We start from the raw sequence: 67,139 nt of genomic DNA on the forward strand, positions 1-67,139 counted from the left end.
ATGTTACTGATAATTTTAATTAACAATTTTTGCATATTTAATAAATTTAAATTAATATACTGTTTATAAATGTTTAAATTAAATTTATTACATTTCAAGTATATTAGATTTCAGACAAAATACTTAGTATTATGATATGTGTGATCTCTTACCTAAAAACTATTGTTTATTAAAGCCTAAGTTTGAGTAAAATGTTAAACAAATGATATTAAAAGTGAGAAATACTACTCATGTGACTCAAGTGTCTCATAATAGCTCATGAATTGATCATTTGTTTTGATAGCTTTATTGACTATATATTATATATTTACAAATACTGTACAAACCCTCACATTTATATATCTATATGTAGTAATAAATTTATAATATATAGTAATTTTGGGGCAATATATTTGTGAATCTAAAACTTAAACCTATGACCACTATTGCTACTAATTTATGCTTAAAGCCATTACACAACTAGTAGTATATTATCAATATATTACATATAACACATAATAACAACATAAAAACATTTTTTGCTTAATATTATAGATATTTATTGCATTTTTAAAGCAATCGGCAATTTTTGCTTTATACTAAAAAATAATTTTTATTATTTGTATTTTAGTGTACTATTAATAGAAAAATATGCCTTAATTTGAAATGTGAATCTATTGGCCAAACATTTTAATTAATTGTTATTGCCTTCCCTTTCACTTATTTTATGGGAGATCTGTTTGTATGTAACGGTTTGAAACTCATAAAAATCATAATTTAATTTAATTGAATCACTTTTGTGATATAAATTATTATTATTATTATTATTATTATTATTACACTCTAACTTCTAGCTGTTATTAATAATACTTAAAATTGTTAATTTTTGCGGAAACATTATATACAAATATATTGTAAAAACAAATAAAATAGGTTCAATGACATTTTTTTAAACAATTTTATAATTAATATATTTTATGATATTGTATTAGGATTATTGCAACTAATTCAGTATATCATATTTATAGTGTAATCTTAAACATATTAATTATAGATTTACTTGTATTTGAAATAATTTATATCTAAAGCATAATCTCAAACATATGACATAAAAATTTATTTTTAAAAAATATTATTTACATAAAATATATTTATTTTAATCCTAAGTTTACTAAATCTTTTAAATATAGCATATATTGCATATTAATTTAATAAATTAGTACTTTAATGATTTATTTGTATTATACTTGTAGTTATTTTACAATAAAATCATATAATAGTAACAAAAGTGTTTGAAAGTTATTTCTACTTCAAACATGAAGAGTATATTAAATTAGATTAATTATTAAATAAAAAAAATTAAATTTTGTCACTTATTTGTATTTACATTAATCCCTCTAATGTTATTACTTTTAGTTATATACAACGTATTTTTATATAACTATCAATATTAGATAGTATCTCCAAATTAGCAATAGTTGTTTGTATAAAATGTTATATTAATTAATATATTAAAACATATATTTGCAATTTACTTGAAGTAAATGTTTAGTTCACTCTATATTTCATCTCTCTCTCTCTCTCTTTCTCTCTTTCTCTCTTTCTTTCTTTCTTTCTTTCTATATGTTTGTCCATCACATTCATTGCAATTGCATCTCATTTTATAAAATCAAACGTCTGTTCATTTCAATGATTACATAGTATTACATAACAAAACCCCATTTAGTTGAGATAAATAAAGAGAAAAATTTGTGTAAATTTTTATGATATTATTATCCCGTATTAAACACATGCAATGCATATGGATTTCAATAACCCGTTCCTCGCGATATGTCATTCAAATGAATGGCTAATCAAATACTGTATATTCACTGAACAAACTATTTGCGTCCCAAATGTTTTAAACAAAAAGAGTGAACATTGAAAATGATTACAACATATTTGATATACTCTATACTGTATAGTATTATACCGTATATATACGTACAGTATATACAGTATTGCAACACATGATTGCAAATTCACTATAATTATGCCACATATGGTATAAATGTTTGCATCAAATTAATGTATATTTTTATTATAGTTGTAGGGTTTCAAAATATTTATCTTTAATTTTAAAATGTTTATTATTTTGCTGACAATGCCATTTTAATTTATAAACAAACTTTATTTATATTAATTATAATTTTCAAAATAAATAAATTTTTATTAAGTGTTTATTAAATACTGTATTTTAAAAATATAAAAACTGCACAAAATATGTCTTCACTGCAAAACATTATTATATCGTAGAGAAGTCATAATAGGTTTGGTTTAATATATGTTTTCAACAAAAATCATAATAAACTTCTGAAACCATATTAATGAAAATTGTGTTTAACATTATTGTATTGATATTTACAAATTGAAGTTCAAGATAACTGAAATATGACAATCAATATATCTAATATAATTGATATATATATATATATATTGATATTATAGAAACTTTACGACTTTATAACAAATTTCAATTTAATATATTTAAAATGATTTATAAATCTAATATAGTGTATAATAGATTTTATTTATTTACAATAACATTTATAGTCATTTTTTAAAACATTATCTATATTTTCAAATTTAAATTGATCTTTAATCAAAATTTTTATAATTGTTAGTATTTAGAATCAATAATCACTAAAAAGATGTTTTTATTATATATATATTATTCTACAAAACAATATTTTTTATAAGAATATATATCTTTTAATAAAATTCAAAGTAATCCAATTTATGACTAAACATTTGGTTTCCTATATAAATGGTTATTTAAAATATATAGTTATATGAACTGTCATATCATAGGATCATAGGATAGAAGTACAGGAATTATATGTGATTTTTGTTATGCTTTTAAAATATCTTTTTCTAAGAAGTGCTGAATTTTTATGCAATTTAAGTGCAAATCATTTACACTTTAAATAACATTAATATAAGATATGCTGTATTATAATATATACATTTAAATACATTGAATATACAGTTGGTTTGGTAACTGAGGAATGAAAACTCTAAGAAACAGTTGTTTTGGAGATCAGTTGGAGAGTGAGAGTTAGTTTAACCTAAAATATACATATAATCTTATGGTCCGGTGTTTTGCATACCAAATGTGTGGTATTAAGAGAACCCTGAATTTGATATCATATGAGTGACATTACATTAGTTATATTATAATTCACTTATACTGTATATATATATATATATATATATATACAGTATATCTCATGCAATATACAAATCAGTTGGACCAACACTTTCAATGGATATACTTATAAACTTTATAAATATAATATACATAAAGAGTGTATTTCCACACACATGTAGTTATAATGTGTACATAGATCTGAAACATCGCTAGAGATTTAAACTTTTAGAGCCAATAAATTAATGTTTTGAATGAATATGTAAATACTTGAGAGAGAGAGAGAGAGAGAGAGAGAGAGAGAGAGAGAGAGAGAGAGAGAGAGAGAGAGAGAGAGAGAGAGAGAGAGAGAATTCAATGTTAACTTTATTTAAAAATAAAATAGTAAAACTAATATATAGATTGAAGAGCTTTTGAAATATTTAAATATTACTTTTACAAAAATGACATTCAAGTTTAACATGAAAATCACAAATATATATAATCTCTATTATACTAATACTGTTTCAATATGTGGAGTACTTTTATATTAAAAATGTTATAAATATTATGTCCAAAACTGTTAGTTACACGACATGATAAAGATATGAACGTTGGGATCACTCATGAGAGACAAATATGACTCAACAATATTAAGCACATGTCATACACGAGTTGATTGTAAAAATTTTTCAACAATTTTATGCATTGTTTTTAATAGGGTGTATAAAACAATAGTATAAAAATGTTTGGGCTTTAATGTAAAGGTCGTGTAATAGTACAGTAGTAATAGTATAGCACTTGAACTAGACATAAAATTTTATTGTTTAAATTTTAAATTAAAATTTTTAACTTAAATATAGTTGTTGTTGTTTTTCATTTTATCAAAAGGACTTTTGACAGCAATTATAATAAATATAAATCTTATTTTCTAAGCACACGTTTTTATTATAATTTACAAATAGTGTTAAACTTAATCTTCCCTTTTTATTATCTAATGGGATATATCTTATAACAGGAGAAAAGGGTTATAAAAAGTTTATATCTAACAAATATTGTATTGAATTTGGTATATATCTTACACCCATTGATTACATACTGCTATATATCTTGGATTATGTAATGGAAAGGGGTATATATATATATATTGTATAATTATGCAAAATTTAGTGCATAAACTTTATATTGTTAAACTCAATCCCCAGTTTGTATTATAAACGCATATAATGTAATAATTTTTAGACATTAGATTACATACTTTGCTTCATTTCTATTATAATAGTCATTACAACACATTTTCTTATATACATAAATGATAAATACATAAAACTGATATTTTAAGGCATATATCTAACAATTATAAAGGGCTATAAAACTCTCTCTTTCTAAAAGTGATGCCAACTGTTACGCTACTCGTGTTTGTGAATAATAATATTACAGTACAACAAACTCTGCATAAATTTGTAATAACTTAGTTTTCATAGTAACTAAACACTAAAAATTTAGTAAAAACTTGTTATTGAAGGAAAACTTACTGTAAAATGAGTTTATTATTATTAAACCAAATAACTTCCACACATTTTGATAATAAAAATTAATTTAATGCATAAAATAATAATAAGAAAAATAATTTAAGTTAAACCCAATTTAGCTAAAAATTAAACAAATTTTGTGTTTTTTAAACAAAATGTTTATTATATAATTTAGACATTTTATTAAGTTTGTTATTAATTTCATTATATATATATACCTCTATATAAATTCAGTATTATATTCTTATCACAAATTAAAAAACAATACAAATAATAAATTAATATTTTCATACATACATACATAAAACAATAATGTATTATTACCTGAAAATAGCAATTATTTAAAAATTACAATTTATTTACTATTTATCATTAAATTTACAGAGCATTTCATTTTTCTAGCTATTTATTCATTCATTTAATTTTTTATATTATATGTATTTATAATATTATCTAAAAAATTAAAAATAAAACAAAACCAAAAAATAAATAAATATTATACATTATATATAATATATTAAAAATAATAAAATTCATTACATTGACGTATGATTTTAGATTTATATCAAGATATTATAACGTGTGTCTCAACTTATAAATATATTTTTTCGTTATATTTTTGTTTTTATTATTTATTTGTTTTCTCTAAAAAACAGTTTTATTTCAAACGTTCTGAAAAAATAAAAATTTAATTAATTTTTAGTGTTTCAGATTAATTATATGTTAATTAAAATTGCATTTGGATATGCCATTAAATATATCGTGTAAATTGCATTATATTTTTTTATTATTACAGCATTATTTTTAGTAGCAATAAAAATGAATGCACGTATAAAAAAATTATAATTACTGTTAATATCTTTTAATTATAACACCTTTTAAATGTTTTTAGTAAACATAATTTATATGTAAAATCTTGAGTTTGTTGGACAATAGTTTGTGCCCACAATTTGGTCACAAATTTGTTGTATATTAAGAGACTAATAAAGTATGATTTTTTGGTCACAAAAACAATGATTTCAATAATAATTGCTTTATTTTGTCAGTAAAATCTAGAATTGGATTTCACAAATGTATATGTGATTTAAGTTACTGTATATAATTTGCACCTATTTTTTAATCAGTCATTAAACGCAATATCAGTGATTTACCTGCAAATGTCATAAGTAATGTACATTTATAAACAAAATACATAATTATACTCTAGATATTACATAGTATACAGTATACTACAGTGCATAGAATTTATACAATTTATTATATATTATAAATATTATTATTATTATTACTTTTGTAGTTTTTACTATTTTTGTAAATGTGTTTATTGTGTGTATGATATTTTTTGACGCCAAGTGTAACGATTATTATCAAAATAATAAATGCTTATAGTAGTCATTATATATATATGTATATTACGGGTATAATATTTTTAAAAATAATTACTGGTGCAAAACATAAACCAATATTTTTAAAATAAATTATTGATTTATTTAATAGATTAATGATTGACTAAATTTTATCAGATAACTACATAAAATAATTTCTTGACAAAATAAATGCTACTAATTAATTATATCAATGTTTATTTTATTCAAAAATACATAGTAACTGTAATATATTATATGATAATTGTCAAGTATAATAAAAATAATATACAATTAATTTTGTGTAAATTGAAAACATGTTTTATTGTTTTAGTGTAAATATAAGTTAATATTAATTTAAACATGTTATTTAATCAAATATGTAAATTAAGTAATATTTTGTTGAATTTTCATTGTTAATAACATAAAGAAATAAACTAACTATATATTTAATTAAACATTAAATTATTTAATACAATCGTTAGATTTAAAAATAATTTATTTTTTATTTGATTTTAAACTGTAAATAACAATAAACACAATAATTTAAAATTTTATTTAAAACTACACTTTGTCTAATTCATGTATATATTTTTGTAAATGTTTAATTAATTTAATGTTTACAATCTTAGAATATTTTTAATATATAGTATATTATATATAAAGTGGAGATTTATAATCAAATATTTTTTTGTAAATTGATTTTTTAAATTTTATATATTGAATATTTAATAATATAGATATGTTTAGTTATTGAAATTTATATAACAATATACTGAATAGTACTGTATGTTGTGCACAATACTGATAATATGTATAATAATATGCAAACGAGTGGTGAATATATAGTATTTACTGTACGACTACTGATTAGTCAACTTCACAATCGTATATACAGTGAGTTATAGTATGTGAGAGTTAGTTGTTTTATAAGTGTACAAAAAAAAGTTTTGCAACGATAAGTATAACTATATAACTATAAGATGAGTTCTACCGTAACGGTCGGTAAACCTCTCAAAACAAAAATCGGGGATAAATTTGTGAAAATATTTGTATTTATGAGAAGTGCTTTAAGAATATACTGTATATTTTAAATATATTTATTTTTATTAAATTGAATTTATATTGAATGATAATTTTCAAACTCAAGTTCGGGAAAAATAACATATGATTTAATAGTAGAATATCAGATATAGTATATATTGGAGATAACATTATTTAAATAAATTAAATAAAAATACAGAGAAAGAAAGAAAGAGAGGTATTATTAATAAAATTTTTGTAATTACTGTATTTGTTAGTTATATATTACAAATATAGGATTAAAAAATTATATTATGTAATAAATGAGCATAAATTCTATAGATTGCTATTTAATTTAGTTTTGTAATTTTACATATTTCTTTACTTAATTAAGTTTTGTTAAAAACAATAATTATAGTTAAAAATTATATTGAGAAAGTGTGTGTATGTATGTATGTATGTATGTATGTATGTATGTATGTATGTGTGTGTGTGTGTGTGTGTGTGTGTGTGTGTGTGTGTGTGTGTGTTTGTGTGTGAGTGAGTGAGTGAGTGAGTGAGAGAGAGAGAGAGAGAGAGAGAGAGAGAGAGAGAGAGAGAGAGAGAGAGAGAGAGAGAGAGAGAGAGAGAGAGAGAGAGAGAGAGAGAWAGAGAGAGAGAGAGAGAAAGAGAGAGAGAGAGCTAATTTGTATTTTATATATAAAGTAATACATAAGGTTATTGGTAGACATGATTAGTTAATCAATTGGGAAACATTTTTATGGAAAGATAGTGTTGTATTGTATAGTATTAGTCATATAGCATTTGACGTTAGGTTTTAGGGTTATTAATCTGAAAATACCCAACAGTGCTATTGTCTGTGTGTTTGAGGATTGAGAGATACCCTGTTATAGATAACGAGCGACAGATTAACACCAAACTGTAGAGACAAACAATCATTGCTTATATTCAAAGTTAACACAACAATCAAACCATAGGGTAAAAGAGTGAAATAATAAAAAGGCAAACGATTGATTAAATTGTTTTTTTTAAATAAATTAAATAAAACTTTTGAAAAACTAAAAATTACTCTTTAAACCCCTTAAGGACCACATCTGGTCGTAAATAACTTTTTTTCTATTGCTTTAATGTACTAAATATAATGTATATATAAAAACAAAGTATTGTCTATTAAATAAAAAAACTCATGACTTTCTAGTGTTGCTGTTGTTTCTTAGTTTTTTTACAACAATTTTTGTATAATATTTAAATTTCAAGTATTTTTCGTAAAAATTAATATTAACTTATTTTTACTCAAAACTACTTTTACAGATTATATTTGATAACATTCTATACATAACTGTTTATATAATGATAGTATTATTGTATATCATAAATACATCAAATAATAAGTTATTAAAATACTGTAAATATAATCATTATTTGTTTGCAATATAGCAACTAAATAAATGAATGATTACACTAAATTGAAATTATTATTAATAAGAAATATTTTTTGAAATAGTGTATCTATTGTATTATAATAGTTAACATATTGTTGATACTTATAATTTATAAGTAGTTGGTACCTAAGGGTTCACATGAGGGAAAGCACAGTGCTTTCCCCCATATAGCTGTGTCACGGAGAGGGGGTTCACGTGATCACGTGACTCCACCTAACCTAACCTAAGTGAAGTACACCAATGACGTCACTACTACCTCTACCCAATCTGACCACCTACCCGAACTGACCACCTACCCGATCTGACCACCTACCCGAACCGACAACCTAACCGAACTGACCATCTTACCCGAACTGACCATCTTACCCGAACTGACCAACTACCCATAGTAACCACCTACCCGAACTGACCACCTACCCGAACTGACCACATACCCAAACTGACCACATACGCGAACTGAGCAACTACCCGAACTGACCAACTACCCGAACTGACCAACTACCCGAACTGACCAACTACCCGAACTGACCAACTACCCGAACTGACCAACTAACCGAACTGACCAACTACCCGTTCTGACCAACTACCCGAACTAACATTAACTATTGCATACAATACATGTAATATAATGACATCACTGTATTGAAATAGTATGTACACACTGTATAGCAATAGTAATACATATACTGTATATATTAATTAACTTAAATTGTTAATAACTTTTTTAATTGTAATTAAAATTAAAATTTTTTATTCTTAAAAGATGCTTAAAAATGTGTAGTTTAAGCTAATAAAAAAAATAATTATGAAAAATTAACAAATAAGCGGTCAAATTAACAAATTAGTGTCTTATAGACTGTAGTACGGAATACATTGGTTTGAGGCTAGCATTGTATTCAAACATACATCAAATTAACTCGCCAGTRGAAGATATCAGTGTATAACTGAGTCTTGATTTTATAATTTGTGATTATTTATATAAAAAAATAAAGTAAGCACAAAAAAATTTTTTTTTTAAAAACTTTTCAAAAAAAAAACTTCAAAAAAAAAACTTTACAAAAAAAAATATTTTCAAAAAAAATATTTTCAAAAAAAAATATTTTCAAAAAAACTTTTAAAAAAAAACTTTTCTAAAAAAAAAAACTTTTCAAAAAAAAATATTTTCAAAAAAAAAACTTTTAAAAAAAAAACTACAAAAAAAAAACTTTTCAAAAAAAACTACAAAAAAAAAACTTTTCAAAAAAAAAATATTTTCAAAAAAAAACTTTAAAAAAAAAACTACAAAAAAAAAACTTTTCAAAAAAAACTACAAAAAAAAAACTTTTCAAAAAAAACTTCAAAAAAAAAAACTTTTTCAAAAAAAAAACTTCAAAAAAAAAAATTTTCAAAAAAAATTTTTCAATAAAAAAACTTTTCAAAAAACTTTTCAAAAAAAAATTTTCAAAAAAAAACTGTTTAAAAAAAACTTTTCAAAAAAAAACTTCAAAAAAAAACTTCAAAAAATATTTAGAAAAATATTTTTTTTTAAAATAAATAAATAGAAAAAATAAATAGAAAAATATTCAGAAAATTTAATAAATAATAATTAATTAATAAAAATAAAAAATTATTTTTATTAATTAATTATAAAATAATATATTATTTTATAAAATCTAATATTTTAACAAATTTTATAAAAGTATACTTTTCAGTATTTCAACTATTATTTTTATCGATCAATTCAACGCAATGGACAACAACAAAGCTATCCCGGAGCCAATGGTCGAGACGGAAGTCCCTATGGTCGAGACAATGCCGGTATCTATGGTCGAGTCGGAGGTTCCTATAGTCGAGTCATTGGCGGTCCCTATGGTCGAGTCAATGGTGGTATCTATGGATGACGCAATTCCAGACCCTAGAGAGCCAATGAATGACGAAATACCTAACTTCAACGAGCCAATGAATGACATGTTTACCGATGAGTTTAGCGATGATTTCTACGTAAATCTCGATTTATTGGTAAACAATAATTATGGTTTACCAGTACAAGATGGTGCTGGTGCTGATGAGTCGTATATGGAAAGTCAGGACTCACTTATGGACACACCTCCCGACTACATACCTGTCAATGACAACAACGACAATGACAATGACAACAATGACAACAACTACAACAACGACAACAACGACAACAACGACAACAACGACAACAACGACAACAACGACAACAACGACAACAACGACAACAACGACAACAACGACAACAACGACAACAACGACAACAACGACAACAACGACAACAACGACAATGACAACAATGACAATGACGACAATGACGACAATGACAACAATGACAACAATGACAACAATGACAACAATGACAACAATGACAATACAGGTATGTATTAAAAATTAAATAACTTATTATGCAATTATTATAATTAAAATTTTTGTTTAGTTAAACAATTGGTCAAGTTTCATGTATTGAATGAGTCATCTCATTCATACATTAAATTTAAACGGCAAGAACACCGTAAAGACATCCGCTTTCAACACAATTTGGGTTCAATTGATAATTTACTTCAATTAAATGATCAAATTGATGAGATGTATGAGTCATTGGTGCGACCGGCATTCCGTAACCACAATGTTGGCGATTATTATAGTGTGATAATTGAAGCACAGGGCTTGAATAAACCATTATATATGGGTGGAAAAGCAATCTCACAATTTGATAAACATGAGTTTGCCAACAAAATCTTTGGACTAATACAATCTAATACAGAGTTTTTACTTTCTGTATTTAAAATGAAAATCTATGTAACTGAAGCACCACAGGGATCAGGACCTAATATGAAAAACAAAAGACATTTACCACCAGAAACTTCAGATGAAAGGAGTAAACGTATAAAATGCATTGTTAGGATTGATAACAAAAATGGTATTTAAAAGATTATATATTTATTTTTATAATATTTACAAATATATTTATTCATATAATTTCAGATGTCGGTTGCGGTTATAGAGCTGTTTGGGTTGGTGTTATGTGGTTTGTCGAAAGTTTTACTAATCAAACACTTCGAGGAAACAGTAGGTGGAGAAAAATTACTGCTAACAATAATTCCGACAAATATCAAAAAGAAGAATCGGAAAAGCTGTGTAATTTGGCCGGTCTTGATTTCAACAAACCTTTTGGAGAAAAACATTGGAATCAAATGCAGGAGTATCTCAGCACTATTAAATTAACTGATGGTTCAAGTGGATTACAGTTGATAATTGTCGACTCATCAAATGTCGACAATTATCTATTTCAAGGCTCTATAGATTTTCCCAACAAATTATTTATGGAGCACATCGACTACGGTAAAAACACTGGACATTATAATTTTATTAAAGACATCAATGCTTACACACAAATATCTGATCTGTGTAAGTATTGCTTAACAAAACATCAGAAAATAAATCATTCATGTAAATATGTGTGCAACTACTGCTCAACATATCCAAAGTGTGACGTTAACAGTGATAAAGTAGACTGCGATTTATGCAATCGTAGTTACGCAAATGATAAATGTTATCATAATCACAAAGCTAACAATATCTGCAAAGTAAAATCAAAAATATGTAGTACTTGTAATGTTGAATACTCAACTCATAGAAGAGCAAAACATGTTTGCTATCAACTAAAATGTACAAAATGTAGTGTGTATTACAAAGAAACACCGCATTTTTGTTATATAAAACCTTTGGATATAGAAAAACTGGAAAAAGAAGACAAAGAAAACAAACTAATAGTTTGTTTTGATATTGAAAGTGAACAGATAGCTCAAAATAATGGTTTTTATGATCACAAACCTAATCTACTCATTTCATGTAAGTTATTATATAATCATTTTAAGAAATTACAACTAATTACAAATATTTTACACAGTATGTGTTTGCGACAAGTGTTGGGATTACCAACAAATGGCGAAAAGATGCGATGTCTCAATTGATGAACCAAATGACGGATGTAAAGTGTGCGGATATGGTATCCGTACATTCTATAAAGAAAATGTAGTCGAACAGTTTTCAGACTATTTATTCAAAGATGTCGCTGTAAGAGCTTCAAAAATTAAAGCACAGCTATACGTAATTGCACACAATTTCCGAGGATATGATGGTCACTTCATATTTCAGGAAATGTTTGGAAGACAGTTTGGTGATCCGAGTGATATAATTATGAATGGTATGAAAATACTTAAAATTACAAACAACAACACATCATTCATAGACTCGTTGAGTTATTTCCAACAACCACTGGCTTCACTGCCAAAATCGTTTGGCTTTCAAAACATTGTCAGCAAAGGATTTTTTCCCCATCACTTCAACAGAAAAGAGAATTACGACTACTCTGGTGAAATACCAGATATCAAACACTTTGGCATTGATGAAATGAGGTCTTCAAAAGAGTGTGTGGAGTGGTATAATGACTTCAAAGCAAACAATTACATATGGAACTTTGAACAACAAATCAAAAAGTATTGCTTAAATGATGTAATAGTACTCACAATTGCTGTGATGGAGTTCCGCAAACTGTTCAAAAACTTCACTGGTTTGGACCCCATAACTCGTAGATTCACATTAGCCGGTGTTGGACTGGAGTATTTTAGAGCTAAAATTCTAAAAGACAATATGATTGGTGTCACACCTATCAACGGTTATATCGATGGACGACATAAGTCAAACAAAGGTAATGTATGGCTTGATTGGATGGAGGAGAAGAGAGGTGTAAAAATCTGCAGAGAGATGAGAATTGGTCAGAACTATGCTGATGGGTGTATTCGAGATGGTGTACTCGGAGAGATATTTGAGTTCAATGGTTGCTATTGGCATGGATGTCAAAAATGTACCCATCTGTTTAGCCTTAGAAACACCTATGATGGCAATGAGCAAGTAGATCCTATTAAAGATTATCAACGAACAATTGAAAAGGTATTTATATAAATAATTGTATTTATACAATTTTACTTACATTTATATATTTTTAGGAAACATATTACAAGTCTAGAGGTTTCAAAGTGACATCTATTTGGGAGCACGACTTCGATAAACTGTTGACAACTGATGTTGAGTTCAAAGCATTCCACAAAAAACGTATGGCATACTATAAAACAATTGACAAAATAGGTCACGCAAACATACGTGAGTCGTTTTATGGTGGTCGTACAAACAATTTGTACTTCAACGCCGACAGTACCGGTACAGAGTTGATTAAATATAAAGATGTGTGCAGTCTGTATCCGACTGTACTTTCAAAATGCGAATACCCTATTGGTCATCCATCTATAATCAGTAAATTTATCGACACCTCAATTTATAATTACTTTGGATTCATTAAATGTAAAGTATTACCACCTAAAGATCTATACATTCCTGTATTACCATTAAAATCAGAGACCAAAAAGTTAGTGTTTGCATTATGCAATCAATGTGCAAAAGATATGAGCCCTAACAAATGTAGTCATAGCGATAAAGAGAGAGCTATCAGCAGTACTTGGTACTCTGAAGAGCTTAAATTAGCAATAGAAATGGGATATAAAATTCTCAAAATATATGAAGTGTTGCATTACGAACGCAAAACAAATGAAATATTTAAGCCATACATACAACAATGGCTTAAACTTAAGACCGAGGCAAGCGGATGGCCTGACAATTGTACTACTGATGAGTTAAAGCGAAACTACATCAGTGAGTATCAGAGTCGTGAAGGTGTGGATTTAGAGTTTAATAAGATGTCACCAAATCCTGGTCTCCGCTTCATTGCAAAGTTAATGTTGAATAGTTTGTGGGGAAAACTAGCCCAAAGACCCAATCAAAAACAAACTAAACTTTGCAAAACATATGACGCATACCGTAGTATTATATCTGATGCTAAAATACAAATAAAAGGTTTGTTAAAATACATTATAAAAACATAATAAATTAATATAAAATATTTATTTATTATACTATACTTTAGGAGAAATTATGCCCAATGATGAGACTATTTTAGTCAATTACCAATACATTGACGACAACTATTCATCTGCTGGCAATACAAACATAGCATTGGCCTCGATGGTCACCGGTAATGCTCGTATTCATTTATATCGTGAATTACACAATATTGAAAGCTCAGCAAAGGGACGGGTCTTGTATTTCGATACAGACTCTGTAATCTATCGACACGACCCTACCAAAGGGTGGTACGACCCTCCGATCGGTGATTTCTTGGGTGATATGACCGATGAAATAGAAAAAGATTACAAAGAAGGGTCGTATATCAATTCGTTTACTTCATGTGGACCCAAAAACTATGGTTATCAGGTCGTTACTGGTGATGGCCGTGTGATTCAAAAAGTAAAAGTAAAAGGCATTTCAATCACTGAGGAAGTAAAGCATAAAATAAACTTTGAAAGAGTTAAAGAGACTGCTCAACACTACTTTAACAATACACCAATCACAACACTGGCTCCACAATTATGTTTCCGTTCAGATAAACTGCACAACGTGACAACAAATAAAGTAAATAAGATATATCAGGCAGTATCTGAAAAACGTAGAATTGTTAGGGGACACCCTATTTATCAAACTGTCCCCTATGGATTTTATGAATAATATGTTAAAACTATTTAATACTATTTATATTTATATTATTGTACTAATTATTTGAAATTATTTTAAATAAAATGTGATTAAAAACTATTTTTATGTTTAATTTATTTACATCAACTATAAATAAATATCTAAATATAAAACTAAGAATACATATTGAGGTCATAATTGACTATATAAAGTAATGTTTTTAATAAAATTATTTTATATTCATTAACAAGTATGGCTAAACGACACTTTAAAGACAGTTATTTAAGAAAACTATTGGAAGGTATTGTATTTTATATTAATATATTTTATTAATTATATATTAAAATTTTTATATTATTTCAGAGCCACCGTTAAAGAGACCAAAACAAGACCAGTGCATTCAAACTGAATTGATTCGGCTAAAAAACATGAAATTTTATATGTTGTCAGAGCCGGGAATGAAAATCATCGTCGATAGACTGACTGCAATTGGACATAAAAATGGTATAACAGAAGATACTAACAAATTAGTAAAATACTTGTCTGAATTGGCTACCTGTGAATGGAAATTTGATACAAAATCAAATGTATAAAATTTTATAAAAGATGAATAAATTTTTTTTATTATTAAACCTATGTTTTATTTAAAATGAATTGCATTAAAGTGGATCGAAAACACATTTCATTTAAACACCCATTCACTTGTATGGTCGCTGGACCTACAAGTAGTGGTAAAACTGTACTACTTAGAAATATATTGGAGAATTATAAACAAACTTTATATTTTACTGATATACCAAATAAGTTAAAAATTGTGTGGGCATACGGACAATGGCAAGAATTGTACACTAAATCTATTGCTGACTGTGATATACAATATATTGAAGGCCTACCCAATGAAGAAGAAGTAAAAGAGATTAAACCTCATCTCATAGTTATTGATGATTTGATGACTGAGTTGGGAAATAATGTTAAATTAGCAAATTTATTTACTAAAGGTAGTCATCATATGAATATAAGTGTGATATTTATATCACAAAATATATTTCATCAAGGGTCCCAAATGAGGACAATTAGTTTAAATTGTCACTATTTGATATTGCTTAAAAACCCAAGAGATAAAAGACAGATAATTAGCTTAGCCTCACAGATATATCCGGAAAACTCAAAATACTTTATAGAAGTGTATACTGACGCCACATCTGTTCAATATGGTTATATTAAAGTAGACCTAAAACAGGATACACCTGAAAAATATAGAGTACAAACAAATATTATACCAATTAATAATAAATTGAAAATTATTTGCTATATACCTAAGTAATGTCTGATAATTTGAAAAAATATTTTAGAGACTTGCAGTTTGTTTCTAAAATAAAATGTAAGAAAACACAAAAAACATTATTGAATTATTTAGCTAAAGACCCAAAAGTATATTTAGCTATAAAAGAAATTGGATTAAATGTTATAAAAGGAAATATAAAAACTAAAAAATTGAATAAAAGTAAAAAACTTTTACTTAAAAAGTTTGAAAGGAAACAAAGTTTAAAAACTTGTAAAAGTGTTGTACAAAAAGGAAACGCTTGGATGTGGTTAATACCGTTACTAACAACTGTATACGAATTAATAACAAAATAATGTCATTCAGAAAAGTTGAATTGGTTACTAATGATAGTGATGATGACATCGATATGGATATATCTTCAATGAGTGTGGATAGTAAACCATTTGAAAAAATTAAACAAAATACATTAGTAACTAAAAACATTGTTGACAATGTTACAAATGATAACAATATTAAAAATAATTTGCCGAATATTAATAATTCATTTCTAAGTATAATAGAAGATATGGTTTTTAAAGTATTAATTAAAAATAATTTAATCAGTACAACTAAAAAACAAAGCAAAGTTACTACAAAAGTTCATAAACCTAACAAAAAAGTTGTTAAAAAAGTAGTAAATAAAAAGACTGTTAAAAAATCTAAATCTAAAAAATCTATACAATGGATCAAAATATAAATGAGTTGTTGAATATAATATATTATGATCCACAAAATAGTGGATCATTTAGTGGTGTAAATAATTTGTATAAAACTGCTAAACAATTAAATCCAAATATAACATTAAAATTAGTAAAAGATTGGTTAAAAGGAGAGTTAACTTATACTCTACATAAACAAGTACACAGAAAATTTATACGAAATCCAATTGTTGTGACATATATTGATGAACAATGGGAAGCAGATTTAGCTGATATGAGAGAATTTGCTAATAAAAATGATAAATATAATTATATTTTAACAGTAATTGACTGCTTTTCTAAATTTGCATTTACTGTTCCATTGAAAGTAAAAACTGGTAAAAGCATTACAAATGCTTTTAAAACATTATTTAAAAACAGAAAACCATTATCTTTACGTACAGATAAAGGTAAAGAGTTTTTAAATGAAATATTTCAAAAATATCTAAAATTAAATAGAGTCAACTACTTTCACTCAAATGATTATAAAATAAAATGTGCTATAGTTGAACGCTTTAATCGTACATTAAAGTCACGTATGTTTAAATACTTTACTGCTAATGGTTCGCGAAGATATGTAGATGTACTACAAAAACTTGTTAAAGCATACAATACATCATATCACAGATCTATAGGTATGTCACCTATTGAGGTGACTACAGAAAATACAAAACAAGTATACAATAACTTATATGTTAAATCTAAAAAGTTTAAAACACCAGATGTCGCTACAGGAGATAAAGTACGTAAAGTGTACGAAATGTCTAAATTTGATAAAGGTTATTACCCTAACTGGATTGATCAAGTCTTTACTGTAGTAAAGACTATAAAAGGTGATAATCAATATGTGTTTAGACTAAGTGATGGACAAGGAAATATTATTGAACAGCGATTTTATCCACAAGAGATCCAAAAGATCAAAGAAAATCTATACCGTATTGAAAGAGTTATTAGAAGTCGTGTTAGACGTGGTCGTAGACAGTATTTTGTTAAGTGGTTGAACTATCCGGAAGAATACAACAGTTGGATTGATAGCATTCAAGATGTCTATACTAAATAAATTGTGTAAAACTGAATTAATTTTGTTTACTATTCAAATGTCATTAATGACAATTGTAATATTTGTAAGCTTAATTAACTTAACTTTTGAAATTGGCAACAAAAATTTATGGGCAATTATTTTAACTAGTTGTATTGGTTATATAATGCCTAACCCTAAACTTAAACTATGTAAAAATGTTATAAAAGGCTCTGATACTGTATTTTAAAAATAAAAATGAATTGTTTACTAATTAACATATTGTGTTTTATTTTATTTATTATATTTGTTGTTGTATTATTATTTTTAAGAGATAAAGAAAAAATTATTTGGAATTGTTATTTTGATAACAATACACAAATAAAACTTTGTGAATAATGAGTAAATATATTACTTTAGTTAATAATGTCAAAACATTTGACAATACAATGTCTGATTTTAGAACAAAATTAGGCAAAACAGTTAAACTTGATGATAGTTGGTGTGTTGGTATATCTGAAATAACTTATACCAAATCATGGTATAATATATTAAATGATCATAAAATTACATTATTTGATGAAATGGGCCGTATATATGGTGATAAGTCTAATCAATATGATGATAAGTTTACACTTAAAGCTGGTTATTATGAAACACCACAGAAATTAGTTAATGAAATTAACAATATTTTGACTTTATTTACTGATATTAAACCACCAAAATTAGTTTATAATGAGATTAATAATTTTATTACAATTAATGTTGGTATAGTTGAAAGTGTAGTTAAAATATTTCCTGACTTGGGTGAAGAAATTGAAAACATTTTAGGTTTAAAAGATAGAAAAGTTACACATAATTATTATTATGGTAGCAATAGCTTAGTTAATATAGTATTCAATGGAATTGAAAATAAAAATACTATTAAAGGCTTTCATCCTGTAGAGATTAGTGGTGGTTTTCATTCACTATATTTATATAGTGATATTGTATACCCATCACTAGTTGGTGATACATTTGCACCTCTACTGAGAGTAGTTGAAATACCGCGTAAATATAAATTTGGAGATACAGTACATTTAAATTATGAAAGACCTCAATATAGACCTGTAAGACTCAATGAATTTGAAACACTTGAAATATCTATAAAAGATGATAGTGGTTTATCTATACCATTTAAATTTGGTAGAGTAACTATAACATTGCATTTTATTAAAGTATGAATAATCCATATATTGATTACTATAAAATCCAAGCCGGTAACGGTATTGTATCTTATGCTGGGCATAGATACCAGTCCGGTAATGGTATATTTGGTAAAATATTTAAACACATTAAACCTGCATTAAAATATGTAGCAAATAAAGGATGGGATGCATTTAACGGTATTGGTAATGATATACTATCTGGTAAATCATTCAAAGAAGCCGGCACAAATCAGTTGATAAGATCAGCTGATACTATTTTAACAGATGTTAAAAATAAAGTTTCTAATGTTAGACAACAAAAAGGTTTAGGACGTAAACGTAAAGTTAAAACTAAACTAAAATCTTATAAAAGACGTAAAACAGTTAAGAAAAAACAAAGAAAATACTAAAAATGTCTACAATACACGAATTATCATCTCTAATGACACTTCCAGAAATGGATGTGTTTGGAGTACCACCAACACAACTAATGATTGAACGTGATGTTCAAACTGAACACCGTCCAATAAGTACATTATCTAATTCAACAAATACTATTGAATTTGAAATACATACAGGCTTAAATGAATATATTAACTTAAGCAAAAGTGAACTTTATTTATGTTTAAAATTTAAATTACAAAAGTCTACTGTATCAACAACACCTGAAGTTAAAGCAGAAGACTGGAAACTAATATCTCCAATCAATTATTTAATGCATTCATTTATTAAACAAATTGATGTAAATATTGGTCAAACAACTGTTACAACATCATCAGTGAATTATTCATATGTGTCATATATTGACACTCTTCTTAACAGTAATAGTGATGCTAGAAATACACATTTAGAGACTGCATTTTGGCATAAAGATGAGACACCTATGGATTCGGTAAATGAGATAAGAAGTAGTCGTATACGACCGTCAGGTAACTCATTATCTGACGGGTGTGAAGTCGAAATGTATGGCAATTTGCACATTGATTTAGCATCGCAAGTAAAGTCTTTACTTGGAGGGGTCACACTGAATATTAAAATTTACCCACAAGATCCCAAGTTTTATTTAATTTATGATAAAACATTGATACCAACAGTTGAAATAATGGACGTAAGATTGTTTATGCATAAATCTATTGTTAACCCACAAGTAGTTGTGGCACACAATAGAGCACTTGAAAGTGCTAATGCCCGCTATTTTATTACACGAAAGGAAGTAAAGACATCAATTATAGCTAAAGACACATTAGATTGTTATTTAAATAATGTCATCAATGGAGTGATTCCTAGAAAAATATATATTGGTTTTGTTAGTAACGAAGCATATAATGGTTCATATAATATGAACCCATTTTATTTTAAAAATTACAATATCCGACACATTGCATGCTATGTTGATGGGACTCAATATCCACACAGACCATACACACCAGACTTTGCAAATAAAAAATATATGCGTGAATATTTTGGATTATTTGAAACAGCAAATCAAATCAAACACTCAACAGATATTGACATAACACGGGAAGAGTATGCTGAAGGTTATACACTATTTGGATTCAATTTTACACCGGATTTATCTGATGGAGTAGCAAAAAGTGGTTATGTATCAACTGTGGTTAGAGGTAACTTACGAGTTGAACTAAAGTTTGCCTACCCTATACAAGAGACTGTAACTGCAATCATATTCTGCGAATATGATAGTTGTGTAGAAATAGAGAGCTCAAGATTTGCTATTAAAAATTTTCAATAAATATGAATACATTACAAATAAATAACTATTTTAAAAATTGTAATAAATATTATGGTACATATCCGAGAGATATGTTACCAAATATTATACCAAAAGATAGTGGTGTTATTATTAATACAGATAAAGCTAGTGATGCTGGTGAACACTGGGTTAGTGTATACAAAACAAATAATGATAGCATTATATATTTTGATTCATTTGGATTACAACCACTACATAATGATATCTTAAATTTTATAAAAGACAATACTGTAAACGGTTGGTATTACAACTGTATTAATTTTCAAAGTGTATACTCTAATACTTGTGGATTATATTGTATTTATTTTTTAACTAATTATTTTAATGGCGGATCATTTGAACAAATCCAAACTGTGTTTGGTTTTAATCCTCACATTAATGATTGTGTTGCCAAATTATTATGTAACTGGTAAATGTCATTTATCAGATGTGTATAAAAATTTTAGTGATTATTATAGAATATACATTAAAATAAAAGATATTTATAATGAAAAGTTTCTTATTGTTATGACTAATGTAAACGTAATTAATGGTACGTTAGCAAATATTGCGTCAACATATAGACATCGCATTGAGCGCTATTTTATAGAAGAAGGGTTTCCCCTCAACAACGAACACGATTTACTTTTTATAGTAAACAAACTTAATCTGTAAAATGAGTAAAATTAATCAAATCTGTGGTGTAATGGACGCACAAGGTTTTGTTTATAACAATATCTTTGTCCCCCGTGAGATTGCAATAATATCTCACACTTGTAAAATGTCTGAGTTGTGTGAGACAAACTTAACTTATAGAGATATGGAATTGAAAGATCGGATTACTAACCTTTATTTGGCCAACAACTTATTGGGATTATCGTTACGTACAGTAAACACTGAGATAACAAAAAACTCAACAATGGATGCCAAACAAATTATTATTCAGATGTATGAGAAAATCAAAAGCAAAGAAAAGCCATACATTGGAATTAAGTGCTCTCAATTGGCGGATATATTGGACATGTGCGCTATACCTTACGTTGAATTGGATCAGTATAGATGTCCTAGTCTTAAGACATTAAAGAGAATGTATGGAGGCCGTTCATGTCATTTTCATGAACGTATCATACCCGATAAATCAGATATGAGATGCGCTCAACACAAATGTGAGCTATTGTGGAAATGGATTAAAAATTACTATTTGTTTTCATATTAAAATGTAAATAATTATACATTTTTTATTTATTAATAAAATTTATTTTATTCAATTAATTTGTTTTGTTTATTTATTACAATATTTGTTTTATAATATACAATAATTACTTTAATTAAGATATTTAATGATTTCATCTTTCAATGACAATATAATGTCAATTTCAGGGAATATGACATTTAATTTTTTAATGTTACCATTACTAATGATACTAAAACAATACAATTGTTTTTTCAAATGCATGAATGAGATAACTCGAAGATCTCCAAAAGAACCAAAGTCTTGGGTTTCCATCTTTTTCAACAATTCTTTGAATTCATTACCATATAAATAAACGCCATGTTTGGTGTAGAAGACATCTTCTCCATCATTGCAAACAGTCAGTCGGATGTCCACAAATTTTTCACCGTTTTCGTGTTCCAATACACGAACAAATTTGTCAAATTTGTTTTCACCATCAGATTTGGTGAAAATGGATTTTTGAAACAATGTTTTGCCAACCATTTTGATGATGAAAAATTTAATTTACAATAATAATCAGTTATAACAAAACTAATAAACACTAATACAATAATAGTGTATACACTTTGCTTTTATAAGTTAATATTTTATAGAGTAAACAGGATTTACGATAGTGTAATACACTATTTGTTGTTGCAATAGTAGTTAAACTACTTATTGCAACAGATGTTGCAATAATTGAAGCAATAGTTGTTAAACAACTTGTTTCAACTGTTTTTGTAATAGTTGATGCAATAGTTTATGAGTTTATAACTACATCAACATTTATTATAGTAATACAATTTGCATTATCAATATGCCTGTGATAACTAATGTTTCGATGACTGCTGATCTCTTTGATATGATTGGTTTTATTGATTTAAGAAAATTGTGTAACAACTGTTGTAATTGTGTATATCACAATTACCCATTTGTGAGAGTAATTAAACGGTATCGTAACCCTAATGCCACGGTTATGATATACGACTCTGGTAAACTAGTATGTGTGGGTGCAAAATCAAAAAATGATGGTCGAATAGCATTACGAAAGACTGCTCGCATAATACAAAAACTCGGATATGATATCAAATTACATAACTTACGTGTGACTAACATTGCTGCGTCACATAACCTGAAAAACGACTTGAATGTAGAGAAACTGATGAATCAATTTAATTGGAGCAGTAATTATGAGTTGGAAATATTTCCACATTTGAGGATCAATTGTGGTAATAAAAGACATATAACTCTCACTAGAAAAGGGAAAATGATATTGACTGGTGTTTATACTAGAAAAGCATTGAATGAATTATATGAAGAGTTTATGTTTAAATACTTTGATTACTTAATAAACAAATAAATATGAAGAAAGTTAGATTTGATGACAAAATACAGATAAAGACTATGTATGTTTGGTCATATGCTTCAAGACAGGCTCGTATATCTAACTGGCATTGGATAGTTTTTAACAGACGTATTCATGAATATAAGTGTAAACTAATTGAAGAAAATATATCATATGTATTAGATAAAAATTTTAGAGAGAAAATATTTAATGAACGCTTTTGTAAATAAATAAAATGTAAATAAATTATAAATATTATTTTAAAAATAAATGTATTTATATTTATTTTGTTTACATCTACACTCATGTTAGGTCACATGATTTCCGCTATCCCCTCTCCGCTAATACATCGGAAGGTTGACCAGTTCGGTAAGTTGGTCAGTTTAGGTAGGTGGTCTGTTAGGTTAGGTTGGGTTAGGTTCGGGTAGTTGGTCAGTTCGGTTAGTTGGTCAGTTCGGGTAGTTGGTCAGTTCGGGTAGTTGGTCAGTTCGGGTAGTTGGTCAGTTCGGGTAGTTGGTCAGTTCGGGTAGTTGGTCAGTTCGGGTAGTTGCTCAGTTCGCGTATGTGGTCAGTTTGGGTATGTGGTCAGTTCGGGTAGGTGGTCAGTTCGGGTAGGTGGTTACTATGGGTAGTTGGTCAGTTCGGGTAAGATGGTCAGTTCGGGTAAGATGGTCAGTTCGGGTAGGTTGTCGGTTCGGGTAGGTGGTCAGATCGGGTAGGTGGTCAGTTCGGGTAGGTGGTCAGATTGGGTAGAGGTAGTAGTGACGTCATTGGTGTACTTCACTTAGGTTAGGTTAGGTGGAGTCACGTGATCACGTGAACCCCCTCTCCGTGACACAGCTATATGGGGGAAAGCACTGTGCTTTCCCTCATGTGAACCCTTAGGTACCAACTACTTTTATATTATCTATCATAGTTACTATACTAGTCAATGAAAATAATATATTTATTAATAATACGATAATGATTTTATCTTTTGGTAATAATAAAAATTATAATCTTCTTATTTAATTTTAATTTTTATTACATAAGTATTAATAGAATTTGGAAAACATTTGATACTTTTGTTAATTTTTGTATTTTTAATGCATTTTAATATTACATTTTTAAATTATAATAAAATGAACACAATGTATATCCAAAAAATATAAACTTAATTTGTTAAAGATATTGTTTGGTCAATTATATATTGAATATAGTATGAAATGTAGTATTACTAACATTATTAAATAGTTGTTATACATGTATGATATTTTTAGTATCAAATGATAAATATATGCATTAATTTGTATAATAATCAAAAGATCGTCTGACAAAAGGTTATGTCAAGACTCGGTTAGACTATTATTATAGAAAATAATAAAATCATTTAAAAAAAATAAAATTGTAAGATTTTAATTTTAAGTATGATAAATTAAAATTATATCTATTATATGCTATATAATAATTTTATTATATAAATTTTAATCAAATGATTATATACAAATTATATATAACTTTCCTCAAATATAATAATTTAAGTTAATTTTTTTAAAAACATTTTTAAGTACACATATTATTAGTTAACTTCTTTCAAAAGTTGTCGTCGTTTTCGTTACAAAAATATAATGTAATTGTTTTGTATGTTTGCCTACAAATTGCTTACAACAAACTTCACGACTAGTGGTTGTCTAATATAACAGTGTGTTTGAAGTTGTTATGTAATTTGGAGGACAAGATTTATTAGATATTTGACTTCAACTTTTGATATGAGTTCCTGGAATCAGTCGGTGCTCTTCAACATTAGTATATATTTCTATATTGTAATGATTGTTAAATGCAATGATCATAGAAGAGGGAAAGTCATCTTTTTGACTGACTTCCCATTTCTAGCGTTTTTTCTATGTATAATATATATCACTAGTTATTTGTTGGTATAATACAAACGCTAAATTTATGATCTGAAACGGCATTTAAATATGATTTTTTGAAGTATTTATAGCATTGATTATCAATAAAATATATGCAATATTTACGTTATAATAGGCAATAATAGGGAATTATATTTGTGCGAAACAAAGTCACTGTAATAATAGGTTTATTGGTTTATAAATTGCTTGTAATATATATTTTTTGTTCAAAATAAGAAAAAATAAAAACCAACAATACATGTAATAATATTGGGATCAAAACATTACATTAAGTTTAAAATTCAAGTCCAGTACTGATCTCAATATAACTATATTTTGACCCCAAAAATATGGCATATAATTCATTATCAATTTATTTGATGATTAGATGAATAAAGTAAAAATTGATTACATGTTATATATAAATTTATATTATACTGTTTATACAATATTGTATATATAGTGTTATTCAGTATATGATAAATGTAAGCAAACAATGATATGAACTGCAAGTGGAAACTGGATTTCCAGATCGGGGCCATTGATATAATATTGCACTCAATTTCTGATGGGATGGTATGTCTTGTATGGATAGATTGAATCCAAAAATAGTAATTTGAATCAATTGAATTCAATATTTATATTAAAATTTATATTAAAGATCTATATTAAAATACTAATTAAATTAAGCTTTATTTTTAAAAATTATGCATTATTTACACTGTTTTGTTTTGTGGTCTTTCCCGGTCCTGGGAATCCCGTATAGTAATGGAAGCCTAGATATCCCTGAGTACCCCCATAGCACTCTCATACCTAACCGACCTCCGCAATTTGAGATATTCGACTTTAAAGTCTCAGGGTACTCAGGGAGGTCTAGGCTACCATCACTATACGGGATTCACAGGACCGGGAAAGACTACAAAAACCCGTTGTCATTACCTAAAATCTTGGACCTATTGATATCTAATTGTCTACTAATTAGTATCTCAAACGCTTACCGATTGATTACTATTTATTGACAATATTATCACTAACTAACTGACAGTTGTGTCAAACAATTTGGATTATTGTTTGAATTCCTATAATATTTAAAATCATTGTCTAAACTTAGTTTTAACACTTAAATGTTTAAACTCAACATTATTGTACAGTTTCGGTCATTTTTTGATTAATTGTCAAATTAATGATTATAGGATTTACATAGAATTGTTGAATAAACTAAAAATTGTTTGACAGTCGATTCAACCGAGAGACCGAAGTCTCCCAAATGACTACAATATAAGTAATACTATTTTCAAATTGAAAATTTCAATACAAGTAACTTATATACTGTATTAATATTATCAAAATACAGATAAAGTAACACAAGTATTGTATGTTAAATATTTTTAAAGTCATTTGATATGATTTATTATATACATGTATATAATAATATAATATTTTTTAAAATTACAAGTGATAGTGAACTTTGAAATATTTAAATATTTAGAAATAAATACCATTAAATTGCATTTTTGTTGATGAGTGTAAATTAAAGTTAAAAAAAATATTTTTATATTTTAAAATTTAAACTATGAAAATTATTTCAAAGTTCAAATAATTTTTTTGTGATATCAAATATCTTACAAAAAAACATAATAGCAATGATTTTATTACTTTAGTATATTTTGATCGTAACTTATAGGTGTAAACCCATGAAAATATCCATCAAATACATCTACTGTACATTTATTGGTAAAGTTTTTAACGAATACATTATAGATAAGTATTTGTGTTAAAACTATATCAGAAAATCTAATAGTTTTGCCAAAGTTTACTCAAAAAGCAATTATTTTAAAATATGAATATATTCTCTCTTTTCTAACTCTCCTTATCTCTAACTATACCCAATAATACCGGTGCGAAAACATTGGACCAAAAGAAACTAAGAAATGGGTCACAAAATAATAAATAAGTCAAAGAAGTGATTGAGAGGCACATCCTGTCTCTCGACGATTAAAACGACTATTTTATTGCCGCAAAACATTTTCAATTGAAAATAATAGTGTTATGTTTGATATATTATTTGTATATTCAATCACTCTCTCTCTCTCTCTCTCTCTCTCTCTCTCTCTCTTTATCTTTCTTTCTTTCTTTATCTTTCTAACTCAGTTTGTAAATAAGTTTTAATTTTTTTATATAAAAAAATAATCTGTAAATTTGTAATTATATATAATTAACATAAGTGTGTAAATAGATTTACATTGTCTCTGTTTTGAACTAATCTTAAAAATTGTAAAAAATATTACAATTAAAATGTTGTAAATACAGTAATGTTGTAAATAAAATGTTGTATGTTTATTAATGTAATTTAAATTAAAATATTTCATCTAAACATTAATTTTAATTATATTTTTTAATTAAAATAATTATATACAAAATTATTAACAAATCAAATGTTAATGTTATACAGTATTATACATATACTGTATATATTGATACATAATACACATACATAAGATTACAACAATAATGTTATATCAATACCTGTTTGCAACATTAAAGTGCCAAAAGTAGTACAAATGTTGGCTAATAGGGAGAGTTACCTAAAAGATTAACTAATTTTGTGCTAAAACTTTTAGACAATATGTTTATCAATCTTGAAAAAAAGTTTTGTTAAAAGTATATAAAAATTATTTTATATAAATAGTAATTTAAACAAAAACTACAATTTAATAACTAAAATTAGTTATAAATTATAAATAAAATTATATATATATATATACAGTATAACATAAAATAAATAAATACTATTAGAAATGTTATTATTAACTAATATGTACTCCATTTATATAACAATTTATATTTTAATTAAGCAAAATATTTTATTTAAAATAATACTTAATAATTTACTAATTTACTTATTAATACATTTACTAAATATAATAATTATTTAGAAATTTTTAATAATATTTTAGCAAAAATTAGTAAACAAGTCTCACTCTCACTAATGACTTACAACAAAAACAAAATAACTAAAAAAATTTCATAATTATTACTCTATAGATAATCAGTGAAACGCGGAGAGAGAGAGAGTGCGAGAGAGAGAGAGAGAGAGAGAGAGAGAGAGACTACAAGAATTGATTGTAATAAGTAATAGTAAACACTTAACTATAGGAACGTTAGTTAAGAGGAGAGGGACTTATGTAAGGAATTGGATGTGAAGGTGACCTTGACTTACACCGGGCTATCAAACGGCTAGTTTTGAAGGCAGAGCTGAGAAAAGCAATATATGATTGCTATAGCTATACAAACCCGGAAAACTAGTTTTAGGCTATGCTTTAATGCCTTTACCGATGGGTCCCAACACTGTGTTTACCATACATTTGATATCAACATAATATACAGCACTTAAAATATGTATTATATGTATGGCTAATATCGGACCCTAGTTTTGGCATTTTCTTAATAAATTTTGTGAGACAACAAACAAACAAAACAAAAAAGAAAATAAAACTAAAAGTATTTTTATAATAATAAAATGTAATTTAAAATATAATGTATATTTAGGACTTGTTTTGTTACTAATTTAATGGCGAGCCTTAAAAAACTTTTTTCTTTCATTTATTTATTGCTTTTTAAAACTTACCATAGATTTAAACTTTAGGTTTATTTCTACCATTTTTTATTATTAGTGTTATTTTTTATGCAAAAATCTTATTTTTACATAATATGCTGTGATATCAATGTTTTTAATGTGATTTTTATTTTCGGGTGAACCCATACTTTGACTTTCAAATATTTTTGGCCAAAAAATAGGAGAGAAACGGATCTTTTAAAATATTTGTAATGAACAATAGTATAATAAAATTAAATTTAGTTAAAGCATATTTTTAATAGCAAGTATTAAAATCTAATTTAAATATATATTTATTTAAATATAGTAATATAAATAATTGTTTGAATAATAAATTAAGTTTTAATAGTTTAGTGTTTTTATGAGATCAGACTATAGAATAATTGTCATTAAACTCTAATTATAATTATTTGAATTTATTTGTAATCATTTGTCAACTGTTTTAATATTTGTAAAAACAAACATTTACTTTATATATTGTTGTCTAACCCTTTAATTATGTTTTTTTAGTATCTTAATAAATATAATTATTTTTTGTAAATACGATATAAACTATAAATACTATAGTAATTCCATAATAACAGTAATATAACAATTGATTGTTTAAATTTATGGTTTGAACAATGAATAGTACTTATCTGTAAAAAACAAGTGTTGCATAAATATAATTATTTATATAACTTTAATTCAATCACATTTAGGAGAGAGAGAGAGAGAGAGAGAGAGAGAGAGAGAGAGAGTCATTAAATATATAAATTGATAGTTGAGTCTCACAACATTATAATTGGTTTTTTACTAAAGTTTCTCTCAGTATAAGTAATTGTGATTTTATGTGATCCTTGTTTGTGTATAACAGCACAGTTCCACATGACTGCCGGCCCTATCGACCTTACCTTACCATTTGAGTCCCTTTTTATCCATATAAGTCAGTGTAAATAATGGACATAATATACCGTTTATAGCTATCTTTCAGACATCAGAGATATTTTTGTTTGTAAGTCACTTAAAAAATTTACCAAAAACTAAGTCACAGCTAAAAATATCAGTTTTGATCTCTCTCTCTCTCTCTCTCTCTCTCTCTCTCTCTCTCTCTCTCTCTTCAAAGTCCTTCACGCGATATATAATTATATTTAGTGTTTAAATTCAAATCACAGCAACACTTGTGAAATTTAAACGCAAGTGAAAAAAAATTATACATAAATAGGTATATATTTTTCAGACAAAACAAAAATACTATAGATATTAACTACAGTATATATATTATATATATATATATAATATTCTATGTTATACACCACACCATACTATAATACATTTTAGAAATCATAATAAATTATGATATAACTTGAAAAACAAAAAATACTATAAGAAATACAGTATTAAAATATTTATAATATGTTAAATTAATATTATTCTTATAATATTTTACTAAATAATATTTGTTTGAATTTATTAAAATTATTTTAATAATGTAAACTTTAGTAAACATTTATTAATTAAAAGTTTTTTAAAATTATAAATATTTGAAAAATCTCTAATGTAATTATAGTGAGAATCTACTGTAATTACATTAAAAACATTGCAAGTTTGATATAATAGGATATGTTTTGAAATAATTTTACACATTCTGACCAATCGGTGTGAAAAAATATCAGGATATCTATGTCGGTGTCTATCTATTAGTTGTTTATATGTATGAGAATATGTTTTTTAATAATATTTTAAAGTGAGAAACCATGAGATTATTGGGCTCACGAAATGTGATAAAAATTTTAAATAACTATAAGTTATAGTCTATAACATTGCTTTCAAATGTTAATTAGTTTATAAAAAAATTTACTTATCATTATTTGTCTGGAAATAAAAATAAACAATATTTTTTATATTATAATACTTAAATCAACAAATAAGTTAATTGGATTTTAGATAATAATAACTATAAATTATTTTTTATAGTCTTTATTAATAACAATTGTAATAAATTATTTAGTCAATGTCCATCTTTAAATGTTTGATAATATTTTTTATGAGTTTATTTAAATAGAAATAAAATATTTTTTAATTAAATGATTATTTATTTACAATTATTAAAAATGTTTTAAACATCTACTTTGTAATAATAAATTTATTAAACTAATAAATCTTAATTATTGTAGTAAATAATAACAAATATCAAAAGCATTATAATATAAAAGTAATATATTTTATTTGCTAAATAATTTGAATAATGAACTTAAACTAAAAATATCAATATATGATATGTTATACTATTTTTTAAATAAAAATTTTAAAAAATACTTATAATAATAATAATTTTAAATAAATTTCATATCTTATAAAACATTATATTAATAATTTACAAAATTATATAAAATATAAATTTTAAATATTATGTATAAGAAAATACAGTATATATCAAATAGAATTAATTATAAAGTTTGCGATATTTTTATTGTATTTAAATGTTAATATTGTTATTAAAATATCATTTGGGTTAGAGTTTGAATTACAGAAACAATAATAACACTTCATATAATTATAAGGGATATATTAGAAATTTATTTTTATAAACAATTGTATTATACAGTATAATAATAAGTGTTGCCAAATATGTTATTGTAAAACTTAAATATTATTGTTTAAAATTAAAAACATTTCTTTCTATTATATTTTATTTACACTTATTTAAGATTTTTTATGAAAAACATTTACTGTAATGTAAATTAATGTATAAATAATTGGATTGATGAGAATTTTTTATTCTATAAAATCCCAAATTAAATATTTTACTTATTTTTATTTCATTTTGTGAATTAAGTAACAAATATTTTGTAAAATAATATTTTATTTTGGTTATACTAATTGCTAAGGGGCGATCAACATATTACGTTCGCAGTTTTTAAGAAATCTAGACCCCTCGCTCCCCTATGTTTGCAATTGTTCGCATGTAGTCACTTAAAAAATTACGTTCGCATATTCCTAACCCCCACTCCTATGATATAAAATAAAATACCACTATTTCTTATAAATAATTTAATTATAATGAAGGCCTCATATGATGTCTTTGAGTTTGAGTTTTAATTCGAAAGTCATATATTTATTCAAACCGTTTTATCAAAAGATTAACTTTGATAAAAAATTAAATTCATTAAATGCGAACGTTCTTAAGGTCTCTACCCCTCCCTCCCCTTGTTTGCAAAAGTTCGCTTTGGCCGACACCCCCTGTCCCAAGTGTGAACGTAATATGTGAATCATCCCTAAAATGAAATTATATTTAGTATATAAGTAACAATGTTACTTAATGTTACTGTAATATTACATACTAAGTAATTGTAAGCTGAAATTATTATAAGCTGTAAATGCGTTACAATTTATATTAAATTTATTGTAAAAATGTAGTGTACATATTAATACATATATAATTTATATCCATTTAATAAACTTTATTATGTTTATAATTTACTCAATTATAGAGCATATTCTGCAAACTTTTTCATTAAAATTAATATACAATAATATATATTATACACAGTATATGTTGTTTTTGTTATAAAACAGACATAATATACTAATTTAGATCCTTTAGTTGAGATTTGTTGGAAATCATTAATTTTAAGCAATGACACCACTTATCTAATATTGTAATTTTTTAAACAATAATTGTTACGCTGTTTTGAATTTATTAAAAACAATAGCATATGACACTAATACTAAAGCATTATGTATACAAACGTTTGGCCACAAAATGCATTTACAAACCGTATATAACTTTTATTTATTTATATTTTATTTATTATACTTTTTAAAACTAACTTTAATTGTTTTGCAAATCTATTTTAGAATTGTCATTAAGTTTTACTAGTCTATGACTATACAGTATAAAAGTATAATATAATATAAATTATATAAAAATGTAAGTTTACAGTACTTTTTGTATATAAAAATATATTAATTAATATGAATCATAATATAATGTTACGGTACTTAAAATAATACAGTGTTGTAATTATAAGAGCAAACACTACATATTTTCAAAACATTTAATTATTAATAATGAAATATAATACTCTATTTATTTAAAATATATTATTTTCTCAATTTTTATACAGATTGTTGACTTTATTTGCAATTTAAAATAATTTAGAACTAATGTTATTAATTGTAAATTATATAATTTAAATGGAAAAATGTATAAATTAATAATTATATAAATATATTTATACTTTCATTAATGATTTAATTAATAAATATTAATGTTTACAAATTAAACGAAAAAACAGTGATTAGAGTATATAAAACTACTTAATTATTAACACACCTTTATATGTATATAAATATTTATAATTGTAATTTTATATAGTTTTCTTATATTTAAAAAAATGAGAGAAAATCATTGAACTGAATGAAATGAGAGAGAGAAAGAGAGAGAGAGAGAGAGAGAGAGAGAGAGAGAGAGAGAGAGAATTTTAGTGAATATAAAATCACATAATTTTAATGAAACCTTAAACCTTGAACTCTGTACTCTGTATCACAAACTACAATATAAACAAAGCTTTTCACCAAAACATACATAACATACAAAACATCACACATTTATATAAGAAATGAGAAAAACGAGAAAAGTACTCAATTTATTATCATTTGAAAACTGAGAAACTCATGAAAGAGAGAGAGAGAGAGAGAGAGAGAGAGAGAGAGAGAGAGAGAGATTGAAACATAAGAGCAACCATTTAAAACTAACTTTAATCTCTCTGTTATATAGCTTACTGTCCAATAAATTTACTTTTCTATAGCTTTTCTCTAGCTTTTCTCTTAGGGGTTAAATACAAAAGTATACTAATATTTGAATAATAAAATATCTGTTTTAACTGTAAAGATATTTTATTAAAGTTTGTGTTTTTAAAGTTTTACCAATAGATATTGTTCAATGCATTTATTATAATAAATAATATCTTACTGTATATACGATATATTTCATATATATTAGAGTATTATGTTAATTATGAATGATCCAGGATAAACATTTTATATAAGTATATTTTATATCTACATTTTTAAATATCTCGGTGTTATAAAATCAATAACTAACTAGAAACTATAAATCACTGATTTAAAAAATAACATACACATACATACATACATATACTATATATATATATATACACGAAAATATACAATAAAAAAAAGTTTTATATTATCATATATTTGATACCATATACTTATAATACTAGACATCTCTTTAAAAAGTTATTTTAAGCGCATTTAATATTTTTGTTATAAACAGAATTGTTAATACAGTATATAAAATTGTTTAACAAATTCATAAAAATAATGCAATTACAACATTTTAGTTAAATAATTATAGCATTTTACAATAGATAACTTATAAATTATTTATTTATTACATTTATAAATATTAATACTAAAATATATTAATATAAAATATTTTAAATCAACAAATTATAATGATAATGAAAATAGCTTTTAGGATATTAACATTGAATTAAATATTTTAAAAATAAAAAATAAATAACTTATTGCTGATTAAATTGCTTTGATATCGATATTGAAGACATTTTAATAGCTATTAAATGAAAACCACAAACCATGAAGTGATTTGTCTGGACTATTGTTAGTATAAAATAACAAATGATTAAATTAATGAATATATTATTTTAAAAATCTCTTTTCGGGAAAAATAAATTTGTAAGCAAACAATTGATTAATTATTTTAGGACATGAAAAATATCTGTAATTTTATATATTACGTTATTTGGAAAATAATAATTATTTTTTAAATACATATTACCTAATTTGTCAAAACATTTTTTTAATAAACAATATACATATTGAATAAAAATTTTAAGATAAAATCTTGATCAATTAGTTTGGGTGACCCCCTGTTTCTATCAAAATATTATACTATAAATTCAATGTAATTTTAGGATATCAATAACACATTGTAAGATTACTTGTCTTACAGCTATTATTTATTATTATTATAAAAATAAAGAAATTATCGGTTATATTATAAAAGATTAATATTGAAATTTTTGAAATTATTTCTAAATTAAAAACAACATAATAGATATGTATAGCAGATATAAATAAGATTAAATATTTTAAGTTTAAAATATTAAAATAACACAAATAAATAAAAATATTTTATATCTTAATATAACATTCGATATCAATAAATGAATTATAAATTATTAGTTAGTTTCAGCAAATTGTAGATAACTATAATTAAATAATTATAATATACTTTATATAAAGTTCCGATTGTATATTATTTTCAAAAATATTATGACTATATATGATTAAATTTTTAAAATCTGATGAATTAGTTAATAATAATAATAATCAATAATAAACATAACAATAATCATAATACTGGGAACTAAAATACAATATTTTATGATTTTTTGAGTGCATTACTGAAAAAAGTAAAGGAGTTATCATTCAATTTATTGTTATGTTTATTATATAATAAATAACACTTAAAATTCACTCTCATTTTTTGCCATTAACTATGTTTCACCAAATTAGTTGTCAAAAGATTTTGAAACTAAAATATATATTTTACTATAATAATAATAAAATTACCACTTTTTGATGAGATTTTTGGCACCAAAATGTTACAATATATATACATTTCTGTATATGTATATATTTATAATAAGAAAATTTTTGTAAAAATACATAATATTAACTTTTTAAAGTAATTATCATTACATAATAATAACATATAGATACATTATTTATACAGTACATTAATGCTAAACATGTTATACCGTATATACAATACATTTATTAAATTTAGTGGCTTTATATTACCGAAACAAAAATATTTATTTGCAAATATAGTACTCCAATACAAAGTTCAAAATTTTGTTTTTTATTGTTATCATTAAAGTAACTAATATGTAGTTAAATAAAGTTTTATTTTTGTTAAAATAAATATAATATTAATCTAATTTAGTTTCATAGGATTGTCATTGACATAATAAACTGCAATATGAAACATAAATAACCAAAAAATATAATTTTATAAACTTGTGATAAATAAATTTATATAATATACTACACATATTTTTCTGTTTCACCTGATTCATAAAAAATTTTAACTAATAGATAAAACTCATTGTATTTTTTCACAGTATCTTGAATAAAGTGTATATATCTATTAGTTATATACACTTTATTCAAGATACTGTGAAAAAATACAGTGAGTTTTATTTTAATAACAAATACAAATTTTAAAAATCATTAAATTGTATAATTAGTAATACAAAGTGTGTTATAACATAAGCAAAAGTTGATCACAATTTTTTGGTGAGTCACATATAAGTTTTATTTCAGTATTTTTTTATACTATACTGTAGTCTAATGTAATAGTGATCATTGGTAACAATAGCATCGGTGGAAACTTCCATCCCTGAGCCCATTAGTAGGTTCCCTATGCATACCGTAAACGCTATGGAAAAATCCCAATAACTCATGTGTTTCAATGCAAACATAGCACATATGTGCTAAAAGCATACATAAATTTTTTAGTTTAATTTCGAGAATTTATTAAATTTTTTAAAATTAATTAAATTAAATTTTAAAATAAAGTCAATTATATATATATATATAGTAGATTTATTATGTTTGATTGACAACTTTTTTAATGAAATGTCAAAATTTTAATTAATATTAATATTGTATTTAATTTAATTATTATACTTTTTTAATGTATTTTTTATCCGAGAGAGGGCTAAACCTAATCGACAAAAAAATTTCTAACAAAATTGATTTTAAAACATAAATAAATAGATGTAATAAAATATTTTATAGAAATATAATACTTTACTCTACTCTACATATCTTTATTTAGGTCTCTGTTCAGCACTTATAACATAAATAAATTTCTTTGAAATTAAATCAAATTACAAAATTGTTTACAAAAAAAGTTAATGAAAAATAAAATTTTATTATGTATTTTATGAAATTTATATGATTATGCAGTTATTAAAAATTATATTTATTTCTGCAAAAATATACTGTATTTTGCAATTTATAAAATTTTTTAGTGCATTCAAATATTGTTGAATATTCAACTATCATAGTATTAATTTAGATGGAAATATTGAAAATGGATAAAATAATATCATAAAAATATATGATAAACATTATGTAAACACTTGAGACAATCATATCAATAACAAAACTAAAGCAAAATCTTATATAACCGTAAATTCATAAAATTTATATTTTAGGAGATTTTTTATAAATACTTATAAACAGTATTGAAAATTAGAAAAATATCACTAAAATTGTAAACATATTTATGTTTTAATAAATCTGTTTTCATAGTCTATAATATACTATGCATTTAAATTAAATACTACAGTACTATATTATATACAAACCTTATACAATATAGAGTATTACACATTACATTAAATATTTATGGTACTATTAATATTATAAAATATAATGTTTAGTAATATATGATTTATTGTCCATATAATATTTTAGATTTTTTTACAAAATGCATTTAATAGATTTATTTAAGAGTTCAAACATTTAATATAAGGTATATACAGTATATATATTAAATGTAAAAATATACTATATATAAATTTATATAAATATATATATTGTAGACGATTGAGTGATCCTTTTTAGATAACATTGAAAAATTTTGTAAATTTTTAGTATATAAAAATAAAAGTACTTCAAATTTAGATTTTTGTAAATATGTCGTACAGTATATAGTGTACATCATTTTAAAGTAAAAGTTTTGCTTAACTACTTGAGATATATCTCAACAAAATGTTATATAACTAACTATATTTTTATACATTTTTGTTAAACTTTTTAATAGATTTATATTGATTTACAATCTTTGTTAGTTCTCTAGTGATTAACAAATAAATTATTATTATAAAGTCAAAGATAACTATTGTTTTGTGTTTTCAATATGTCATTAACAAAAAAAATGAGATTTTTGTTTATAAAACTATGTAAATTTAGTAAATATTTATGATTTAAATTACTATTTATAAGTGTAATAGTTTATATGTTTAAAATCTATTCAATGATTTATTTATAACATCACATTTAAAGCAATTGTATTGAATCAATAAATACAATTAAAATCAAATATAAAAATAATTATGTTAAAGTTAAATAATGTTAAGATACTGTATATAAAAGTACATTATTATACAATATTTTTCTTTAAACTTGATTTTTATGTAATAGTTGCACACATGTTGTAACTTTAAATTTTGTTTTAAAAATCACACATTTATTTATTTATAATGATGTATATACTCTCGTATATTAGAAAATAACCATAACCTTGAAAAAATTTTAACTTTTTATTTCTATTTATAAAAATCAAAACATAAACTCTAACTGAAAATTTTGAAAATTCTCATAAAAAACAAAAATTGATTGTAAAGCAAGGGTTAGGATATAAATATATTTAAATACTGTAAACATCAACCACACTGTTTATAAAGTTAAGATTAATTAAAAATCGTGTTACAATATTTTAATTGTAATTATATAAGTTTTATTTTAATTTTCTATAATTATATAATTTATTTCAAATGTTCAACAATAATTATATTTAACAGCAATTAAATTTTAAAAAACCAAATACATCATATATTATAATAATGTTTATCACGTATTAATAATTTGGTTAAAGTATTAAAATTTATATTAAAGCCTTTATTGCTTAATAAATAATAATATCTAAAATGAAAATCTGAAAAATGTTATTTTATATTTATAATAATAATAACAAAAAGTAAAATTTAATATAATTGTAATTGTAATGTACATTACATTAGATGTCATATACCCGAAGCAAATAATGTATTACAAGACTCATGTGTTAGGAATTCTTGAATTTAAAACTGGTTTACAAATAATGAGCCGCTTTTAGGAACAAGAGATCGACGTCAACCCCAACCCCAACCCCAACCCCAACCCCAACCCCAACCCCAACCCCACACCACAAACCAAACCATTGTTTTTATTTGAAAAATATTTTTACTGAATTTTTTACTATTAAACATTTTAATAGTAATTTATTTATATGTATTAAAATGTATAGTTATAATTTGAATACAATCTCTAATTGTTTGTGTTGATGAATGTTGAAATGTTATAAATATATTTTTTAAATATTGATTTATCACATTTATATTTTTTTAACATTTAACAAATTAATTTGTTTTTAATGAAAAATTGTTAATTTTTATAACAAACAATTGAAAAATAAATATAAAAATACATTAATATACAATTGTTAATTTAAATAATAAATTAATATTAAGTATTATAACTGTAATGATATAAAAATGATATAAAAGTAAAATTAAGAATTGTAATATAATAAGAAAATTATCCATTTTATAAACAATAAACTATAATAATTAAAAAACAATTCATAAATATCTCAGAAGTAAATGTTTGTCGATATTAATCAAGATTTGTATTTTATATTAAAATATTTTTAGTTATTAATTATTTTAATGCATTTTTAACATCAATATTATGTAATATACAGTATATTTAATGACTTAATGTTACAGTTAGTATTTAGGTGTAGCTTTCATTAATAAACTTAATTTATAAAATATAATATTTAATATTATATAATAGACATCTAAGAGATTTTTTATAATACCCGTATATACTCTATACTATTGTATATTAATTTATTTTATATACAATAATTAATTTTTATTAAATATAACTTTATACATTATTTTATAATTAAGAAATTATTTTATGCAAATTAATTATTTATATATACAAGTATTAAATTATTATTAAATATCTATTTAATACATAAAATAAATGTCATTTATAAATACTTTATATAATATATAATTTTAAGAATGATAAATAATTTTAAAAATTAATTAACATATAAGTTAATTTTTATATTACCTAATAATTTGAAATATATATTATGTATGAAATATGTATATATATATTTTCATTTTTAATAATTTAGTTAAATTATAGTTTGAAGCAAATAAGTCCTTAAATGTAATTATTGTCTCAAAAGTTGTCTTACGATAAGAGTCTACACATGAATAACACGATTTTCTCGGATCTATTTATATTTATGTATTAATAAATAACTATTAATAAAAATTCAATGAAACAAATAGATTAGAGATTATAATTATTTATGAAATTACTCAAAATTATAATATTTGATATATCATATATAGAAATACTGTACATACAGTACAGTACTGTAATATATGTGGATTATATTTACGATAACATTTCATGAATTGTAATGTAAATGTAATGAAAAAAATAAAAAACTTGTTTTCAAAGTCAAAGTCAATTATATCAATGAGAAAATGCCATATTTAGTATAAAGTATAACCATATACAGTATATATGTAGCAAATTATTAATTATGTAATAGACTGTATTATAAATAAACTTTAAAGTTATATTTAAACTGTTGTTTAGTATTAACAAAATGAATTTATATTTAAAAACTAAATATAAGACCCAACCGTATACTGAAATTTCAAATAAGAAACAATAAAAATAGGTTTAACACCACACAAGAAAATACTGTGGGTTTTAAAGATAAAAATTAATCACTACTTCAWTAATAAAAGTCTATATTTATATAACACATATTTTGCTTGCATTTCATGCTATGCCACAAATCCCCAGCCCTGACATTGCGTCTGGTGTGTAGGTCTGGCCTTAAAATTATTATAAACTAATGATAAATACGGTAAATGGCGAACAAAAATATTAAATAAAAAATTATCACAAAAATATTGTTAATTTACTAATAATGCAAATATAATCATTTATTTTAGATGTAATTTTATTTATTTATTGTTTTAAATATTTATTATTATAATTGTTATTTCGGTTAATAATATTATATATCATTTAAATACAAAAAAAATTAAAAATTTTGTCGATAAAGTAACAATTGTATGTTGAAAATTATTAGTCAAATTCATTATATTTGAAATAAATTAAACTTCAATTAATTTTTGTTAACTTAAAAATATTATATAAATTTTATATTTAGTTACAATATTTACGATTATACGATATTTTCGTATAGTAATAGTGACACACATTTTGAGGTATCAAATGTTTTGTACAAATTTATGTGAATATAACAAGTATTATCTTTTTTTAGTTTAAAACAATTTTTTATCTCTCATATGTCGTGCAAAAGTGACAGCAACTTAATGAACAACAAAACAACAAACTTCACTATATTTTACTTTTTGTTTTTTGAAAATTTACTTTTTTGGTAGTACTACTGATTATTATTATACATTTTAGATAGTGTGTATTCAAATTTATTTTTTATAACAAACAATTATTGTTAACAAAAAACTAGACAATACACATACACATACACATACACATACACATACACATACACATACACATACACATACACATACACATACACATACACATACACATACACATACACATACACATACACATACACATACACATACACATACACATACACATACACATACACATACACATACACATACACATACACATACACATACACATACACATACACATACACATACACATACACATACACATACACATACACATACACATACACATATACATATACATACACATACACATATACATATACATACACATACACATACACATACACATACACAGCTTGTGTCGGTTAAAAAACAATAATAATAGTTAACTATAACCGCATATTTCCGTTTGCATTACATTGACTCTTATTACACAATATAAACACATTATACTTATGTTAGATTTAGTTAATGCACTCAATTTTTTTATTTATTTATTGTTTTCTAAACTAATTATTGTAATTAATATCATATAATACTTAGTTATAAATTACAAAATAAATTACTTAAACTTTTAAAAAAACTAAGTGTAAGATTTAAAAATCCAAATTATTAATAATAATTAGGGATTTTTCTTTTCTGATATTTTTAATGTTTTTATAAATATAAGTGCAAATAATAATAAGGAATAAAACGACTTCAAAACTGGTATTTTGAATGAAATTTACTTATTTTCGCAAATGAAATAAATTTTGAAAATATAATTATAATTAATACAATTATTTAATAAGAATTATAAACATATAAATAGTAATACATATACTGTAATTTATAACTGAAAATAAAAATTTATATAACTTTTTTTTATTTACAGTATATTATACACAAAAACACTTTTAATTTATATATAATCTGAATAGTAATATTTATGTTAATCAAATGATAATTAATGTATATATATATATTTTATATATGAGATACAGTAAAAATATCTATTAATATACTGTAGTATTCATTATGTGTTATATATAGCAAACAAATATGTTGATTAAAATAATTTTGAAAATATAAAATGTGTTTTTTATAAAAACAAGCTCTTATTCTATACATATGTATTGCATATACTGTAAATAGTGTTATATAATATTAAATAACACTTTTATAAGTAGTGTATGAATAAAAAGAGAGATAGTCTGATAGAAATAATCATTTTGAAGGACAACCTGTGTCTTGACATCAGCTCCGGGCTCTTTCATTCAGACTCTGACTCTGACTTTCTCTCACTTTTCTCCAGAGCTAACATTTCTCGTGTCTCTTGTTTTATAATAGTTTTTGCCGTCATTTTCACGATTTCGGTACACTTGCGGAACAAATTGTGATTTTCACTCGTATGTGAAAATCTGAAACCTATTTTGGATCAATTATTACGGATTTTCAATTCCTAATATCCAACTCATGGCTTATTTCTATATTTCCAATTGAAATGATATGCATTTTCAATACTACTGCAAATACATTATAACTATTATAATATTACAACTATAATTATATTTAGTTATTTTACAAAAAAATATTTGAATACTACTGTATATAAATAAATATGCATGATTATTTTAATTTATTAATACTGTATTCATACTTAATATAAATTTATATATATAACAATTCAACGAAACAAACAACAAATAATAATTATTATATTGTAATATATGGTTGAATTAACTCAATCACTTAATAATTTATTAAATATTAATAATATATTTAAAAAATAATTAAATATTTTTGCAATTAAAAAAAATAATTTGTGTAAAATGTTATGTAATTGGTAACAGTGCATAAAATATATGCCGTTTAGTAGTTTATTAAAGAAATGGCTAATTATTTGAACAAACGTTAAATTTAACATTTTTGTCGCTCAACAGGAATTTCAGTTGAGCTGATGTTCATATCATTAATAGTATTGAATAATAAAAAATATGATTTCATATGTATGTCTATATGTATGACTGTATATATTATTGTTAGTTATATACATATAAGGAATATATTGATAACCTTGAAATGCACTGAATATTCTGTATTAATATAACTCTCTTTCTGTTATATTTTTCACTTATATAATATTCATTGAGTCGTTTCAATGTTATATTTAAAATACATTTTGTGTGTGTGCTGTGCATGAAATGAAACAAAAATAAGAGTTTATATAATATCATTAAATATTTTTTATATATTACGTAAGTTTATATTTATTATATAACTGTGTGTATGTATACAATATATATATATATATATATATATGTGTGTGTGTGTGTGTGTGCTAATAGTAATAATAATGTTGTAATTTTTGTGTGAGAAAAACTTAAAACAAAATCATTTTGTTTACTATGTATAATTTTTTGTCTAATTATAACAATACTTAAACAATATTTATTAGGATAATAAATAAGTTTTAATGAAAATTTTTAGTATTTTTAAAACATTATTGTACTTTTTATAAAATTATTTGTCAAACTTATAAATAAAACATCATAATCATTAATAAAGCTATATTATACTTTAGTAGTAACTATTAAAATAAATTGTTTATTCAAAATATATCATATGATAGAGTAAAAAGTAAAAATCATAATTTTCTTATATAATATTTCATATATACTGTATAAATATATATGCAATTAATCTATTTAAAAATTAAAATTAATCATTAATTTATTAATTATTAAATTGTGCAAAGAATACATTGTTTAACAAATAAACTGAAAACAACATATTTTGTTTTTAATACTGTTTTATATTTATACAGTATTTTTATATAATTTATATAACTTAAACTTTCAATATTTTAATTGAAATTTTATTTCAAAAACAATTTTTATAAAATGTATATAATTTTATTTTCAAAAAATACATGATAAAATTATTTGAATATATCATACTGTATGTACCATAATATAAATAGTATAAATCATATTATTTTCAATGTCATACAATATCGTGATTTGTATATTTTGAAAACTAAGTATAAATATATATTATAATATAAAGGTAATATTATTATTATTATAAGGTGCATCTTATTTTATACAAGTTTTTATCAATAGTTTTATGTGTTGTCTACTAATAATAATATAATAACAAAAAATATTCTTATTATAAAATTCAAGGTTTTAATTAATCATTTGCTTTCATTCAATCACTTACTCACCCGCTATTATATAACATTAAACTTAGATAAAAACAATGTTATAAAATAGATAATATAGGAAATTATAAAAACATAAAAGTTATTAAAAGTTATAAGTTTGATAAATAATAAGCGGGTGATTAACGAGTTATTATTGTTAAGTATTACTGTATATATAAATACTTATATGAAGGTTAAGATAAATAGAGAATGTATAAGAATAATAACTATTGTGACAAAATTATATGTAATTTATATATATATATTGTATAATAAAGTTTATGCTATTAAAATGTTTCACAAAGAAAGTAATTTTATGTGAAATTAACATAAATATACTATATTATAGCTAACAATATGCAATTAAAGCACCATCAACTTTAATTTACCTTAAATACAATAAAATATATAATTTTTTGATTTAGCAAAACTCGTTTAGATAAGAATAAATATTGTTAAAAAAGTAAATTTATAGACATTATTACAATATATAATTTATACTTTACATAATAGTATATATACTGTACAATATAAGTAAAACAAGTTTTACAATAGTATTATCTAAAATATTTATTTCCAAAATTACATCTTTTGATTTACACATTTTTTAATAAATGTTAATTTAAGAAAAATATTGTATAAAAATTATAGAAATATTTACTAAATTGTCGGTTAAATAACATTTTAATCACTAATGACTCATTAGTAATGTCTTTTGCAATTGGATTTGATTATATTATATATATTATTATATTATAATAAAATTGTTTTTTTTGAATACTATTAAAATATATATCAAAAGAATTACATATTTTTAAAATTTTATTTTAATTGTAATTTTATTTCATTTGAATTATGTATTTATTATAATAATTATATTTCAATGGACAAAGTGTTTAAAATAACGACTAAACAATTTTTTCAAAAATTATTATTATTTGCTTCACTCTCACAACAAGTTAACCTCCCTCTCCATGTGCTATGACTTTATAATATTAGTCGGGCGTTATATTAACCTCTTTTTGTCCTTAAACTCACCTTTCAGTCACCTTTAAGAAACAAGTTTTACGAGAGAGTAAGTGAGTGAGTAGAGAGAGAGAGAGAGAGAGAGAGAGAGAGAGAGAGAGAGAAAGAGAGAGAGAGAGAGAGATGTTTGAACACAAGTTATTTAGAAAGTTGTTCCGACTTTTTACTACAACATTGATTGTAATTACAGTTTTTCCAGTCCTTACAGTACTACAGACAGTGCTTTTTGCAATACATTACTGTGTGTTTCAAGTTTTGATTTAGTGAAGCAAACATTTTTTCATATCAAAGTTGTATATAAAATGAGTGAATGAGTGAGCGATAGATCCTTATATATATATAAAAACCTGAAGAGAAAGCATTTTTAAACAATTTATTCAGATTTCAAGGTTAAGGAAAAATCATTAAATAAAAGACATGAAAACGAGTCTTCATTGAGATTCAGCTGCGCTTAAGATTTCACATACAAATTCTTCAGGTGATTCTTGCCGTTTGATTCAACACATAACTGGTCTCCCGTTCCCCACCACTACCTGTACTATCTGTCTGACTGTCATTTCTTTTAATACCATTTGTTATCCTTTTTTTTATATTCTTTACTTAATCTTATGCTAACGTCTCTCTTCTTTCAATTTTTATCGCTTTATTTCAATGCTTTAATTTTGTTGTGTTTCTGGTTTTCTGTTTTGATTTTATTTATTTTTTCTTTAGTTGTTTTGTTGATATTAATAATTTTTATATATAATTTTTAATTGTATTTCTATTTTAATTTCTATTGTAATACTAGTTTATGTTTTATATTTGGTTAATTTCTTAATTATTTAATAAGTTGTATCAAATAAAATTAACCACACATTTTTTATTATTTCTTTTTGATTTATTCAATTTTGATTATTAATTATTTGAGTATAAATCTTATTTGTAAAATAATAGTATATAAATTAAATATAAGTTTTTAATATTATTTTAATAATTACTATGACGCCTGTCTAAGCATATAATTTAAATAATGCAAAAATTTTATATAATTTATATTTAAAAAGTGTTTAGATTTGACAAATAATTTTATATGATTTAAGTTTTGTTTTTCAGACATGTTTTAAAAAACCTATGAATTATTTTGAGAACCAGTCGTATATGTGATCGTAATAAACAATAATAAATTAGTTGCAATGAAATTAATTGATTTAATTATAATATTAATTATTAGTTTATCTTAATTATTTGTCTTTAATTAACTAAACATTATTAATATGTTTAAGTAATTTGAAAAAACCATTTAAACAATAATACAATTGTATGATAAATAAATTATTTTAATTGTTTAAATTGCTTAAATTGTTTTAATATGTAAAAATAGTAAATATATAATTTTTATTATAAAAAATTAAAAATGACAACATGAAAAGATAAAACTAATTTCGGAGATATGCTTTTAATAGATAAATTGAATAACAAAAAAAAGTAAAAAATATTTTTTGAAATTATAATTGTAGTGATAAAAAATGATTGTTTCTCTTATACAAAAACCAAACAAAGAATTGAATGAATAATCAAAATCAAGTGATTATTTTGCTTGTAATCAAAAAACAATGTATTATTTTGTGATGTTATTTGAATGGGAGGAATGGGAGGAAAGGGAGACGAATTGAGTTAATGGAGTTATTTGATGGGCAGTATTGGGTAGGTATTCAAAAAATGGACTTCAAATTGAATGAACTGTTGTTTAGTAATTTTAAAACTATAGTATCGTATTAATAAAAAATGCCATTTGTATTGCCGTGAAAGGGCCGGTAATGTTAGGGATGTGTAGTGTAAATGCATTGAGTGCTCAATCAATTTGCTTATGAACTCTATGAATACAATTGTTGCATAAAACAGAAAATCATAACTTGTTTGACAACAAAATTTTTTATTTGTTTTGTCATCTCATCGCAGACTTACACATATTTATAAAAAAAATCCAAAAAAGTTGGCATAAAATAAAACAAACAACAAAAACAAAATAAATACCTGAAAATGTCGATACCTTAACATTACAATCTGATATCACTTTGATTACAGACCAACCAAACCAATGACATAAACTCTTTTTCTACACTATTATTGTGTTGCCATTAAATAATAGTATTTTATTTAATTTTATTTTTGTTTATTTTAAATTATATTTTATTATAGTATAGATTTTAGTCAGACAAAGATATTTTCGCTCTCCAAAAGATAAGTCAAAAAATAGGTATTCAATGGTATAAAATCTGGTTTAAAAATAGTGGGTATTCACTGTTAAATATCTTTAAGAAATACTTCATTGAATAAAATTATTTTGAGGCAAAACTGACAAAACTAAAAGCAATTCATAACAACTGATAGACATTTATTGTATAGATTTATATGAAAGTATGTTTTGGAGTAAATGGCATCAGAAAAATGGAAATAAATTTAAAGAAATAGTTATCACAAAAAAGTATTAACTTTTAGATAAAATTTGGTACATTTTTTATATTTTGAATTATAATTTGAACTTTTATTAATACTATTATTACTTTATAATATTGCTATAAGAATTTTAACAATAGATATATAAAATTGCAATATAAACTATAATAGACTAATCTAATTAATGTTTTTAAATATTCTCCATTTTTATATTTTTTAAATATTTATATAATATTGTATTAAAATAAATAATATTAAATTTATTTTTATAAATTTTGAGGTTTAATTTAAAATATTTTTTAATTTATAATTTAATTTATTTTACATACAAATTATCTATTTATTGTTAAATTAAATAACTATTGATAATACTGTATTATACAGTACAGTATTTAATAAAATTATATATTATTTCATTTTTACAAATATATATATATATATATATATATATATATATATATATATATATATATATATATATATATATATATATGAATATATATGAAAGTTTTGCACATTTTATGTAAAATGGCAAATGCAAAATACAAGTCATTGTTTTAATTAGTGATGGCAATTAAAAATATCTACTAAATTTTCTTAGGAAAATTTCTAAATAATAAAAAAATCTATATCTATATAAATTTTACTTTAATATTAAGAGTCCAAAACTATTAATAAATTTCAATGTGTAAATTCAATTAAAAATTCAGAAAAATTACAAGATATGTTATAACATGTATTAATTTTGTTAGCTTTAATATATACAGTAGTAATTATTATTAATTTTATTATACAAGTATTACAAAATAACTAATAAAAAGAAAATAAAAAAATTAAAATGGAGATCTCAATGAAAAAATAATTATTTTTAGAAACTTTGTAGAAACTTCCTAATTTCCCTTTTTTGGCAATTCTAGTTTTAATACGTGACAGTCATTTCTATATTAAAATTGATATATAAATTTTATTGTCATTTATAATAAATTATAAAAGTAAATTTTGTTTCATAATAAATAAAAATGAAAACTTTAGAAATATCTTTTTTTATAAATACATTTCAACATTTATATAGTATTTAGTTATTCATTTTTAAATAACAAAAAAATAAATTTTATTTATTTATAAACTAGAATTTAATATAATACATAATTTATTAAATAACAAAAATTATTGTAAATATAGTCAACACTACAAATTTTAAATAAAAATTATTTAAAATAATAATAATATACAGTAAAATGATTATTTAACTTGAATTTAATTGTTAAATTGAGACAAATATTACAATTGATTTGCTTTTTACGTGAATCTAAAGCTTTGTTAAACGCACAAACATTCCTCACAAACAATTGTATTATATTTATAACCAATATTTTAATAGTAGTATATATTTTACAAACACCTGACCAAAATATGCCCTTCCCTTTAACGAAAAAAAATTCAAAAACAATTTTGTTGATAAATTACTATTAAAAAGTATAATTTTTCTCCCTATTAATGCCTAACCAGGAATGTGTATAATATTCTTAATATAATACAACATTAATACCAAATATGAGATAAAATCACTCTAAACGCTCTCTCTCTTTCTCTCTCTCTCTCTCTCTCTCTCTCTCTCTTTACTCACTTATGAGCGATGAGTTTGAATATCCAATTTTAAGATATTTTAGTACTTATTTGCTTACAAATTGTTGAATACATTGTATATTAGTATAAATTATATACAATATCATGAAAAACAATTCAAAAATATATTAGTATTAATAAAAATATTTAGTATTCAGGTCTTAAAGCAAAAATCGATAATCATTGCCAATACATTACCATATGTTTAGTTAAACAAATTTAAATTATTATTATTATTATTATACTCTGATATAATCACAAATTTGAAGGTCAAACCATTTTCTCCAACAAATTCATTAATATTTGTATCGTTCAAAGTATTCACTTTCAAAAAGGATGTCTTTAATGATGTGTTTACTTATATAGAGTAATATAAATATACGACTCGTATAGCAATATATTTGTATATTAATACTGTACTTACTTTTATGTATAAACCTCTCATACTATTCATATCAATATAAAAATATTTCAATTTTATTAAATTAAATTAATATAAATGAACACATAATAATATATTTCAATAAACATCACTTTATTTTTCTGAAAAAATATCGTTTAAATTATAAAGTCATCCAAACATTGATCCCAATGATTGACAAGTTTTTCATCTTTAAATAAAATATATTTATGTAATTGTGTTGTTATTTTATTTTATTCATAATATAAATCTATTGTGATTTGTCTAAAATAAAGCGTAACATGAATAATAAAAATAATACAAAATCATATAAATGTATTATCCATTTTTAATTGCTTTTTAATATTAAATAATAATGTCATGAAACAAATTGTTATTAATAACTTTATTATTTTATTGTTAATTTATGGTCAATATGTTTGTATATTTTGTATTAAAAAACAGTACAATTAATGGCTTATTTGTAAATTGTGTTTTAACACGTTTGTCATTTTATGTGCATTATTGACCAAGGTTGTGTAATTTTGGCAATTATTATTAAAGTCATTTTTAGCTTATATTTTAGTTTTGTATTTAATTTTACTATTTTTAATTTATTAAATATAATTATTCAGAATTACAGAAAGCAATCAATAAATAATACAATAGTTTGATTGACCACACAATCTGATGACAATTTCAATTCATTTTTTAAAAGATGTTTATACTCTTTATGTTTATGTGTTTTTCATTATTCAAATAAATTAAACTTATTTTCACTAATATAATAATTAAATATAATAATCATAATAAAAACACAAACAATAATAATTATTATTAATTATAGTAATAAACTTACAAAAAGATTAAAATGTATGCAAATCTTAGTTTTCAATATTTAATAGCAATCAATATAATTATTCACATTTATGTTAAAACTATTTGCTTTCACTTTAAAATGTATGTGAAAAACGATATTTTCAATAATAATCATATTAAACAAAAATAAATGATTATTTTTAATTATTGTAATTAAATATTTATATTATAGAATATATAAAAACAATTCTTAGATTTGTAATAATATTATATATAATATTCATGAATTTATTGAATTTGTCTCATTTTATATATACTAAAATCAACTAATTATTAAATATTTATTAATTGTTAAATATATTCCTAATAGAAGAATAACAAAAACGTTCATTAAATATAGCAATTCATATCCCAATCAATCAACCAATCAATCAAAACCTAATGTGTTGGCCCCTCTGTCAGGTGCTCTGGTTTTAAAGGGGGTATTATATTGGAGGGAAACTAACACAATATAAGGGAAATATACATTAATATATATATATATTTATTAATTGGATACATATGTTATGTATAATTCCCATCACTTTTAATACTAATTGCAAACCCATTCCTTATCCAACTCCTACTCCAATAATAAATGTCTAATTTATTTGAAAAATCAATCCCTATTCTCCTATTAAAATTAAATATATATATATACATGTATTTAAATGCATTGTATGTAATTATATATGCGTTACTTGTATTTCTATAGATTAATAATAATAATAGCAATTAAATCATATTTTTAGAAATAATATAATTACTATTATAATAAACAAATATTACTTAAATATGGTTTAATAAATTACACTTAAAATATAAAAAACAATTATTTCTAATAATATTTTAATAAACTTTACTATTGTTATTAAATTTTTTAATTCAATAAAATGCAGAAATACGTGCAAAAATTATTTTAATAATTATAATAATAATTTTTAATTCTGTGTTGTTTTTCCACATTTTTATTAACACTAAACAAAGTATTTGTCACTAATATTCCTGAGAAATGTGTTATTGATTTAACACAAAATATAAGTCAAAAAACACAAATTTGTTTAATATTTCGTAATGAATTGCTTATTGTGTGACTGAAAATGATTTTGTCAAAAAAAAATATTTTATTTATAATTTATAATTATTTTTTATTCACAAACACTCATACGTTATAAGTTACAGACTAATAACTTTGTGGTGGTATTTAATAATTATAATTATAATAAGAATTTGGTTTATATTAATTTTAATTTAATATATCCATACACATGTATAAATGTAAATAATACAATATATATATAATATGTATATAATAGAGACCACTGTTTTTCACACACATATATTAATTATTTGAAAAAGATTTTTGTAGTCATAAGAGTTGATAATATTTAAGACCTCAAAACCCGTTTCAAATTTCTTGAACTTTCAATTTAAAAAAAGATTTGCATTTGCTATACATATTACTGAGACACTGATATATATCATACTATATATATATATATATATATAATTATGTATAGCATTAATAGATAATGGGATAAGAAAATAATAAGTGTAAAAATTGTGTTTATTTTTGTAAATTTTCATCTAATTTTACTCTTTTTTTAGTTTAAATTTTCTCATAATTTTATTTTGTAATAATATAATAATTATAGTAATAATTATAATAAGAAAATATTGAAAAATATAAAAGATTTTACTTATATATCAGATACAAAAATTATATTTAATTATTTTTCTCTATATTTTAACTTATATTAGGATATCCAATAACTTCATTAGTAATATATTAATTCATATTAACTCAAAATACCAGCAAAAATTGGTATTTGAGAACTCATTTCTGGACTCTTATTATATGAAAAATATCAAAAAAGATTTTACTATTTTTTCCTAATTGTAAACATCAAATAGATTAATACAATAATTTCATTGATATCAACGATATAATGGATTATCAAATTATAAAATGATATTTAAGGATAACTATTTTTCGATTGTTATAAAATGACAATTATTTTCTTTAATATTTAATAATACCGGTAATCATCAAAATAACATCAATATGCTCTATAAGCTAAGTCAAAACAGTTGAATAATAATTACACGTATTTGTGAATTAGAGGTATTTTCAATGGTACAGAAAAAATTTGTAACTCTTTTTGTAAGTTTACTAAATTGCTTGTTTAACATATATATATATAAATTTATATATATATATATTTGTAATAGTTACAGCAATAATATAGAATAAGTGTAATATAATTTTTGTATATATTAGTCAAATTAAAGCACAGTTTATATACCAGTAAATTTTTAGCCAATAAATTGTTTGATTGATTTTATACTAATTATATAATGTATTGTAATATGTAATGTAAGTGTTAGGTGTGTGTATATATATTTATATATAACATAAGTGTTTTTTGTATCAATTTATGTGTTATATCTGTCCATATGATGGGTTTAATGTTACTCACATAAGACATAGGTCTGACCTAAAGGTTTGATGAAATGGTGGTCAACAATACCGCAGTGACTGCACGGCATTGAATGGCTGTAATCACTAAAGAACTCCATTCGCCGTTCGGGAGGTATAACCAAATGCTGACAATTGTTGCACCGGAGGCGGTCTGGACAACACGGGATTCCCGCAAATATATCGTATGAATACATTGAACCCAATATTAAATGAGATCCATTCCACCGGACATTACATGACTTGCAATGGAGTCGACGGTTCCAACCTATTCAGTATAGTTAAACATTAGTTATATTGTTTACCAATAAAAATGCTAATATAACACATTATAAATATGTATTAATAAGTTTTCTAATAAATGTTGACAAACAACTTATAATTGCTAAACATCTGTATTTTAATTACAGTTAATTTGAGTTTGGATATCATATTGAATACTATATCGTATTAATTGGATTTTTATACTAAAAGCTCAAAAGTCAATTGCAATAAATATTGCATTTTGAACCCAACTTAAACAGAACACACCTAAACATAACAATAATAATAATATAAAAGTGGTCTCGAGTTATGTGTGACATAAATAGTGAAGCAATAATACAATGATAGGGAAATATAATGTATTCATAGCTGGTATTCAATGACAGCATAATAAAACACTGTTCACACAAAACATCAAATATTATTAATAAAATTCACATAAAATTTCAAAACAACAAAACTTTAGTGAATGTTATGTGAGAGATGAGAGAGGAAGGGAGGGCCGAAATATTGTATACCTTCTAGACATCCCATGCAAACAGCATTCATAAATAGGACGCGTCCTTCAATGTGCACCGGGACTGCAGACTTGTTGTGTTGACGGGGAGACAGAAAAAATGTGCCATCAATTAGTGGATATCTATCAAAGATAATCATAGTTCCCGAACATATGACACATGCCGTTCGGTTCATTTTGTTGGCCGAAAGCGTCGATAATATGAAACATCGGGTCTCGTCATTGCCGTGATTGCCATCGTCTTCCATCTTAATATGATATGAGTTAATCTTATGTCGCGGAAGGGTATTGAAAGACGAGTAATCTGCTCGACGCGAGAATATCGATCCCGACGAATGGCGTTCTCGTTTGACAGCGTCTGAAAAGAAGCCTTTCCTCAAGTTTGGCGACGAACTATCACCAGCAGTCGATATGGGCGGTGATGTACCGTCAGATGAACCACCGGAACCGGTAGAGGACATGGAAAATGAGCGCATACGGATTGAATCACGTGATGACTGAATCAAATGTATTGCATTTGTAGGGTTGTTGTTAGTGTTGTTATTACTAATAGTATTATTAATGGGGACCAGACTCTTGACATTGGCGTTACAGTTAACTACAGGACTACTAATATTAACAGTCGGCTTATCGTTTGACTTCTTCTTCCTGTTTCTACGTTTCTTATTGTTGTTGTCTTCAATGGTAGTGTTGACCGCCGCCGGTACGGCCCAATCCAAGTCTTTCTTCAAGTGACCCTTTCCACACTTACATCCACAAGCCTAGTATACATCAAAGACAAGCACAAACATGTCAATCATTGTCAACAATCTTAACTAATTAAATATATATAATATAACATATAATTATACCAAACAGTATAACTTATATTTTATATTCAGACAAATTAAAGATTCAATTTTATTTAAAATGATAATTCATTTAAATATCAATGGATTCAACTAAATGTCTTTTCGAGTAACTGGGTGTCGACTAAATAAAATGTACCTAAAATAGCTAACATGTTTGTATTTGATATATTAATACCAGTTTTATATGAATACTTGTTTTATATATTAATTTCTAATAGCTTTTGTTTTAATAAGACAATTGACTTTTCATAAGAATATTATAATTATTATTTTAATAGAAATTATTAAGTTTGTTAAGACATTTGGCTTTCAATAAAGATTACTAATATTTAATAACTAAAAATGATTCACTTTTTTGTTTTCAATGCATTCAACTCATTAAAAATTTATATCACGAGAGAAATATATTAATTATTTTAAATAATATGATTATAAGGTTGTCTCGGATTTCATGTTTATATTAGATAATCAGTATTTTTCCGGAGTGTTCACTAAAGGCAATGACGGGACACAAACATACAGACAATTATAATTGAAAAATATATCTAAAATGATTATTAGTGTCTAATGAGTTATGTGTGTGTTATATAACAAATAACAGTATACTATACTCTGTAGTTTATAACTGCTTTAAACATCTCCTCATTGAATACATAGATGTCTGTATGGTTTGTATGTTATGTTTGCAGTCATACAGAAATATACAGTAAATGGATGCATACATTGCATAGCTTATAGTAAAGATGAGCTAATGGGCCGACACTTTTGGTGCACACCTTACTGTTCACTGTTTTTTACAATCAGTGGTATATATGAATAATAAGTATATTTTAATAATACTTCAGATTAAAACATTTCAATTAAGCAAAAATTTAAAAAAATTAAAATTATTATATCAGATATCTACAAAAACAATGAACTCAAATGCGATATTTTTCTTACTCTTTCAAAAATCATGATAATAGGTATAAATTTATTTAATGATATAAAATATCTCATTTATCATTTGAAAACAGATATTTAAAAAAAAGTCAACGATTTCTCTACTCATCTAATGTTTGCAAATATAAAAACTATACAATAAATAATAATAATATGCATTATATAATATCCGCATTTTATATATTTCTAGTTTTATATGATATATATCTAAAAAAGGTTTTAAAAATAAAATAAAAAATAATTTGACAAAAAATAATGATTACTAAATACAATAAAAATTTTCATATAAATATATAAAAAAGTCAATATAGTTATGTGATTATAAGTATGTCTGATAAGAAAAATATCGCAAAAAAATATTATTATTAACACTAAAAATAAAAAACATTATTGAATATTATTTCCTATTTGTAGATAAGACTGTATAAATATATTATAAAAATATCTAAATATGTTTTATGTGAAAATACGATAAAAATTATTACAAATATTACGCAATAATTATATAAGTTTTTTGTAAACAAGTGTTATGTTATAACATATCTGAGTCTATATATAACGTAATATTGTGTATAAATAATATATATTTATAATTATTATAATATAAAAATATAATAAAATAAATGATAACTCACTTTATAGGCTAAATCGTAACCCTTTTTGGTCCATAGATTCTGTAGTCTCTGTTTCTCAGACCAACTGCGGGCCCTACCGGTCGACCTGAGGAAAGTAAGAACCGATTCCTCCCATTCCTCGAAGCACTTCCTATGCATATACCGTCCCTCACGGCAGTGATCATTATTGCAGACAACTTTGATGACATCTGTCAAGTTTGTCATATGGATCAGCTCACCGACCGTACAAACTGTGGGTACACAGCATCGGGTCACTGATGGGTCGTTCTCTTTAAGATAGTGTTCAATGTTATGGTGATGTCCGATATCGTCTTCAGCCAACACTTCATGTCTATTGGTATAAGTGTTGTTGTGTTTCATGTGAGGCATTGTCTGTCTGTCAGTCAGTCCAACGCTTTGCAGACAAATACAGGTTTTTTGGTTAAGTTTGTAGTGTTTAGAGAGTGTTGTGTTGTCTTCACTTCAATCAATGCTCTGTTAGTGAGACTAACGCTGTAAACACCGATAGACCCCACAGTTGTTGTTCACAACTTCAAGGTTACCATTTTCAACGCACGCGCAGTAATAATATGACAATTACTATTTCAAGTGCACAGCGCATACAGTTCCCTCTGTATGTCTGTCCCAGTAGTCCATACATTACCTACATGTGCACAATTAGACATACAATACAGTTAGCATTCATTTATAATTTTAATCAAAAATATCACCAAAACAAGTGTTTTTATGTTAATAAATAATTTTTTAAATATATATATATATATATATATATATATATATACAGTATATATATATCTTACTAAATATATTTAGTTTAAACAAAACTAATTGATAATTATTTATTTAATCTAATTATATACATATTATTATTGAAAAATATGTAATTTCTAATATCAATCTATTAATATTTAATTTACTTAATTGATTTAATATTATATCCTATTTTACACATAAAACAAATTTCAAATATAATTCAAATATTAAATTATAAAAATTATTTGTTAATATTATTTGATTTAATAACTAGTTTTTAAACTTTTATTTTATTATTTATAAAACTATACTGATATTGTTTACTTAATATTATTATTAACTAAAAATTATAAGTATAATATTTATAAATGTACTAAATTTGAGCATTTGCCAAATATATATGAATATATTGTGTATACGTTTATGTTGTCTAATACTGTCGAAGCGTTTTCATACACTGAATATTCTGGTACCGCATATACAGTATAACCCATTTATATACACAATATAGTAATGTATTAATCTATATATTTGGCAAATTCATCATTAGGTCAATCTATTAAAACAATGAATCAGACATTTATCACACAAATTAAAGATATAAATTGAGTCAATAAATAATAAATCAATATATTATATATTTATAGATTAAAATTTTCTATAATTGTATTTTATAGCAATAAAAAACAAAAAAAATTGGTAAACACATCACTATATATAGATTATACTGTGACTATGGATGACCTTGAATTATAACACATATAAGTTATATTTTGGGTATTTTTTACTAAAATATTATCGATATTTATAAATGAAATAATAATTATTAATTTAGTTATCATATTATAACTTAAGGAAAAATATTACCGTATATTTAAATAAGATTATTAAATATAGATTTATATATTTATTATTCATGTTATTAACAATATGTCATAATTCTAATTAATTCATGACTAGAAATATAAAATATTTTAAATTAAAATATTTATAAATTATGTTATATTATTAAACAAAAGTATATTACTAGTTGTGTTATATATTTATTATTATGCAATGATATATAAGTAGATATAAAGCTTAAGTATTATATAATTGAGCGCCAGTTTAACTAAAATGATAGAAACCCAGAATAAATAGATATACAGTACTTATATATAGTATGTGTTTATATAGCATTTGCTACCAAAATATATTTCTAGCATAAACTGCATCAATATTTTTATTACTATATCAACAGTATTATACTGTATATATACAGTATTTATATAAGATATATATTAATACTTAGTATTTTTAGTATTATATACAATATTCATCAATTAATATTTTGTTTTTAAAATTTTATTTGCTTTTATCTATTGATTTAATAAAAATAAAAGTGATTTCAATTTACAGAGCCTTAGACCTCTAATACCAGTTTTAGTCATACATACCGTATATATGGTTGATATCAACATAACTATAACATGTATTTCAAGGTCACAATCAGGTGATTCATATTAGTGAGAGTTAACTGTGACTTTCAATACAGTTGTAATGTTATATAATATATAATATATAATATAACAAATATAACGATAGACTCGCCATCTCGACATCCCTTTCCCTAATATTTATGCTTTACTTTAATGATTGAGTCAAACATATCAATCATTTGAGGCATCCCTTGATTTAAACAAAACAGAAATCATATTTCAATTCTAGTACACAATAGCTATAGTTTTAATTTTATAAATAAATATTTTTTATCTATAAATTTAAATAATATTTTTTATTTCATTGTTATAAATATTTATGAAACAAAAATATCTTTTAATGGATTTGAATTAATATTTTATTAAGTTATTCATTAGTTTTAATTTAAAACTACTTATGTTTTATTTTAAGTAATTTTGTATTTCAAGCTTATATTTTCAATGAAAATTTATAGTAAAATTAGTTAGTATGTCGATAAAGTACAGTAATATCATTTTAATAAAAATATTTTAATTGTATAATGTGCAAGTTAATGTTTATAAAATTAATTTATAATAGATATAATTAAATGAAATTGCTTTTTCACTAAAGAAATTTTATTAAATTTTTCATATTCATTGGTGATTACATAACAAACGTGTCCTTCAATTCTAGTCTTATTATTATTATATTATTGCTTAAGAATATTCTTTGATTTCTAAATTGAAATGTAAATCTAATTTAATTTTATAATATAAAAATATTTTAGAAATATTCAACAATATGTTATACAGTATTGCAATATATTCATTATTAAAAAATAATATTGCACTACCTAAACATAAGTAATCACTAATCAATTATGTTATTAATTATGTTAATTTTTAATATATATATATATATAATTTGCCAATAATTAAAAAATATTATTTATTTTACATTCACATCGTTATTGATTACAACTAAATTAACATATAATTTATATTTTATAATCTCACTATTATCTCATCTAAAATCTATTATTGATTTACAAAATTGTTTCATTTATATTAAAAATTGATTTGCTATATGTCTACCAATGTATAGCCATTTGATAATATAAATACAGTATCAGCAATACTATAGTGTATGTATGTCTATGAGTCTAATCTAACGAGACATTTACTGTATTATATAATAGGGTTGACATTGAATTTAAGCAATAGAAATATAACAGTACTATATTGTATATACTGTATATATAGAGTACAAAAACATTGTTTTCATACAGTATAACATATACAGTAAAAATTTTCAGTGCTATAATTAAATCAATAATATTGTACGTGTAGTGAAACAATATTTTTATATGAGATAAGCTTTGAAAATGTACTGTACTTAGCAAGTTGATTTATATTTATAAAGTTATTAAATTTTATCTAATAATAGGAATTTTTTTACAAATGCAATTATGATTTAAATGTGATTTTTAAAAATTCAATGCTTAATACAAATTAATAATTTTCTAAACTTATGTTGTAATGTTTTATGTTTTAAATATATTTATATAATGATATAAATTAAAAAATAAATTGATAATACATTTAGTTAAAGTTTATAATAATATTCAAACTTATTATAATTTTTAAATATTTTAATATAAAGTAAATATATAACTATCATTAAAGTAAACTAATCATTTGATTATTATGTAGTATATTGAATAAATATATTTAATATATTTTGTACTATAATATAGTAAATATATGTATTAGTGGTGTAAAACAAGATCTTGATTTTACAAGATTTTGTTACGTCTTTGTCTTAACCGAGACAAAGACGACGCCATAGAGTAGTCAATAGTCAAGACGTGACGGGAATAATACAAAACAAGACGACAAAAGTGATACAGTCTTCCGACATATTGTTTTGTTTTGTTTTAAATAATAGCAAAAACATTAAAAATTTTTATAATAAATTACATATATATATAAGTAAATATTAATTATAGTTAATAATTTATTAAATATAAACAATTTATGAAAATTGTTTATGAATTTTTGACACAAGACGAGTAAGATCTTGCAATACGTGACGTAACAAATCGGGGTTTTAGAGCAAATGTTATAACACTAATATATATAATAAATATTTTTGTATTAATATTAATATTTTACTTTTAAAAATATATAAATTTTAGTATTTATTGCATGGTATTTGTTATTTTCAGAAATTATAGTTAAACTTGTTATAAAATATTATTATTATTAATTTTTTAATTGTGTTTTTAGTTTAATAAAACTATTAGCTATATTAATATTTTATTATTTAAACAATATAACTTGATATGCTGTAGTTATAAATATATTAATGATATCTATTAATTGATATAAATTAGATTAATTTAAAATAAAATAAAAAACATTTTTGATTTTAAAGACTTATCGTTAAATATGAAAATAACTTATATTATAAGTTTACGTTTTATTATTTATAAAAAATAAATTTATAATTAATTTATATTTTTATATTATTTAGATAATGCATTTTTAAATTTTAAATATATAAAATGAATGATTTTAGAATAATATTTTTAAATTTATATTTTATTTACATTAAATTTTAATTAAATTTTTAATGATTTTAATTTTGTGAAATTGCGTGCAATTAATTTATTTTAATGTTGGTATTATATGATAAATTAGTATTTAGATAGATTTTTCTAACTGAAAATTTATTTTTGCAGACAATATACAAACTATTTAAATCACGATTTATCAAATTATTTTGATTTTATACATTAACTACAAAATTGATTAGTTTAATATGCAATCATAACGTGATATATGTAAATGAGTTTTTGTTTATATATAATGTCTAAATAAATAACAATTGATTTGAAGTGAAACAACTAAATCTCATTTAATATATACAATACACGATTACATCAAATATATTATATCATATAAATTTCTTAATAATATACTATAAATTTTGAATTTAAAGTACATTAGTTTATAAATTTATATTTATTTATGTTTTGTTGATATAAACATTTTATTATATTTTATAAAAATCATTATTGAAAATATATAAACTAAAATTCTAATTTTCATAATTATATAATTAAAAATTTAAGCAATAGTTAAATTTGTCATTATAATAAAATATTTTTAAAATAAATATGTTTAAATAATGTAAATTAAAATGCTTTTTAACTTATAATTTACTTTTATTAAATCATTGTTATGCTAAAAGTTACAAAAACCTTGATATTGTTTTCAATAAAGTCAAGGAAACTAACTTTAAAAATATGTTTATCTTATTTTGTGTTATTTCAATGACTATTTCTTTCCGTAATAATTATTATAACTGTACATCAAATATTATATCTATAAATATATTGTAGATTTAATTGGTATTTTGGTTAAATTGATTTGAATTTATTTTATAACTTTTTTGTTTACTGTAATTTATATCTAAATTTAATTTATTATTTTATATTAAAATAGACTTATTATTTTTTTGAAAATAAAATACAGAATTATTTATTTAAATATTATTTGGTGCATAAATTTTGAAATGCTAGTAAACTAAAATAATTTAAAAATAAATCATAACTATTTTGTGTAAAATTTATGTTATCAAATAATTTAATATATTACTGTATATTTAACTTTTACTTAAATAAATATTAAGTAAATATAATAAATGAATATAACAAATAATTATTTAATATTAATAAGCTTAATTTATATATTCATAATAATAATTAATATAGTTAAATATTATAAAAGTTATATGTATTATCAAATATGGTAATAAATACACTGAAAACTAAATTATTATTAAAGTTTATAATGTCTTATGATTAAAGAAAAACGCATAATATTTTAAAATTTATTCAAATATTTTTTTCCATTCATAATGAATACAAATTTTATTCATTTATTAGTCATTACTAAAATATGTTTAAAAAATATTTAATAAAATAAATAAAATTTTGATTTGTTTTCGAAAATGTAAAACAAAAATGATTAAATAATTAATTACACTTAAAATAATAATTCTGTATAAATATTAATGTGTGTGTGTGTGTGTGTGTGTGTGTGTGTGTGTGTGTGTGTGTGTGTGTGTTTGTGTGAAAATATAGTAAATATTGAGAAATATTGCTTAGTATACTATTGAGTGATGCACTTGTATTTGAATACAAATTTGGTCCCAATCTCTGCACAGACTCTACTTTAAACAACTATTCTCTTTTCAAGACATGGTTTATAAGGAAACGCATGGAAACAACAAAATAATCTAAAAATGACGGCAAATGATAGAAATTATAAATATATTTTAATTTCTTTCATATAATACCTGTGTATATCATAGCCCGGAATGAAAGCAATGTAAAGAAATTTTTTTAGACAAAATTTTATAAAATAAAATATCACACATACACATACACATTCACATACACATACACATACACATACACATACACATACACATACACATACACATACACATACACATACACATACACATACACATACACATACACATACATCCACATACACATACACATAYACATACACATACACATACACATACACATACACATACACATACACATACACATACACATACACATACACATACACATACACATACACATACACATACACATACACATACACATACACATACACATACACATACACATACACATACACATACACATACACATACACATACACATACACATACACATACACATACACATACACATACACATACACATACACATACACATACACATACACATACACATACACATACACATACACATACACATACACATACACATACACATACACATACACATACACATACACATACACATACACATACACATACACATACACATACACATACACATACACATACACATACACATACACATACACATACACATACACATACACATACACATACACATACACATACACATACACATACACATACACATCCACATACACATACACATACACATACACATACACATACACATACACATACACATACACATACACATACACATACACATACACATACACATACACATACACATACACATACACATACACATACACATACACATACACATACACATACACATACACATACACATACACATACACATACACATACACATACACATACACATACACATACACATACACATACACATACACATACACATACACATATATTTATTAATATAATCACAACTGTAATCATTATTGCATTAATTAATTATTATTTGTTTGATGAAATGACATTTGAATTGAAAATATATGAAACAATCAATAATAATATATAGCATACAAACTGATTATTACAATATTTTAACAAATATAAAGATCATATAATGAACATAATATAAGCTTATTATGCAATTAATTCTTATTATATAAATCCACCAAAAATTAATACAAATTATATAAAAAATAACATTTTTTAGAGGAGTTCAATACTGAAATAACTTAGCGATAGATATAAGAAAATCAAAGACTTTTAAAAATTTTAAATATAATATTAATGTTTTAAAAGATAATATTTAACTATTTTTATCTTAATTTAATTTACTGTTTATTGTTATCTTATTATTGTATTTATCAAATGTTTTATATGGCTTACTATGTCTATCAGTTATATTACTCAAAGTGATGCCAATAAAGTCTTATTAAGTCTTATTATTAATTGAATAAAGTATTGTTTATATAGAATTAGTTCATAAGATTACACGATTCATAAATAACAAAAATATTTTAAAATTTATATTTTACAAAATTGTTTTTATTTATAAAACAACTAAAGAGAGAACATTTTTTAATGTTAATATATATTTATTTTAAAACTACAGTTAATACGACAGTTAATTTTCTTTTAATATTTTTTAGTATATTTTTTTAGTATTTAATTTTTATATTTATCAAATAAGATTATTTTTATATTTTTAATTATAAATAAACTACATAATTCATATTAATATAAGCACTAGATTTTTTACATATTATTTACATAACTTGTAAAGTTTTAACATATTTATATTATATTATATTATTATTTATATTATTAACATAATTATATTTTATAAATTATAATGTATTAATATAATAAATTATATATATATCAATGTATATGTATATAATGTTAACTAAAGTAATTAACTTATAATTACTAATGAATTTCAAATTATTTAGTTTATATTAATTAATATATAAACCAAACAAGATATTAATTAATTTATAGAAATATTTTATTACTATTAATATTTACTTTTTTAGCATAAATTAAGATATTTTTACGCTATAAGGCATGACATAAATTACTATATAATATGAATACATAGATATCTGGGAACTGGAGTTAATAGAAAACAAGGAGAGAGTGATGTAGTTGTTTGAGAAATACTGTGTATAACTATGAGTGCAATGAACGCAATCAACACACAATTCCATAACTTTTCTGCCAATTCTCAAATCCAAACATATGTTATGTAACTATTAGATAATAACTTAACATAAATGTAATCATTACATGATATATATATAAAAGTTTAGTATAAAGTTATAAATTCAATTTATTAAAACAGTACATATATACAGTATATATATATATGCTTTACTGTTTAGTGAACTTATAATACTATTACAATAAAATTGTTATATTGCATACATTTTTATTTTATTTCCAGATTATTTCTTAAACAATATTACAATTTATTAATATTATATCATATATAAGCAAATTATATTATACGTTATGTTAAATTTTATAAGTAATTCCTTATTATTAGAAACCAATTGATTGTTTAATTTATATTTTTGTTAAACACATCATACATTTACAGAATCTTATGAGTCGCTCAATTAGATTGGATTTATTAGTTATTGACCTCTCTTTTTATATTCTCATACATTTTATACAGTATACCAAAGTATAATAAAGTTACAAAATATTTAATTTATTTTTTATATTTTTATTGATGTTAATAATCTTTTTAAAGTATCTAAATTTAACATTACTTTATGATGTTAGACAGCATTAGCATTGTGCTATAAATGTATTAATAAGCCTCTAGATATTAAACCGATTTTGACTTTTTTTGTTTCAAATGTATTATTCATATTTTATGTTTTTATAATAAAAATATTTTATTAAAAAATACTAAAATATTTTTATATACTGTACTGTATATTAAAATCGTTTTTAATATATAAATAGTTCACACAATTTGTCTTAAAATTCAACAATCTTTTTACATTATATTTGTTTGTTCTGAATTCATTGTATAATACTATTGATATTAGTGTGAATTTTATATACAATATACTGTACAGTATATACCTACAGTATATATATATATATATAAACATGGTATACTATATTTATATTATGTAACTTTTATATAGAATAGTATAATGTGTATATTTATTCAAAAAATAGAACCGGTATTAGTGTTGACAAAAAAAGAAAAATTTATAAAATAATAGACAAATTTCTAGAAAGTTTCTAAAAGAAATTTCTATCTATGTGAACTCCATGATTAATTTTGTTCTCTCTATATTTGTTATTTTGTAACATTGTTTTTACAAGTAATAATTAAATATTATAATTAGTATTTTAAATACTAATTAAAGTAAAAAATTAATTTATTTAATCATATTAAACTATGATAAAAATAAAAGATAAAAAAAATTTACAAAACATTATTATTTAATAATTATAATTATTTATATAATAGGGATCCCATTTGAATAATAGTGTATTACATTATATACTTAGTATATAATGGGATTATCTCAATCTCATCTATGGGATTATACTATATATAGTATAATATTATACTGTATGTACAGTATTATGTCTCATTAATATATTATAATAGCTATAGATATGGAGATCCCATAGTATAACAATAAAGTTAAACTTCTATAGAAATTTATTCCTCAGAAATTTTCTAGAAACTTTATATTTGCTCATCTCTAACCGGTATATGTATATTGTACAAATAACTTTTAATTATAAGTTAATATAATAAATTAAACATTTAGATATTTGTAATATATTTATTTTATTTAACTAAAACTGTATGTTACTTATTTGTATGATAATTTATAATAAATTAAATTATTTAAAAATTTCTATAAGATATTAAAATTTGAT

General features: G+C 23.1%; 4 protein-coding genes across 4 annotated transcripts; 3 read left to right on the plus strand and 1 right to left on the minus strand.

Annotated features, from left to right (window-relative positions):
- Positions 1 to 16,728: 16,728 nt before the first annotated feature.
- LOC128961567 (uncharacterized) lies at positions 16,729 to 18,173 on the plus strand. Its single transcript, XM_054307818.1, has 4 exons — positions 16,729 to 16,810; positions 17,227 to 17,523; positions 17,620 to 17,748; positions 17,836 to 18,173. The coding sequence occupies exons 1-4, from the start codon at positions 16,729 to 16,731 to the stop codon at positions 18,171 to 18,173; spliced, it is 846 nt and encodes a 281-aa protein (XP_054163793.1).
- A 1,557-nt stretch (positions 18,174 to 19,730) lies between these two features.
- Positions 19,731 to 21,068, plus strand: LOC128961568 (uncharacterized protein F54H12.2-like). The gene has a single exon (XM_054307819.1). It carries the CDS (start codon positions 19,731 to 19,733, stop codon positions 21,066 to 21,068), a length of 1,338 nt encoding a protein of 445 aa, XP_054163794.1.
- A 2,030-nt stretch (positions 21,069 to 23,098) lies between these two features.
- On the plus strand, positions 23,099 to 23,641 carry LOC128961569 (TATA box-binding protein-like 2). Its single transcript, XM_054307820.1, has one exon. The coding sequence runs from the start codon at positions 23,099 to 23,101 to the stop codon at positions 23,639 to 23,641; it is 543 nt and encodes a 180-aa protein (XP_054163795.1).
- Positions 23,642 to 53,357: 29,716 nt separating this feature from the next.
- Positions 53,358 to 57,302, minus strand: LOC128961963 (headcase protein-like). The gene is made up of 3 exons (XM_054308307.1): positions 56,724 to 57,302; positions 54,297 to 55,056; positions 53,358 to 53,782 (listed from the first exon to the last, which is right to left on the minus strand). The coding sequence occupies exons 1-3, from the start codon at positions 57,090 to 57,092 to the stop codon at positions 53,508 to 53,510; spliced, it is 1,404 nt and encodes a 467-aa protein (XP_054164282.1). The 5' UTR covers positions 57,093 to 57,302; the 3' UTR covers positions 53,358 to 53,507.
- Positions 57,303 to 67,139: the final 9,837 nt, after the last annotated feature.

Source organism: Oppia nitens, unplaced genomic scaffold (genome assembly GCF_028296485.1).
Source record: "Oppia nitens isolate AA-2021 unplaced genomic scaffold, nextdenovo-longstitch-racon4-pilon3 scaffold5_pilon_pilon_pilon, whole genome shotgun sequence".
Lineage (NCBI taxonomy): Eukaryota > Metazoa > Arthropoda > Arachnida > Sarcoptiformes > Oppiidae > Oppia > Oppia nitens.

Excerpts from the sequence above, each read along its gene's own strand:
- LOC128961567 (XM_054307818.1), top strand. The coding sequence starts at position 16,729 with ATGTCATTCAGAAAAGTTGAATTGGTTACTAATGATAGTGATGATGAC. Across the intron at positions 16,811-17,226 it reads ATCTTCAATGAGTGTGGATA|TAAAAGATTGGTTAAAAGGA; the intron begins GTAAACCATTTG and ends CATTAAAATTAG. Across the intron at positions 17,749-17,835 it reads ATCATATCACAGATCTATAG|ATGTCGCTACAGGAGATAAA; the intron begins GTATGTCACCTA and ends TTAAAACACCAG.
- LOC128961568 (XM_054307819.1), top strand. The coding sequence starts at position 19,731 with ATGTCTACAATACACGAATTATCATCTCTAATGACACTTCCAGAAATG.
- LOC128961569 (XM_054307820.1), top strand. The coding sequence starts at position 23,099 with ATGCCTGTGATAACTAATGTTTCGATGACTGCTGATCTCTTTGATATG.
- LOC128961963 (XM_054308307.1), bottom strand. The coding sequence starts at position 57,092 with ATGCCTCACATGAAACACAACAACACTTATACCAATAGACATGAAGTG. Across the intron at positions 55,057-56,723 it reads GTTACGATTTAGCCTATAAA|GCTTGTGGATGTAAGTGTGG; the intron begins GTGAGTTATCAT and ends GATGTATACTAG. Across the intron at positions 53,783-54,296 it reads TTGCATGGGATGTCTAGAAG|GTTGGAACCGTCGACTCCAT; the intron begins GTATACAATATT and ends TATACTGAATAG.